The sequence below is a fragment of the Adiantum capillus-veneris genome, chromosome 29 (genome assembly GCF_014529385.1).
Source record: "Adiantum capillus-veneris isolate H3 chromosome 29, ASM1452938v2, whole genome shotgun sequence".
Taxonomy (NCBI): domain Eukaryota; kingdom Viridiplantae; phylum Streptophyta; class Polypodiopsida; order Polypodiales; family Pteridaceae; genus Adiantum; species Adiantum capillus-veneris.
In genome coordinates this window covers 14,198,970-14,271,058 of record NC_140959.1, presented here as the reverse complement: position 1 = coordinate 14,271,058, position 72,089 = coordinate 14,198,970, and the positions used below count along the sequence as shown (strand labels likewise).

Here is a 72,089-nt window from a genome sequence, read left to right as displayed (position 1 = left end):
ATGAGCTTGCTCTAGGATTATCACATACTCAGACTCTGATGCGCAAATCCTAAGCTGGTTGTCTTTACCTCTCTTATAGAGTTGATCTCCTATTAAAGCGTAATCTCTAGCTTCTGTCTCTACAGATTTCTGACGAGCTTTTGACGTTCCTTCTGGGAAAGTTCTATTTGTGAGATATTCAACAATATACTGACTCCATTCCGGAGCGATCATTATCTGATATAATGTCGAATACTCTGCTGGCGGTTTTGATGAACATACAATACATACAGTGACATATTCATGTACGCTTTCTTTCATTCCTGGCCAATAGACTCCCAATTGTAACAAATTCCTATATGTGTTCCTTCTTGAACAATGAAATGCACATTCCTGAACATGTGCTTCGCGCAGATATATATTATATTCCTCAGGATTGATGCATAGTCGTAAAACATGATCATTTCCCAATTGATACAACCTTCCTGCAACCAATTGAAGATTCTTGGATTGCTGAATAGCAATATGTTTCTGGTTGTATTCTCTTCTATCGAACTCTCCTCCATAGGTTAATAGGTTAACGACATTTTGAGACCACTTCGGTATCATTTCTATGTTGAACAAGTACGCGTCTGGCATGTCGTCATCTACTCCTATAGGGTCTTCTCCATTCGTCAATCGCGAAAGATGATCAGCTCTAAGATGTTTTTTTCCTTTCTTTACTACTACCGTGAAGTCGAATTCCAGTAAGATAATGAACCATCTCACTATTCTCCCGGTATTGCATGGTTTATTCACTAGGTAGAGCAAGGCTTGGTGATCCGTAAAAAACACAAACTTGTTGGCTAGAAGATAATGCCGAAATTTCTTCACAGCATATATCATTCCTAATCCCTCTCGCTCTGTTGTGGTGTAATTCTTCTCTGCATTGTTGAGCTGTCGACTGGCGTAACAGATAGGAAAATCCATGTTTCCTTCTTCTGGCTGAGCCAGAATGCATCCTATTGCATATGCCGAAGCATCTATGTGCACATGGAATATCTTCTCCCAATCTGGTGATTTCAAGACTGGAGCAGTAATGAGTGCCTCTTTCAATTTCTTGAACGATTCCTCACACTCCTCTGTCCATTCAAAGTTCACTATTAGCCTGTAAAGTGGTTGGCCTATTATAGCGTACATGTAAATGAATCGTCTATAATATCCGCAATGTCCCATAAAGCTCTGTACTTGTTTCGCATTGGTTGGTCTAGGCATATCCACTATAACTTTTATCTTCTCTAAATCCGTGGATATTCCGTTTTGTGAGACAATATGTCCCAGAATTCTGCCCTGTCGGACCATAAACACACATTTCTCAGGATTGAGACAAATGCGATATGTCCTACATTTCTCAAATACTTTTCTTAGGTGTTCTAGATGCGCATCTCTCAGAAGAGAATGTACACATAAGTCATCCATGTATATTTCTAGAAACAACCTTAAGTATTCTTTGAAAGCATGCGTCATCAGCCTCTGGAAGGTTGTGGGATCATTGGTTAGACCAAAAGGCATAACCCGATAAGCATAAATTTCCCACTCCGTTGCAAAAGCTATTTTATGTTGATCTTCCAGTGCTATGGTTAGCTGGTTATATCCTGAAAAACCATCAAGAAAAGAGTATGTTGTTTTCCCTGATACACGCTCTAGAACATGATCAGTTATCGGCAGGGGATAATTGTCCCGGATTGTTGTAGCATTCACTTTCTTTAAGTTGACACACACTCGGAGTTTTCCGTTCTTCTTGGGTACCACCACAATCGGAGATACCCAATCGGTGTGTTCAATCTCGTATATGAATTCAGCTTCCATTAGCTTATCTATCTCTTCTTTGATTCGCTTAGCAAACGTATCATTATATGTGTATGGTCTCTGTCTGCTAGGCTTTGCGTCTTGTTTCAGTGGGATTGTGTGTTGGCATATCGATGGGTCAACTCCCTTTAAGTCCTTATAAGACCATGCAAACACATCCCTATACTCTCTGAGAAGACTCAAAAGTCTCTCTTCCTCGCCTGGAGACAAATCTGTGGCTATGTACACCGGTCTAGGTGGCTCACCTGGAGCTGCTAAATCAACTTTTTTTGCATCCTCCGGTCCGTCATAAGATTCGTTCTCCCTTCTCTCTCGAATAGGTTGGGTTAATACCACCTTCCTATCCTCTATTGTGAATTTCCTATAGTGAGAGGGAACATCCATGTTTTCCTTGATTTTGGCGTTTTCGTCCTCTCCACTCTCAAATTCTGTCGTCCAAACTTCTTTCAGAGTTTTCTTGAGCTCTCTGTACTTGTTTCTACGTTCTAACTTGGACTCCGTGTGTTCTCTGTTGCGCTTGTTCTTTTCTGATTTTTCTGTTTCTGTTTTCGTTCCATTCCTTTGAACTTGATTTCTTGAGCCTCTTTTGTCTTTTCGTAAGCTCTTTTGATCATTGCCTCTCATTCTTCCAGAAATCTTGTCCTTAACACAATCTTCCGCCTTTACTAGCATTAGGAATTGATTTTTTCCTCTTATTCTAGGCATCGGATTGGTTCTAACCCCCTTTGTTTTTTTCTTTGCTCTATAGCGTTTCTGGCGTTGTTTAGTTTGGTTCGGAAAATCATAAAATCGGACATCCGTTATAGTTTCTTCGTTTCCGCTTGAATTGTCCGTTGACTCGTTGTCTGCTTCATTTCCCCACTCTGGATGATCGGGAATGTCGTGAAACACCTCTTCTTCATCTTCCTTTTCCAGTGTATCGTTCTTTTCAGTTTCTTTTTCGAGTACAGTTCTCAACATGAAGTACGGAACCACGTCGTACCCGTCCTTGTCGCAAAATTTCGTTGTGGGACCATCCGGAATTGCACAAACATCTAGGGTTGCTAGAATGTGTGTCCATTCTAATGGTTCAAGCGTGTCCTCTGGAAAGGGTTCTCCTATATAAGTTTCGTCTTCGATAGCCCTTTCTAAAACACATTCTTCTCGTTTCAACTTCCACATTTCGAAGCTCCACACATCCATAACTCCTTGGGTTTACCTAACCAAGCTGGAAATTCGGATCCCGCCAAAGTAGCTGAATCAAACTCCTCCACCGGTGTTCGGTTCACATCTTTGTAGCTATGGTCTTTCAGGTTCACACGTGTAGTGGTTTCCATATTTCTCAGGTATATGTGATCGTAGCCCCAATCCTGGACCATTTTCAACTGTCTCATGAATGGTCTTCCCAGTATGATATCATAGTTATTCTCCTTGCCAAAATCGACAATAGCAAAAGTATGTTCGTATTCAATGCCGCAAGAAGTCACTACAACTTTCTCTAATAACCCCATAGGTTTCTCCATGTGTCCATCTGCTAATTGGAGTTTCAACCTAGTCTTCCTTATTGCTGGTTTCCCCCATTTTTTCCAGATTTCTTTTGTAGCAATGGCTACCCCAGCTCCGCTGTCTAGTATTGCCATCGTGTTCACTCCTTGGAATTCAACTGGTAAGGTTGTATTCCCCTCTTCACCTTCGCAATACTCTCCGACCTTGTTTAAGGGTACAGGCTTAGCGTTCTTTTGTGGTTTACTCAGCTCTTGTATACCCTCTTTCAGTCTCGATGTTGGGTCTTTTATCCCGAATTTCTCCAAGCATTTTCCTACAGTGGTCCACATATGTGGTCTTAGCCTCAAAAGCTCAGCTAGAGTGATAGTGCATGTCACTGGTGTTGACAAGATCTCTATCAATCCTTGCGAGTCCATGACTTTTTCTGATGAAATTCTTCGTGAGGGAAGTGCTCTAATCTCGGATTTTGCTTCATACTCTCCTAAGTATGAAGGTAAGGTATTCAGTGAGTGAGGTTTGCTCTCCATTGTTCTAACAGAGCCCCCATCTCCCCAGTAAGATTGCAGATCCAAGTCCACTTGAGATCCTGCCTCAAATTCCACTATGGGAGGATTCCTGATGTCCTTTTCCCAATTTGTCTGATTAGCTTGGCAACTTAGCTCGTTTGCAAAGTTTGCCTCTCTCACTTGTTTCCAAAATTCATTGTAATCCTCATCTCTTCCGTAAGACCTCTGTATGACTGGATGAAAACTCTCTATCTCCTGATCGGTTGTGTTCAACACTATGCGGTCATCCTTGTGTGTATTTTCAGGCTTTTGTGCACTGGGAGTCTTTTCAGCTACCCGTGAAATGATAGTCTCCTGCTGAATTGGGTTTTCCGTTCCACAATTCATTGTTTCTCTTGGTGGTTCTAATAAGGCTTGTGCAGTTCGATCATTCTCTGGCACATTTCAAGTCTCTGCTTTTCCAATTCCGCGTTTGGGTATGTCATCCACCTCTGTTCTTGTGTTTGGTTGTTCTTTAACCTAGCTTCGTAAGCTTTCATCAGTGCGTCCAATGGTTCGTGTACTTTGTCGACTAGCACTGATCCCCCTGAGCTTAAGCTCGTTGTTTCTTTGATACTCTTTTGTTTCGTTCTTTCCGGGCTCATCTCTCGTTTCCCGTTTTGACTCTCAAGTTTTTCTAATCTATCTTTAGTTCGCTTTAGTTCCTCAGCTAAATAGCGTCTTCACGTTCTTTTCTCAACTTCATGCGTGCTTTTCTAGCTTTCCATGTGTTTTTCTGACTCCGCGGTCCTTGACTAACCATTTCAGTCGCTAACTTTCCATTCTCAGGTTCCTAGTGGTTTTCTTAGCTTGAGCTCTAGTAACAACTTGCGTTGGTATCAGAGTTTCATTTTCAGACCCACTGCTGGTAGGAATAGTTTCTAGCATATTCAATGTCGTCTTTTGCACTTTGTTTGGATTTTTGAACAATCCTCAATGAAGTGAGTAACCCCACACTTAGTGCAATAAGCGTTAATTCTAATGATTTCCGTATGTGGACAAACATTCATCAGATGGTCACCTCCACACTTGTAACAGGGTCCTAGTGCTGGTCTTGGTCCCATTTGATTCGTCCTTTGTGGATAGGATGGTCTTTGTCCTGTTAACCCTCCATGAGCTATGAACATCAATGTTCTTGCGTCCAAATTGTATCTCTCTTCATCAGAAGCACTTGTAACTGTTGGTGTTCCAACATTCCCAATCATGCCCCATGGTTCTGGTTGTTTGGGTTCTTCTGGTGGGTAATACACAATTGGAGACATGTGTGCACCAGATTCTTTATAATAGGCTTGAACAGGCACTAAGGCTTGTTCTTCCTGATTCTCTAAGGTTAGTGCATATCTAATGTCCACTGGTCTTGCTCCTGGTAAAGGTGGTTGTTGTCCCAATACCGGTTGCGGTCTTTAGGTCCTAGTACATTTCTCGTTGGGTATCGAGGTACTGGATGTACCTGAGGTGGTGCTAATTGAGCAGGAGGTACATACTGACGCTCCCTTACATACCCTTTGTTGTAATAGCACTCCTCTGTTGGATGATTTGTCCATTTTTGCTCAATAGCACACCATTTCAGCGGTTTTGGCAATGGTTTTTGGTATGGTGCCATCCTTTTTAGAGCCTCTTCTATCATTTGCTCTACATTTGGCATGGTTGTTGTTTGTACATTCTTTTTAGTGGTAGTCTCGCTCGCTACGGAGGAAGAGCTACTGGATGCAAAATCTGTATCCGCTGACACCTCTCCATAAACCGTACAGTTATCCACTAAGTACAATGCTTCTCTCGTTCACTTGCTCGAAACTTGTACAAGCTTTCAAGTGCAAGTCCTTCTTGAGAGTGTCGTTTCTCAGTCCCTCAATAAAGAGAACAGATAGTCTGTCATCTTGTGGTCGTTCACGTACTGGACATCTCTCAATGTATTGTTTGAAGCGAAGTGAAGCTTCCTTCACTTTTTCGTGTTCTCTCTGTTTAAAAGCATATATTTGTGAGACCGTATTGTGCTTAATCCCTCGTTTTGAGAATTCCTCAGCAAACTCTCTTAGCAAATGGTCAATGTCATGGAATCCCCCTATGTTCAGTGGTTGAAACCATGTCAATGCCGTACCTTCTAGAGTAAGACCAAATCCCTCGTATTGTGTATGGAAATCTGTTATCTGCTCAGCTCTTAAGACTTGCTTAAAGAGTGACACATGTGCATACGGATCTCCTGAACCACCATACTTCTTTGGCATACACTTCGCTACTTGAGATGGTCTCATACGTCTATGGTCTGCTACCAATCTCATTGCTCCTGTGTCCCGGCTAAAGCTTTCTCTAGCATCATGGACTTCATGGGTTACCCTTGTCGGTTCCCCTGCCCTGAATCTACTACTAGGAGGTAAATGTGATGGTTCCGCTTCGAACCTTGGACCTGGAGTGGTATATGTGTGGATTGGAACTGCACTACCTCGATTCGTATCCATTGACTCTCTGGAATGTAATGATCCCATTGGTCCAAGCTTCGAGTACGGAGGTTGACTGAAAGAGTCAGCAACCTGAGTTCTTTGTCCTCCTGTTGTCATTGGGTTTTGCACTCCATTTGTTGGTGCTGGTCTTTGTGAGCTAGAAGTAACATAATACTGATGTAGTGGTCCCCCAAAGTATGTATATCCTTCTAATTCTTTCTTGCCCATTGTTGAGTATTGCCTCCCATACTTGTCGTAAGCGGCAATTTTCACTTCCGATCCCTCTGTGTAGGTAAAGACATAAAGTCTTTTTCGGTCTGTCAACTCTCCAGTGTAGGGTTCTTCACATCTATAATAGAGATCTTGCTCCCCATTATTATATTTTATAGCCCCACATAGATGTTATCAGTGTTGATCCTTGTAGTTTCATTCTCTCCTTAACCTCGCATCAGGGAAGTTCATTATTGGTGCCTTCTCCTCAAGTTCTTCATCTACTTTGGCTTTGGTGCCCATCAATCCCCACTTGTCCACAATGTTAGGGTTTAGGACTACCAAGTACATGGTACCCTCGTCATCTAGATATCTATCTCCGCTATAGCTCACAGGCACTAAGTCCTTGAACTCACTAGGTCTCTCCTCTATCTTTACACAATAGCGGTCCATTCCATCTTTGTAGATCTTGGCACCTTGCTCATTGTCGTACTGGTATTTTATGAACAATAGCTTCATTGTGGCGGAAGGGTTTGATGATCCTGCTGCCATATTTTCTCTGTTGTTCAGGTTCAAGTGTTCCAAGTGTTCGGTGAAAATCTCGTAAGATCTCTCCGAAGAAGTATCAGAGACACTTCCTTCAAAGATCGGCTCTAATGGTTGCACCCAACTTTGGTTTACACTTCCCTTGGTTGATATGACACTTTCTTGTTCCCCTTGTTTTGGTTGGTTATTCTGGAGATTCCTGCCCGATCTCAAATTCATCAATTCCCCTAAAGGACTTTAACTTTTCCGTCTCGGCAATTTGTTTTCCCCAAGTTTTTGTGGTCAGAATTGATCCAAACTGATTGATACTTGATCAATTGTTTAATCTTGTCAGTTGGACAACTTCTGTTTCATCAAGTGAGAATTTTGTTGCAGTTATGCTGAAAAAGACATTATACGCGTATGATGTCTTTTTTCACAGATTTGGACTGTTTTGGTTATGCTCACTCTCAGTAGCCCCCTTATGCTCTGTCCACTCACAAAATTCAATTTGAACTCTGTTTGAGCAAGTTATGGCTAATTTAGACTTTTCTTGGCAATTTTCCACTTTTGACTTGTTTTGGGTCAATTGTGATTCAAATGGGATGAAACTTGAAATATAACCTCTAGACAGCTATTACAATGGATCTGTGTTGGCAAAGTATCAAAATATGTCCAAAATTAGGTCAAAGATATCATACGCGTATGATGTCTTTTTCATCAATTTGGGTCAAAACTTGATATTTATGCTTCCTACAATGCTTGTAACAATCTTGTCAGGTCAGATATCAAAAATAAGCAGTGGATGTGCCAAAAGACATTATACGCGTATGATGTCTTTTGTCCCAGATTTTGACTATTCTTGGTTTTAAGCCTTCTCCAATGTTTACAATTGAGTTTCAAGTGTTTTTGTCAGGTTTGAATGTAAAAACAAGATCTGAATCCAAACTTTCCTATTCTTTGCGTTTCTTGGGCTCCGACTTGTCTTTTTGGGTTTCTTTGAGTGTTAATGCTCTTGTTTTAAGTTGAAATTAGGGTATAACCCCCCTTTTGAACACTCTGGTAAAGTCAAAATTTCTGTTTTGGTCTCTGTTTGGTCATTTAGACATCATACGCGTATGATGTCTAAAGTTGCAGATTTCCAGTTTTTTGGCACAGAATCCTTCCTAAAGCTTTCTCAAGTGCTCAGCAACTCCCAATACACAGAAAATTTCTCTGACTTTTGTTTATTGCAAGTTTCACTACTAACTCGACGGTTTAGTGATCTAACATGCAATCAACCATATCAAGCAAATACTCCAATGATTACTAGCTCTAGATCAGGATCAAATGAAGTCCTACCTAAGCTATTCCTAGTCATAAAATGGGTTTGGTAGTTGTGATTTTAAAGAGATCCACTGCCACTCACGGACTAGCAAATTCTTCTTCTATCAACAACTACTCAACACCAACAAAACAACAAACAAATCTAAGCTAAACTAAAATTACTGTCAACACGGAAGACCCAGGAATACCCCACTTCCTAGTATCTCTCGAGATCTTCGGAGTCCACCACTCCTAGATCTTTTCTAACTAAAGTATACAAAGTAGTTTATACGACTCACCTCGTAGGATTAGTCTAAGGTCACCTACTTAGAGGCTCTCGTCCCCGGCAGCGGCGCCAAATGTTAAGGCGGTTACGCCGCTAGCGGAAGCTAAATAGCGAGAACTCAACCAACAACAGAATTTGTCAGACGAGGACGGAGCTTGACCCGCAGGCGCATGGAAACAACTAGGTGGGTGTCAAATCACCTATTCGACCTTCTAATGACAATCACTACTAAGGAAATCAAATCTAAGTTCTAAAATACGCAAGTGACTGAAATCCGTACTACGAACGAATGCTATACGAAACAGGATCTAGAATCATTGAATCGATCTCAAACTCAAGGGAAAGTCTATACACTAGGTAAGAACAACACCCTAAAGACTTGAACTGCAAAATCAACCTATAACCACTCCGTGCGATAAACGCGTATGAAGACAGGCCGAAAAATATAGGTGACCGAAACTTGACCCCGATGGTACTAATGTGTAGCTCTACTCGTTGTGGTTCTATAGATATGTTGCACGCTCTATTCCGACACACGAGTTGGAAGAAAACTCACACCGAAGCTCGTAGGAACTTACCACACATAGAAGCCGATAGCACGCACTCTTGGTATCAGTGCGTAGCTCTCGCCGTTGCTAACACAATGGCGGTGTTGCTTCTCCAATGGCGGCTCCGTAGCTCGCGTAGCAAGTAGATAAGACTCTCTCTCTCTCTCAGACACAGTCACGGCGCTCAAAAAACGTCTTTGATTAATAAAACTGAATCTCCTTTAGGTTACAAAACTTTGGCTTATATACCTCAGCCTTGGAGGTGAGAACATCTCTAACTAATTACATCGGCAAGTGAAATTACTTCGGATTTACAAGCTGGAAACTCAATTGAGTCCCGTTACTTAACGAATGGCTCAATTCAAAATCAATGTCGGAAAGACATTTATTACAATCAATGGTTACAAAAATGATGAGTGTGAGCAAAAAATGTGGGTGTGATCCTCTGCTGGCTCAACAGTGCGCCTCTCATCGGCGATCACTCTTACCCTTTTCCTACTGGTCCGACAAGCCCGGTACCTGACTCTACCAAATACATAATACACGTCCGTCGTAGGTGATGGGGTGTCCGTGAGCCGTGAGGGTTAACATGTCCCCCCTTCCTGATGTAGATTCCGTCCTTGGAAGCTATTGAGTTGAAGCTCGTTCGTCGAGGTGGAAGAGCATTTGAGATGAATGTCCTTAGCCTTCTTCAGTCACTGCAAAATCAAACAACATTGGCACAGTAATTGCATTCTCATAAGTGATTAAAAAGCATATGCAATTTTAGGTAGACAAATTGATTGGTAAAAGAATTTCAAACAATTTTTCAGCAATGAACATTAAATTGCAATGTAATCAAATGCATAAACAGATATAAAGGTAAAAAATTAAACAAGTCTGGGATCGCTAATTTGACGGTCGAAAGGCACTAGAGATCGAATATTAATACCATGGGTAAGCTTCTTAATTTTCTGTGGTCAATTAAGTTGTTTAATCGCGAGAGCCAAGTATTCATGTTCGAGGGCTGACTAGAGGCTATATCTAGAAGACCTTGTAGTTAAGCTACCATAAAAGGAATTTCTCATGAAATCATCGCCTGACTGATTACTTTTTCTTTGACCCCCCAAATTCTTTTCACAGTGATTCAATTTTGATGTGTGTGCTTATTTTGTATGCCTTGGGTTTTTTGCTTTTCAAGAAAAAGCGTCCATACTGGGAACCTCTAGGGCTCTAGTACCATAGGCGATACATGTGAGTGAAGTACCCAATCAAGATGAGATTTCTCTTCCAGCTTAATATTTTACAATGTGGCACTTTGATTTTTTGTTTGTTCATTTTCATCATTTTAATTTTGTAACTTTGGGGGGTCATATAACACTGATACACCTCCCCAGGCTCATCTCACTAGTAAAGTCCCTTTATAATACTTAAGCTAAAGGTCAATAGGGTCAAGCCCACTAGAAAGCCCTAGTACATTTCACACAATGCTGCCTAAATCGGATTAAGAACCTAAGTAACCATTAATTATTAGGAAAGCATTCCCCATGGTATTAAGAGAAGATCTCTAACACCTAACTTGGTCAAACTAGATTAGTAGGACTGCTTGATTTTTAAACCTAGACAAGTGATTATGACAAAAAATTACATTGAATTAAATGTTTGATACTAAGCAAATGCGGTGAATATTAGGCTACCAATCACAATAAAAGCAGACAATCATAGATGCAAAAAAGATAAGGGGCAATGCTAATGGACAAGAAACACCTGTTTGTGTCGATGGTCGCGCTTGATTTGAAGAGTGAGTCGAGATAAAGATTCCATGAAGGTCCAAATCCTATCAATAGCAACACGCTCCTGTACACACTAGGAAACAAAAGGAATACCTCCAGGAGGCACATTAGTGGGAAAAGGTACCAACACTTATTGAACACAACAAAAAACATAAGGAACCCTAACCTAATTATTTGCACTCCCCCTAGAGAGTCAAGGGAATAGGATATTGTAGAGGTTGGGGGGAAACCCTAAGTCTAAACCCCTATCCTCGTCTTCGAGATAAACAAAGTCATCATCCATGAGACCATATGTGCCATCTGTGTAGTCCTATAAATTTTCTTCTTCATCATAGGTGCCCATGTTTACTAAGAAGGTCACTAGATGCCTATAGTCATCTTGGTCAAAAGGGTAGGCTTGTGCAATGGGAGAAACGCTCTCTACTAAGTATGGATCAGACGTGGTCAAGAGACGTACCAGCCATTCTAACTCCTCAAAATTCCTCTCACATGCTAGTGTACCTATCAAATCCCATTCACATACAAGCACTGGAAAGACCATGTGAAATATTTGTGAAAGTAACGAGGGTACCTCTCACCCAAGGTAGGAGTGGATGACTCTAGCGTACTAGCCATATCTGTACACGCAAATAGATGATGGTTAGAGTGCAAATATTACAAGGGTCGTGTTCTTGTGCATAATTTGTTTTTATGATTTTGTGTTATGGCTCTTGCTCTTTTACTTTTTTATCTTGTTTTTGTGAGTATAAGTCTTTATATATACATTCCCTAAGATTGGAGATTAAGGGGTCAGGGGGAAAGGTTGAGAGGAAAGTGAGTGAGTGATGATTGTCAGCAAACACTCCCCCCTTCCTTGGGTAGATCATATCGTTTGAAATGAGCTCGTCACCCTTTGAAACCAATTGTTCCAGTTGGTAATAGGTGAGGATTTTTGCCAGTAGTTTTCTATTACCCTAGGTGCCTCGTCAAGTTGCAAGGGTGGTAAGGTACTCTCCCAGGATCTAAATTGAAGTGGTTCATCAGGTGATTCTTGAACAGTGGGAGGTGTGGATTCTTTTGTAGCTTCATGGAGGTCCACTACTATAGATGGAGGTTGTGTAGAAGCTTTTACCTCTATGGATGAATTACATGAGGAGCTAGAAGGCTTCATGGAACTCCCCCCTTCCTGAGCTAAGTGGAATAAATTGGTTTTGCCTTGGAGCCCAAACTAGCTCTGGACTAGGTGTGTAGCATTCTATGATCTTTCCCTTCCCACGGTCTGCCATTGGCTTTAGCGTTACACTGTTTGACTCATATGGGTTTGTTGTCGATAGGGAAGGACACATTTTACGTTTAGGTACCCAAATTTGCTCATTTCCATCATAGTAGCCTTGGGCTTCTAATAGTCGTTTTGGAATCCATCGTGATTTGGTCTTGAATCTCCTAGAGCGCGCTCTTGGTTCTCCAGGGAAATTTTTTCTTGAAATGGATGGGAGGGTTGAGGTAGTTGGAAGTAAGGCCTTGGGGACCCATTGATATGTACTCTTAGGTCGTACAGGTTGAGTACTTGCAATATTACTGCTTGCTGCAACTACAAGTGTTGAAGTGCTAGGTTCATGGGTAGCCGGCAAAGACGAGTTAACCACCTTGGCTTGTGAATGTTGGCTATCCTTCAACTTTGCTAGAGTTTGCAACGTAGGTGACTTTGCTTGAATGATAGGGGTAAGAGTCGGTGGTCGCATCGTGACACTACCAATATCCCAATCAATAGTGCATTTGGTTGCCAACATCCACGTGCATCCCAGGTTTACGTTGCCTTCCATAGCTTCCGCGGGCATGACTAGAAACCTCTGCACTATGCTTCCATTGTCATAGACAACAGGGGTCTCAAGGACTCCAAGAATAGCAGTTTTCTTTTTATTAATGCCCTTGACTTGCATCGTACTCCTGGATAGGGTCGGTTTCCCTAATTGACACCAAACTCCATAGGACAACAAATTGTGTTTAGCTCCCGTATCTAAAAAGGCATTGTATAGTACTTTCCCATAGGGGCTATTTAGCTCAATTGGGTATCGTAGGGGTGGCTCAGATTCTAATGAGTCGTCATCTGTGTCCTCAAAAAATGCTTGCGTGATTCCCAGATTAGCCTCTCGTTGGCGTCTAAGACGTTGTTGTCGTTCTCGAGCCTCAACTCTTGCTTGGATTTTTCTAAGCTTTGCTTGTTCCTTGGCAGCCTTCTTTTGATGGATAGCTTGCAACTCTTCCTGGCTTAGAGGATCATAATATCTTTTGAATTTACTCCCATTAAGGAATCCAATGGTTTCAACTCCATCTAGAGTCTCCATACAAATGGTACCTTGCGGGGTAATTTCACACACTCGATATAGTCCCTTACCAGCGTATTTCAATTTCTTCTTTTCATTACGTACCGTGTACATAAGAACTTTATCACCAACCTTGATGTCTTTATCCTTTAAATGACTATCACACCACTTCTTTCTCCTATCCTTCTCCACTAGAGCATTTCGCACAGCTAATTGCCTCTCTTCATCTAGCCTTTCCAGGATATATAATCGCTCAACTAAGGGGTTACCATCCCAACCTTCTTGAGAAGCTACTCGAAGACTAGGAATGACAAACTCCCATGGCATAACTGCTTCTTGGCCATACACCATCTTAAACGGTGTGCAATTAATAGAACTTTATACGCAGTACGATAAGCCCATAAAGCTGATGTAAGCTTTAGGTCCCAATCAGTTCGATGAGCCTCGACTGTCTTTGTCAAAATGGAGATGAGAGTTTTGTTGGTACTCTCAGCTTGGCCATTTGCTTGGGGATAATAGGGTGTAGACTTGTGGTGAGATATCATGAAGTTTGATGTGAGTTCTTTTATTACTTCATTTATAAAATGAGTTCCATTGTCACTCACAAGTTCAAAGGGGCATCCAAAACGTGTGATAATGTTCTCAAAGAGGAACTTAGCTGTTGTTTTTGCATCCGCCTTTCGTGTTGCTTTTGCTTCAGCCCATTTGGTTACATAGTCGGTAGCCACAATGATATATCGTGATTACGTGTTACGTGCAACCGGACTAATCGGTCCTACAAAGTCTAAGCCCCACTTTTCAAATGGTTGGGTTACCTTGATGGGATGTAGAGGCATCCTATCCCTTCTTTGTGGCTTGTTGAAGCGTTGGAATTCATCACATCCCTTTGCAAAAAGTGATGCATCCTTAAACAGAGTGGGCCACCAATAGCCTGACTGTAAGATCTTTTGGGCAGTCAACTTTCCTGAAAAGTGACCACCAGCTACGCCCATGTGTGCCTCTTGTAGAATATATAAATACTCATCCTCGCGGGCACAGCGTCTAAGAACATCATCTTTTCCTCTCTTATAGAGAGTTCCAGCCAGTAAGCAATAGGGTTCGCATTCCTTGATTAATTTTCGATCTATATCTTTTCGCAGCTCTTTGGGTGGAAAACCATTAACTAAGAAGTTAACAATCTTTTCACTCCATTCAGGCATTGTCTCAACAATGAACAAAGGAGTATCAGGCAATTCATCATCAACCCCCGTAGGAGCTTCGCCATTAGGGATAGGAGATAAATGATCTGCCATGACATGTTTCCTCCCAGGCCTCACAACAACGGTGAAGTCAAACTCAAGAAGAATTAACAAACATCGTGTAATTCGACCTATGGAACACGGCTTGTTTACCAAATATAGCAATGTTTGATAATCAACATAAAACAAAAACTTGGTAGCAAGAAGGTAATAGCGAAATTTCTTTACTGCGTAAATCACAGCTAGACCTTCGCGCTCTGTAGTAGTGTAGTTCATCTCGGCATCATTTAATTGGCGACTTGCAAAGCTAATAGGGTAGTCCAATTTATGTTCTCCTGGTTGAGTTAGAACACACCCAATAGCAAAATTTGATGCATCAATATGCACATGAAAAGGTACATTCCAATCAGGTGTTCGCAGGATTGGAGCACTTGTTAGGGCCTTCTTTAATAACTCATAAGATTGATGACATTCTTCCGTCCAGTGAAACTCGATAAGAAGCTTGTACAATGGACGCGCTATCTCGGCAAAGTTTAAAATAAACCTTCGATAATAACCAACATGGCCCATAAATCTTTGAACTCCTTTATAGTTCGTAGGTGGTGGCAAATCGTCAATGGCTTTAATCTTACTCTCATCTGTGGATATCCTGTTCTTGGACACTATATGCCCTAGAATGACTCCATGCTTAACCCAAAATTGGCATTTGAAAGGGTTCAATGAGATGCGATAAAATCTGTACCTTTCAAATATTTTTCGTAGATATAACAAATGCTTCTCCCAAGAAGAATAAACACAAAGGTCGTCTAGGAAATCTTCACAAAACTCCCTTAGAAATTCTTTAAACGCAGTGTTTATTAATCGTTGGAATGTAGCAGGGGCATTTGTTAAGCCAAAATCCATAACACAAAATGCAAACACTCCAAACTCTGTGATAAAAGTAGTTTTAGCTTGGTCCTCTAATGCAATTGTGATTTGATTGTAACCAGAGTACCCATCTAAAAAGCTATAAGCTTCCTTGCCCGCAACTCTTTCAAGCAAATGTTCTAAATATGGCAAGGGATAATGATCTCTCTTAGTGGCTGCATTAACTTTCTTGAGGTCCACGCACACTCTTAGTTTCCCATTATTTTTTGGCACAATGACTATTGGAGAAACCCATTCTGAGTGCTCAATAGGGTATATAAATCCACATTGGATAAGTTTTTCAATCTCCTCTTGTACAATTTTGGCGTACTTAGGATTCATTGGATAGGGTCGTTGCTGGACGGGTTTAGCAGTGTTGATCATGGGAATTGTATGCTGCACCACAGAAGGTGGAACGCCCTTCATGTCATGATATGTCCAAGCAAAGATATCCTTGTATTCCTTGAGGAGCTCCTTAAGTACAGCCTCTTCAGTTTCGGTAAGGTCTTGAGCAATAAAGACTGGTTTAGACTCCTCACCTGGTTCTCCTAATTCTATCTCTTTAACTACCGCTGGACCATCATAGACTCCACTGCTTCCATTGGTAGGTATTCATTGGGCTTTGGCATGCACAACCTTTCACTCCCCCGTGGTATAAGATTTAAAATGTTCAGGAGCCGTATGTAAGTCAACAGGCTCTTGTCCTGACAGAGACCTTTCTTTTAGTTCTGCCTCCTTTTGTTGTTGAGCTAACTCTCGGTTTTGACGTCTTCTTATAGTTCGACTCAATTTTGGCTCTGTAACCTCCAATTGAGCGAGGTCAATGGGTCGCGGGCTGCACCACATGACACTAAAGAGATGTTCACCCCAATTGTATACTAGCTTTCGATGAGCATCACATGCCCCTAGATAGCTAATCCATTCTGTAGTAGATCTTTCCTTGTTTATCCTAGCTCTCACATTTGCTCGATATCGTTGTCTCTTATATGACCTTTGTTTCTTGTTAAGGTTTTGATTTTGGTAAATGTTTGAACTCGACTCGCCCGATAGGTCTTCGCTTGTATCTTCTTCACTCTCATATAAATTACCATAGATGGTCATACTAGGCCTTGAGTGTTCAGTTTCTATACTTGGCTCACTCGATGTTTCCTCAAGTTCCAAATCCATTTCTTCCTGAGATTCCGTTTCCGATGTGTATTGGCCTGAAGCCTTTGAGTAATCATCAGTTTCACTCTCAGGTAGGCGTGCCTCTTTCTTATCATCGGATGTTACAAGCGCTACACCTAACATGTTTACTGGTGCAATATGTGGTATCTCTTCCCCATCTGGTGTTACCCAAGTTGTTCCTCTAGCTCCCCATGTATCTATAGTTGCCGCTAGGTGTACCCAATCGACATTGTCTGACTCAGCCATTCCGGGTAGGATATCCATATAAGGAGAGTTCTCCCCAATATCCGTGTCTTCGTTACACGTGTAAAAATATTGTAATGGAGCTGAGTGAATTGTTGTGTTTGATCAATTATCAATGATGAATTTATTTCCTAGAGGATGCGTTCGACCACTTAAAAGATCAACTCGAATGACAGAGTCTTGGAACTGTAAGTAGACGTGGTTTTTGGACCAGTCATGCACCATTTTTGCTTCCCTCATGAATGGACGCCCTAAGATCATCTCAAATGACATAGGATGCTTGGAAAAATCCATAACAATGAAAGTCTGCCTTACCTTGTGTCCCAAGACCTTGATCCTAAGATCCTTTAGCATTCCAATAGGCGTAACAATAGATCCATTAGCCATTTTTACCACTACGCTTGTGGCTTCAAGGTGAGGTCTCCCCATAGACTCCCAACAACTCTTTGTCACCATGCTGACTCCCGCACCACCGTCAAGGACCCCCTTTACAGTTAATCCTTTAGTAGTGATTGGTAGAGTAGCATTAGATTCATCACCTTCAAAGTATTGCCCCAACTTGTTAACGGGTACTTCAATTACAGATTCATGTCCCACTAGGTCAGATGGTGGTGCTAAATGTTCCTCATCATTCATTACCGAGTCAGGTTTGTTCATATGTGCAAACTGTGGTAATCCGGCCTGTAATTCTCCATTGAGGAAGGCTCGAAGAGCTGAGACTAGCTCGGGGTCTTTATATAGTTTGGACATGATGGTGGTTCTAACTTATGAAGACATGAAATCCATCAATTTGGCAACATTTAATGGCATCTTGTGGGACGTAGGACCCTGACAAGAGAATGGTGAAGATGGAATCTCCACTTCCTCAAGGGGGTCGGGCATTCCCTCACCAAACATTCTCTCTAGTAGGAAAGGTGTGTGTCCACTTTCAGATGTCCTACCCTCACTCTCTTCCCGAATGATAATGGGTATAGCTAACGGCTTGTAGTTCTTGTGAGGTTGAACTTGTGTGGGAAACACTGTGTCCGACATCTGGATATGTTTGGGTTCAAGTTCTAATGTTCGTTGAGTTTCTTCCACCAAGCCCCTCAGTTGTTGGACTTGTTCAATTTCCACTGTTGGGTTTGGATAGGTTCCAATCTTTCTCTTGCAATCCTCGTTTTTTGTCTCTCGTGGCTTATCTTGGGGGTTCGCAACTGGGTGGTTTAACTTTGAATACTCTTTTGGTGTTCGTCGTAAATCCCTCTCGTGATCCTCCTCACTGGCTTTTCCTTTGTAGTAACAGTTTTGGTCTCCGTGGTCTCTATCGAATCTGAGTCATCCTCAGGGTCATTCATATACACGGGATCCTCTCCTGTCCCTATGTTAGTCTTTGAACTAGGTTTTGAGCTAGAAGCATTAAGGCATTTCTTTCTTCGTGTTTTCTTCTTTCTCACTCGGTCAATGGATGCAGCATCTCTCTCTTCGAGGATGTAATTTTGCTTTTGGAGCATCGACCGTGTGAGTGCATTCACTGGTGCTATGTTTATAGTTGGTGGTGTCCCATCAACAATATCTATTATATTCAATGGTGTGATTTTCGGTGCGTTTGGATTTTTAGGACACTGTGCAATCAAATGATCTATGCCACAACAATCACAAGTGAGTATTGGCATTGCCAATGCACTCCCTTGACTTGTTTGCATTAGTGCAGCATTCTTTTGCATTCTAATGGGGCACTCAGCTACTTGATGTGGTCCACCACATTCGTAGCACTGAAGAGGTGGTCTCCTGGCAAAACTATTAATGTTTTGGCCTCTTGTTGCTAGCGCAGTAGCTTGATATACCGGTTTGATTTTTCCCCAATGGTCTTCCATATAGTACATGGGACACTCCTCAAGCATGTCGACTCCATAGGTGATACTAGAGTCTATGTCCTCTTCGCAATCTACATAAGTACTAGATGACTCGCAACCTATTTGGTTCATAGGTGTAACTCTTGGATGAGGGGATTGCGGTCCTAGCACTGGAGGTGGCAACGGTGTGGTTTGGACCACATTTTGGGTTCTAGGGACCATGTGCTGTAATGGCAACGGTTGCTCTATGGGTGGGGTAGGCATCAATGCAGGAACTCGAGGTGAGTCTGCCCAAGCTATAGGCGGTCTATTTTCCATGATGCGTTTAAGCATTAGGCAATCCTTCGCTTGATGGCCATACCTACCACACGCGTTACAAGTCCCGTTAAACTTTACTCTGAAAGTAGGGCATTCACTCGTAGTATGTGGGCCCAAGAAAATTGAGCACCATTGTTTCTCCCTTCTTGGATACATATGAGTGTTTTGTGGAGCACGATTACCCCTAAGGCTTTCTTGGATGGCCTTGGGGAGATCTGCCAAAGTCATCTCAGATATCGTTTGCTCTTTCACGATTGGCTTTATCTTCATTGGCTCATGCCCTGACGCTTGCGAGCTACTAGACTTCGGCTCGGCGGACACTCTTTCTCCTGCAATCATTAAATTATCCTCCAATTGGATTGCATTCATGGTGACTGCTTCCCAAGTAGTGATACCTCTAATGACTAGGCCATTATAGATACTTTCATGTCGTAGTACCCTAATGAATCTATCGAGCAATTGGTTGTTGTTGAATCTCTCGTTTGGATTGCATCGAGAATTCAAATTCTTTAGGCGACTAACGAAGCCTCTCACGGATTCACCTTCTTCTCGTTGGGCTTTCTGGAGCTGAGAGGCTACACCCCAAAGTACTCCCTCTCGTATGTATTCTTTTAAGAACAGTCTCCTAAGAGTAGAGTAGATCGTTTTCTCTTCTACTCTTAAGGTTCTATACCAATCTCCAGCCTTTCCGCTTAGGGTCAAACTCAAAGCCTTACACTTATGTAGCTCATTGTGCTCTTCCAAGGAATCGCACACATGTTCAAAGACTTCCATATGCTTTCTAGCATCTCTGTCTCCACTGAATTTCTATGTGAGCTTAGCTACTTGAACTGCCTTGCTCCTAGGCTCTCTATCAGGTGCACTACGCATGTTTTCCGCAATAGAGCGACCGATAGTTTGAGCAAATGCTGCCAAATCTCCTATTTGAGCAGGTATAATGGGTGTATGTGCTCCTGGAACCACATGTGAGATGGGAGGATGCCTTGGCCTTGGCATACGCGCGGCTCTTGGGTCCCATATTTCGTATGGTGGTGTACCAGACGGTGGTCCAAAGTTTACAGGCATGGCCCTAGGCATAGGGGGTGCCTGATATGGCATGGCTCCACTTGTATAAGAGCTTGGATAATTCCATTGTGGATTGTAAGCTCTTGGAATAATCGGAGGTGTAGGAGCTACATGAGGCTGAGATACGACAGGTGCACACGATTGATACATACATGTAGGTATAGTTGGGGGCACTGTGCTACTAGGCATCGGCGCAGTGTTAACAAATGAACTCCATGGTGTACTTCTTGTCATGCTCACCACTGGGATATGCATGGTAGCCGTAGTGTCATTAAGAGAAAGATGAGCTAGATCTGGGAAGGTAAAGCTGCCACTTGTGGGCTCAGATTGTACTGAGGCTTCTGGCGAAACAACATATGGAGGATCAATGGGGCTCACTGAGAGAGTCTCCATTTGTGATAGGGTTGGTTGGTTGGCCTTTCCCGTATCCAAGAATCTCATTAGGCCTGTTAAAGGCATGTTGATCCCTGTGTTCTGTCTTTCTAACTCGACAATCCTATGGAGGACATCACAGACTTTCTGTTGTTGCTCATCTATGCTAGTAGCACCCGATGTGGATTGTAGAACATCTAACCAACCCACATGATAGGTGTGTCCTGTGTACCAATCAGTTTAAGCTTCTGCTTGTAGGTCATACTCCCAATTTTCGTTTAGGAATATCCCATCTAGGCCTGGCGTGCTGGAGGTTTCCCTCGAAGTGGAAGCATTATTGCTCCCCATCGCTTGCCCCTCCGTGACTGCTACCTTGGGAGCACTCAATTGCTCGTCTAGCATGATTGTTGTCATAGGAGCCTTTGCTTTCAGGGCTCAACTTTGTTCTAGCCTTTGTAGGTTCTCAATCTCCCTCTCCCTTGTTGCTTGCATATAGCATTCGATCTCTTGTACTTCGGCAAGACTCCTACCATCGGGTAGTAAAACCTCAGAGGGACATAGTCCTAAAGGATCAGGAGGTGCAGTGGATGGAACATTCACATGCACACTCTCAAGAAGCATAGGGTGGTCTATTTTAGGCATGAATGAAGAATTTACTTCCCCACTCCCTTCATTTATTTCATTAACCGCATGTTCGGAGCGAGTAGCTCTACTAAGGGTCTCTTTTAAGCGACTAAACACGCTGGACCCGGGCCATGGGGCCATGGCATGCATGTCTTGACTTGAACTATCAGGGTTTGGTGTAGGATACCCCTCCATGACTTCGTAGTCAGAGGAAGAATCACTAGACGCGATATGAGGATCTTGGGTCGCGCTACCTTGAGTCCCAGCCGAAGGTCCAGAACCTAGGGTGAAGGAATAATGGGTGCCCGCATAAATGGAGGCACTACCAATATGCTCGTGCTCTAACACTCATCCAGAGCGTAGGTTCATATGACTTGGATCCCCTAGAAGTGTCAGTGAGTGCCCGTGAAGGCTGCTCACCTAGTAATTTTGGGTGTTTTGCAATCCAAGTCTTTTCTTATTTATTTATTTTCTGATTTTTTGGTCCTTTTTTTCTGACCCAGCTATAAAATATAACGTATGATAGCTCAAAACGAGTGTTTCGGTCAAAGGGACGTGCCGTGCTTTACAGCCCTCCGTTTGGTCACTTTATGCCATCGGAATCCCTAAAACCGTCAATTTCTAGTAGGGAACTAGACCCAAATTAGAAAGTCTAAGGGTGTAAGTGGGAAGAGAAGGGAGGAGAGTGGAGGACTTTCCCCCCATGCTCTCATTCCCTCTTGAGGGGGTAGGGTATATATATGAGAGTGAGTCTAGTATATATCATAGGACTGAGGACTGAGACATGGGCTTGGGCTTGGGCTTGGGGAAATGATCCCGATCCTGATCAAAATTTTAGTGTAGCTGTAACTAAGTCAGACTTTGTAAATAATTAATTTATTTACGAGAAAAGAATTATCTAATTAGTTGTGTGCACACCAGAATATACCTAGCAGTTCTAAGGCCTCAGGTGAGCCTAAATGCGGGCTAGAACACCTCAGAGGGACCTTAGCAGAAATTACCCTGAAGCCCTAGTGCTTGGGAAATCGGGTCTTCAGAAAGGGGTAAGCAGTAGCCTCAGATTTTAGGCTCAAAAAAATATGCGCGTCAATACAAGCACATGAATGAGATGGGGTCCTTAGAACAGTGACCCTAAGGCTAATAAAGCTAATAAAGCCTTAGGGTAAGTTTCGTGAAATTAAATTTAACGGTCCGTGCCCGGGCGGGCGGTCGGACAAGTGTGAACAGGTAAAGGCGGTGCAGTGCCCATGCGGCATTGCGCCGGCAGACCTTTGGTGTTCTCATAAAAGAATCATTGGTAGCAGTTGTTAGTTAGTTGCACATTTTTAATTAATGAGCTAGAAGTTTTTAAAGTCAAAAGTTGAATGGTTTTTAAGTTTTTAAAGTAAGTGTGCCAAGTGGCACACTTACCAATGCAAACTGACTCTCTCTCACTCTCACTCTCACCCTCTCTCTCTTCCTAGCGCCCCCTCTCCCTGATGGCTATTTAGGAGCCCCCCTCCCCCATTTTCAGGGCTGGCAGTGCACCTACCCCCCCTAATGTGAGCGTGCTCTACGCGGTGGAGCCCTCCATTGAAGCTTGAGAGCAGCCCGTTGCGACATATGTGGTAGCCTTGTGCTCCCATTGTCAAGAACAAGGGATCTCACAGTCATAGACACCTTCTGGTGAAGTTTCATCGCGATAAGTTGCCGTAGACGCTCTCTTAGCAGAGTGCGGCTGCTGAAATTCTCTGTTTTCAGCCCCTAATCACCTCGATTAGGGCTGTTTTCAGCAGATCAGCCATAGAAATTCTCTTCTCTCTCCTTATCCTAAGTCTACAAAAAGTTTGGCGCGATTCCATCGCGAAGAAGACCTCTGTTTCGACGTAGGGGTGTGCACAGGTAAGAATTTCAGGTTATGTGCAAAAAATTACAGCAAGCATGTGCATGTGCATTTTGCTTATTTCTCTTTTGTGTTCGATGCATGAAGGAATGAGCATGAAGGCAACACATAACGGAAGATGGACTCTCCTCTGTGAGAGCTTTCGATGAGCTGTTTCGGAAGATAGACTCTCTTTTCGAGAGCTTCCAACCAGTCTCGCAGAAGAGGGGAAATCCCCTAAGCAGTAAGAAAGTGGAAACACTTTCTCAGTCAGTAGTCAGAACAGAACAGAAGAAAGAATAGAGGACGGGCGTATGTCCCATTCCTGTGCTTGTAAAGATTCTCCCTTAGTAATAAAGATATTCTCTTTATGGGGGGGGACCAGCCCATCTTCTGGTCCCCAATGAAGTGTCAAGTTTTCTCGCTCTCTCTAATTCTCTTGAGTATTTGAAGTGCAATTAAACGTCAGTTTACGCTTCCGTAATTTTGTGACAGTGGTATCAGAGCAAGGTCCTCTATCTCTTCCTGAAGGGATTGACGACTCTTGGCAGACTGCAGAAATGGGAGGACGCGAGATAGAGTTATCTCTCCTTCAACAGCAGGTGGAAGAGTTGCAGAAAGCTCTCTCCCATCCAGAAGTCCAAAAGATTCTCCATACTCTTGAAAAAGGGAAGGAGAAAATGCCGATGGGGTCGGGAGAAATCCCGCAGAACCCAAAGGCGCCACAACAAAGAAAAGATCCTTTGATTGGAACTTCCCGCATGCACGAGAGGCAGAAGAAATCTCCAGAACGTCATGTGCGGTTTAATCCAAAAGTTCAAGAGCAGGATCCCCCTGATTCCCCTCAGTTCTCTTTCATGAAGGATCTGGAAGACATAGTTTCTCCGGAAGACATGTTTCTCGACGATCCGTCGCAGCAAGAAGTACATTCAAGGGAAAGGACTCCTGTCCCCAAGGAGTCTAAGCATCGAAAGAAGGAGCACCATAAGAAGAAGCACCACAGGCAGAAAACATTCAAGTCGGGAGATAAAGATGTGAAATTCGACACCTACAATGGACGGCGTGATAATGACAAAGCTTTGGCTTTCATCCGCCAATTTGAAGTTGCATTTGCTGAAGGGAATTTTAAAGAAAGATCCAAGCTTCGCCATGTTAGTTTGTACCTGAAAGGCACCGCCAGCAATTGGTGGTTAACCCTTATCTTGGAAGATCGCAAAACCCAAGATTGGACCGCTTTCAAGAAGGAGTTCTACGCATAGTTCCTTCCTCCAGACTATGAGGAAGAGGTAAAGAAAGAATGGGATCGACTTTCACAGTCAGAGAACGAAACCGTTCCACGCTATGTGGATAGGTTTTGGGACGTTCTCTTGAAAGTCACTCCATTCAAGAAGATTGACGATTCGGAGAAGATGCGCAAGTTTGAAGCAGGTTTGTATGAAGCCTTGCAAAAGGCTATGAAGCTTTACCCTCGAGGCAACTTGCAGATACTTATGGAATCAGCCCGCATAGCTGATGGAATACATGACAAGGGTACTCCAGGGAAGATGGAGCAAAGCACTTACCATGCTATGCAGAAGGCTCTCCATGAGCAGCCTACCTCTTCTACTTCTTCTCAAAAGAAGAAAAGAACCACCTCCGAAGCAGAAGCAAAGCCAAATCAGCCCAAGAAAGGGAGATATCTCTCTCCTGCTGAGTTGCGAACATACATTAGTGAAGGAAGATGCTTCAAGTGCGGATAAGTTGGTCATATGAAGGGTGACTGTCCTACCAAACCTCCACAACCACCCTCTTCCAATGCAGTCCCAGATGTACAGGGAAATACAACCAAGGATGGAAAAGAAAGAGCTCTTCTCAAAGCATGGGGTAGTATCAACAACCAGCGGGCTCTTATTTTGTTTGACCCTGGTAGCACAGACAACTTCATCTCTACCAAGCTAGCTGACGACCTGAACTTGCAGCCCAATCGTTTGGGAGTCTCTATTCAAGCGCAATCTGCTTTCAAAGGGCAGAACTCAAACTCTACTCCAATCATAGGGAAGTTGAATCTAAAGGTCGACAACTACAAGGATCAAGAGTCTTTCTTACTAGCTTCACTTGAAGGATGCGATGTTATCTTGGGAATGCCTTGGCACTACAAGATGCATCCCATTCCTGACTATGTTCAGAAAACCTTATCTTTTGCTCATAAAGGAAAGGAGTATCTTGTACTTGCAGATGCAGGTGATTGGCGTATTCCTATCGCCAACCACATTGCCATCAAGAAAGAAATGAAAAAGTGTGTTTCAGCGTACTTGATTTTTGCAAGAGAGAGAGATGTGTCTGTTTCACAACTTTCTTCCTCTTTAGAGCAAAAAAGACTTAAGTTAATAGAAAGATATAAAGATTGTTTTGCAGATGGACTTCCAAATGAACTCCCACCTTCGCGACCTGAGGATCATACCATTGATTTGATCCCAGGAAGTTCTCCTCCAAATCAGCCCCCTTATCGAGTTAGTCTAATGCAGCAAGAGGAAATTCTCAAGCAGGTTAACGAACTTTTGGAGAAGGGCTTAATAAGGCCTAGTACTTCTCCATATTGTTCACCTGTCTTGCTAGTACAGAAAAAGGATGGCACATTCCGCATGTGCATAGACTATAGATCTCTAAACAAGTTCACAATCAAGAATCGATTTCCAATCCCTCGGATTGACGACATTCTTGATAAGTTACAAGGAGCCAGTTTCTTTAGTCGTATAGACTTGAAGAGCAGTTATCATCAAATCCGCATAGCTCCTCAGGATGTGCATAAGACTTCATTTAGAACAACCTTCGGGTTGTATGAATTCTTAGTGATGCCTTTTGGACTCACTAATGCACCAGCTACATTCAACAGAATGATGGATAGAATCTTCCACTCATATAGAAGTTTTACAGGCGTTTTCTTTGATGACGTCTTAATCTTCTCAGAGTCGGAAGATGAACACTATAAGCATCTCGCCTTAGTGTTTGAAGAATTACGCAAACACAAATTATTTGTGAATGCTAAGAAGAGTGAATTCTTTTTAAAAGAAATCCACTATTTGGGCCATATAGTGTCTCATAATCAGGTGAGAATGGACCCTGATAAGATTCAAGCAGTTGTAGAATGGCCTACGCCAACTACAGTACATGATGTACGAAGTTTCCTCGGCCTCTGTTCTTATTATCGGCGTTTCATTCGAGCTTTTGCCGCGATAGCAGGTCCCCTCCATGACTTGACAAAGAAGCGGATTCCATTCCATTGGGGGTCTGGACAAAAACAAGCTTTCGAAAAGCTTAAGTATCTACTCAACCACGGACCTGTTCTCACCGTCCCTGATCTTCGCAAACCTTTCGAGGTATACTGCGATGCATCTGGAGATTGTGTAGGAGCAGTTTTGAACCAAGAGGGTCACGCGATAGCCTATGAAATTCGGCGCCTTAAAGATGCAGAGTTGCATGTCTCCATATACGAGAAAGAGCTAATGGCAGTAATTCATGCTCTTTCCATTTGGAAACACTATCTATTAGGAGCTGATTTTATTATCAAGACAGATCATCAAAGTCTTCGCTACTTTCTCACACAGAGAAAGTTATCAGAAAAGCAGATGACATGGGCCAACTTTCTTTCAATGTTTCATTTTCAGATTTTACACACTTCTGGAACAAAGAATGCAGTTGCAGATGCTCTCTCCAGGCGTCCAAAGATCAATGCACTAACAACAATTTATCATGAGGAACTAGAATCTCTCAGCGAGATGTATCCTCAAGATCCAGACTTTGCCACAATTTGGGCAGATCTTCAAGCTGGTCATTCAAAGCCACCTTATTGTATCAGGGATAATACACTCTATCGTCAACAAGCAATATGCATAGCTCAGCCCTTACGACAAAAGGTGATGGATGAAGCACATAATTCTCCTTATGCCGGGCATCGGGGAATTGCTTCCACCACTAGTGCCCTCGAAAGGTATTTATTTTGGCCAACACTCCGTGCGGACATTGAAAAACATGTACGTGAGTGTTTAGTATGCCAAAAAGTGAAATATGACAGACATAAAGTTTATGGCAAGCTTCAGCCGCTCCCTGTGCCTAACACGCCATGGGAAAGTATTGCCATGGATTTAATTACGGATCTTCCTAGATCCAAGAATGGAAATGATGCAATCTGGACTATAGTAGACAGGTTCAGTAAGCAAGCACATTTTCTTCCAGTAAAAAAGACGATCAAAGCTGATCACATGGCTAGAATATTTCTAGCTCAGATTTTTAAACACCATGGATTGCCAAAGACTATTGTCAGCGATAGAGATCCCCGCATGACTAGTCTATTTTGGCAGGCATTGTTTGAAAACTTGGGAACTAAGCTTGATTTTTCATCAGCTTATCATCCTCAAACAGATGGTCAAAGCGAAATCGCTAATGCCACTGTTTTAGATCTCCTCAAGTGCTATGTTTCGGAACGACAATCCGAATGGGAACAGTACTTACCAATAGTTGAGTTTGCGTATAATAATACCATACATTCCTCAACTGGTAAAGCCCCTTTCGAAATTATTTATGGGAAGCCACTCTTACTTCCTATTATGGTGACCAAAGAAAACATCTTTGCCGCAGATGAATTTGTGCGCAATATTAATATTGCCCATCAACAAGTAAAGCAAGCGATTCTTCGTACTCAAGAGCAACAGAAGAGAAAAGCAGACAAGCACACAAGGAATCTCAATCTTGAAAAAGGACAATATGTCCTGCTTCGGTTTGAGAAAGCTAGATTGAAAAAGCGGGTCGGCAAAGGGAAAGTTGTCAAACTTTCCCATAGATTTTACGGCCCTTTCAAAATTACACATAAAGTCAATGATGTGACTTTCAGATTGGATTTGCCTTCTAACTGGCGCATCCACAATGCTTTTCATGTCAGTCTCCTCCGACCATATGTTGGACCTCCTCCAGTAGCGCCCGTACAAGAAGATCCTCCAGAAGTCGAAGAGACTGAGGAAATCCTTCAACCTGAACAGATAATACACCACTCGGAGAGACAACTCAAGTCGGGGAGTCTACATCGAAAGTATTTAGTCAAGTTCAAGAATTACACTCCTTTAGATGCAAAGTGGATGACTGAGTCCGATCTCAAGGACTACCCTGACATCTTGCACAGTTATGTTGACGCTCTACAGTTGAGGTCAACTGTTTAGAACCAAGAGGGATGTAACTAAGTCAGACTTTGTAAATAATTAATTTATTTACGAGAAAAGAATTATCTAATTAATTGTGTGCACACCAGAATAGACATAGCAGTTCTAAGGCCTCAGGTGAGCCTAAATGCAGGCTAGAACACCTCAGAGGGACCTTAGCAGAAATTACCCTGAAGCCCTAGTGATTGGGAAATCGGGTCTTCAGAAAGGGGTAAGCAGTAGCCTCAGATTTTAGGCTCAAAAAAATATGCGCGTCAATACAAGCACATGAATGAGATGGGGTCCTTAGAACAGTGACCCTAAGGCTAATAAAGCTAATAAAGCCTTAGGGTAAGTTTCGTGAAATTAAATTTAACGGTCCGTGCCCGGGCGGACGGCCGGACAAGTGTGAACAGGTAAAGGCGGTGCAGTGCCCGTGCGGCATTGCGCCGGCAGACCTTTGGTGTTCTCATAAAAGAATCATTGGTAGCAGTTGTTAGTTAGTTGCACATTTTTAATTAATGAGCTAGAAGTTTTTAAAGTCAAAAGTTGAATGGTTTTTAAGTTTTTAAAGTAAGTGTGCCAAGTGACACACTTACCAATGCAAACTAACTCTCTCTCACTCTCACTCTCACCCTCTCTCTCTTCCTAGCGCCCCCTCTCCCTGATGGCTATTTAGGAGCCCCCCTCCCCCATTTTCAGGGCTGGCAGTGCACCTACCCCCCCTAATGTGAGCGTGCTCTACGCGGTGGAGCCCTCCATTGAAGCTTGAGAGCAGCCCCTTGCGACATATGTGGTAGCCTTGTGCTCCCATTGTCAAGAACAAGGGATCTCACAGTCATAGACACCTTCTGGTGAAGTTTCATCGCGATAAGCTGCCGTAGACGCTCTCTTAGCAAAGTGCGGCTGCTGAAATTCTCTGTTTTCAGCCCTTAATCACCTCGATTAGGGCTGTTTTCAGCAGATCAGCCATAGAAATTCTCTTCTCTCTCCTTATCCTAAGTCTACATCAAGTTTGGCGCGATTCCATCGCGAAGAAGACCTCTGTTTCGGCGTAGGGGTGCACACAGGTAAGAATTTCAGGTTATGTGCAGAAAATTACAGCAAGCATGTGTGTTTGCATTTTGCTTGTTTCTCTTTTGTGTTCGATGCATGAAGGAATGAGCATGAAGGCAACACATAACGGAAGATGGACTCTCCTCTGTGAGAGCTTCCGATGAGCTGTTTCGGAAGATAGACTCTCTTTTCGAGAGCTTCCAACCAGTCTCGCAGAAGAGGGGAAATCCCCTAAGCAGTAAGAAAGTGGAAACACTTTCTCAGTCAGTAGTCAGAACAGAACAGAAGAAAGAATAGAGGATGGGCGTATGTCCCGTTCCTGTGCTTGTAAAGATTCTCCCTTAGTAATAAAGATATTCTCTTTATGGGGGGGGACCAGCCCATCTTCTGGTCCCCAATGAAGTGTCAAGTTTTCTCGCTCCCTCTAATTCTCTTGAGTATTTGAAGTGCAATTAAACGTCAGTTTACGCTTCCGTATTTTTGTGACAGTAGCCCCCCAGTCACTCACGCTTAAATATTTTCGGTTTCACGCTTAAATATTTTCGGTTTTTTATTTTTATTTTTATCTAAAAAAATTTTGAGGCGACAACCGCGCGCGGTTTAGGTGACCTTTTCTTGGCCACACACACTGTCAACACCTACCTAACCTCTCTGTCAACAGCTCACAGCTCACAGACAGCTCACTACCTTATCTACTTACTAACAGTGCTGCTAACCACTAACTAATCTACTAACTAATCTGTTAACCACTCTGCTAACTGCTTACTGACAGTGGGCTAACTGTCCACCTACTTCCTCTCTCACTACCTTACTGTGCAAAGATTGTGTGCAGGCAAACCTTGACAGAAAACTGTGTACAGACTGTGTGCAAACAGAAATTGCTAACTTTCTACCTACTTATTCATTCACTGCGAGCAAGCTAACGACTACTAATTGTGCAAACGGAAAACACAACATTATGCAGAAATCACAGAACTTGCACACAATACAGAAATTAAAAACCTGCAGAAAAATAACTCATTCCTCTTCCTCTTCCTCTTCTTTCCTACTACAAACAACTCATAGGAGAAGCACAAAGTGCCTCTTGGGCTTAGTGCAGGGCGATTCCCCGGCAGCGGCGCCAAAAATGTGCGCTCCTTGCCGCACTGTCGAAGCAAGGGCCTTGCCTAACACTGTGTGCGAGCCACAGACGGCTCCAAGCACACAACTAGCTTAACTAGTAAGCTCAAAAGAGGGCAATGGTGTGTCACTCACCGCTCCATGCTCCTGCCGTGGAGGATTCCTCGCCGCGAAGAAGAAGGAGACACCGCTACGTCGCACTCAACCGCTTCACCGTCGTCGTGCCGCCGCAATGCTCTCTCGCACTCTCTCTCTCTCTCTCTCTCTCTCTCTCTCTCTCTCTCTCTCTCTCTCACACACACACACACACACACACACACACACACACACACACACACACACACACATACACACACACACAAGGAGGTGAAGAAGAAGAAGATGGAGATGGAGATGGAGCAAGAGCACTCTTCTATTGCACAAATGAGATAATGAGTGAATTTTAGGTTTAGTTGGCTTTTATATGAGCTCACCCCCTTCACACTTGGGCGCCCATGCTTAGCCAACTAATCCCTTGAATGTCCCAGTTAGAGTGCGCCTCTCATCGGCGATCACTCTTACCCTTTTCCTATTGGTCCGACAAGCCCGGTACCTGACTCTACCAAATACATAATACACGTCCGTCGTAGGTGATGGGGTGTCCGTGATCCATGAGGGTTAACAGATAATTTGGTCCTTATGTTGTCAAACATGTGCAAGGAAATGCAACTTACACCTTGAGTGAACTGGATGGGACAGAACTGAAAATTCCCATTGCAGGAAAAAGAATTAAATTGTTCAAAAGAAGAGGGGATTCTGTTCCATTTGATGCACAACCAAGTGAAGAGGATGATGAAGCCAACTATATGCAAACTAAGGATGAAAGTGAGAATATGGCGTTTGACCATGAGTTTTAATGCTCTACAAATGTTGTTGTGGCACATACCGGAGGATATGCAGGTTCAGAGGGGGTGGATGTCGTGCCGTGGCACGTACATAGTGTGAAATAAAAACATTCACCTCACTCTTGACACTTCTTGATGTATGCAAATAAAAGAAATCATGTACATATTGTGATATATGTTGAAGCGTCTACTGCGGTCATTATCATGTACATACCTATCCGGGGAGTCGTGACCGTGGATGTGGTGCATTTTCATGCTTTTCCACTTGATAAGATGCTTAATTTGGTTTTACAATGTATATATTCCAAGTGTTTCATGGTGGCACACTCATCTCACCTATAAAGATTGATGCGGGCAAAAATTGCCAAAAATAGCAGCTAACAGGCACCGTTGCACAATTTCATGGAAAGTGACCCAAAATGGTATATTTGATGGAAAATGATGCTTATCTATGCTTTTTATGCTTATGCGAGTGATCCCACAAATTTAGGGATTTTTCTGATTCTGTTTGGGATTTTTCGCATCAAAAATGGTATTTTTGGGTCAAAAATGAGCTGAAAATGACCTAGTTTTGGTCCAAGTGGCAAAATGGCCCAAAAATTGACACATCAGCTGAAAATGCCATGGGTAAGAGAAGAGGGCTGCTTTTTACATAAAAAACCAGCAATTTTGCTCTACTGTGTAATTGCTTCCATGGTTGCCCAATCCGCCTCTTTGCAATCTTGTATCTGAGCTTGTGAGGGAGTGAATTAGGGTTTCCCCTTATCAAAATGGTGTGTGGGCTTCAATTTATAATCTCTTAAATCTCTGCAAACTTAGCAAATGGTCGCCGTGAAGGTGGAAGCTTGTGTATTCGTTTCAACTGTTTGATGCTACGACTATGTAATTGGGGGCGAGGCTACATGCTACCACCAAAGAGGTTTGGGTTTTGATTGAGAATTGTTCTTGTATGAGCATCGAGGTTTCATGGCTGAAACATTAGTGTTTTTCAATGGTCTTTTTAAATGAAATTGAATGTGATTTGATGATCCTCTCATCATACTCTCGACTACAAAAACAAGAAATTTCCAAGCACGATAGAAAAGAGGGTTTGTGACTTTGCTATCACGAATGCTCTTAGATTCTCTGTCACTCTTAGAAAGAAGGTTGTTGATTCTCCACAAATGCTTTCTCGCAAAGGGTTTGTGACTCTCATCACAAACTCTCACAGCCAGAGGTTCTGCACCTTCCCAGCTAGACCGCACACATTCCGACAACGTTTTGGACCTGGATCACTTTTTGCCAATCAAAAGTGGACTTTTGTGTCTGTTTTGCAATTTTTGACTAGTTTCTATGTTTGGCACTTTCGACCAACTTTTTGCAATTTTCTGCTATTATGTCTTTTTGGACAGTTGTTCCAAATGGTATTAGCTACCCACTAGTCAAATCTCAGCCCAAAATCCTAAAAAAGTACATGGATTTTGATCAATGTTTGACAGCATTTTGGCATGAAACTTGGCCAGCTGGTTGTCTATACCTTGTAGAAGCCAAATCCCAACGCCTTTTGAATTTGGATCACAAAATCTCAAGATATACCCAATTTTGTGTATGAAACCCTTGTTTGATGTTTTTTTCCCTATCAACCAATTTTGATGAGATTTTTGTATTTTTCTTACAAACAAACATTATCATAGCAATGCTCTACACTAATGCAAAGTGTCACTGACCACTTTTTTGCAAAAATGGCCGTTGAGGTATATGGATCGTGATCCATGTTTCTCAACAGATTTTGCTCAAACTTTCCAAATTACTTCTAATGAGTATTCTAAAGCCCTTGATCAACAAATTTTTGGTTTTGGATCGATTTTCAAGTCTCTACCATCAAATTTTTAGAATTTTAGAGTTATAGTAGTTTTGGAAATATGATTTTCAACAGTTTTTTTCCTGATCCTTTTAGCCCAATTTGATGGTTGTAGTTTCTACCTACCCTACTCCTAAGTACTAAAAAGAAACTAGAAACAAAAACAAACAAAACGGTATAAATTAAAGTCAAAACAAAAAACGCTACAACACTCTAAAAGTACAGAGAAAATCAAAGAATGAAATTTTTTGACTATCTCACTCACAATCATCTTTACCTCTGTAGAATAGATCTACTTATAAACTCTATCAAGGACTAAACCCCGTGTCTAGTTTCTTCACTACTAAGGTGTCAATGGAATGAAAAGACAAATCTCTGGAAAAGAACACTCAAAATATTCACTAGGTCATTCACCATCTAAGGATCATTCCCCAGCAACGATATCAATGTTAGCAGGTCGCCACGATCAAAAGTTTGGAGCATAGTTGTGTGGCACTAACATAATGTCAATACTCAAGGAAGTGACTTGGATGGGGCATGGAGCTTTGAGGTTGTGAGTCCTCAAGAAGTAAACCTAACAAGCAAACGCAACAATTCAACAAGCAAACCACCACTTAATGATCAAAAAAACTTTCTATGTCCTTTCTCACCACTCTCGGTCGTCACACCATTTCAATGACGTACATCGATCACGATCCATCATGATCCAAGTCATGAAAATTGCAAAAAAATATACTAGACAGGTTTCTTTAAGGTCAAATAACACTCTCTTATGGTCAAAACATCAAAAGGAAATGATTTAAGCACTCAAATCTGAAGACTAGGCTCGTAGACGCGTAGTTGCAAACCACAATGAAATTAGCAATGCTTACACTTACTTGAAAGAGCAAGGAAAGAGGAACACAATGCAAATTAGAATTGAAATTGGATTACTTAATCATTAGAAAACTTGATTACATTTTGTAGCTTAGAAATCCCTTGAGCCTACGTACAACAGAGCTCTTTCTTCCCATAAAGTCCCTTTTCACATTAAAGATATTGACTTTTATACTTAGGGAGTTCTAAATGGATAGTCATATCATGATAGAATTACAACTCAAGAAATTAACTTTCTTTTTTGGAATCAAGATTTACACACAATGTAGCTACACTAGCTCAAAAAAGTAATAGAGTACAAATGTGGTGTCCGGATAGGTGGGCGTCCGTATACTAAATCCGCCAGCAGAGTTCAAACAAGAAAATTTTCAAAAGGAAAATATAATTTACAATCTACTAGGACTAACTAGGGGTTATGAGAGAAAGTGAGTTGTGAAGCCTAGGTATGTATGTACTAGGTAGGCCAAATATTGTCTCATTCTCACTTGTGGTTTTTAGAGAGGGCTCCCGGAAACCTACTTTCTACGTGTGGTTTTGACCTTCTGGCATGCCCCACACTACACAACTTTGCACGATACATGAGGGGTGGGTTTCTAGCTTGCTAATGAGCATGTTTTTTCATGGGTTTGACGGTATTCTGAAATTCATGTTTTTTCATGGGTTTCATGTTTTTTTCGACATTCATGGCCTAATTACATCATGGTCAAACATTGTGTCAAACCAAAGTAATTTTTTTTCCCAAAAAAATCTCTTAGATAATAATTGCGCTTATTATCTATTGTGTCAGGTTGAACCCATTTTCACAATTTTTTGTCGCCCATAGCTCAAGCATGTTATCAAAATCTCACACATCAAGTTTACAAGAATTTGCACACCCAAAGCACTCTCACTCATATTAAGTCATTTTTCACAAGCCGCCCTTCATCTCAAAAGATGACCCTAACTTGGCGTTTGTCCAACCAAACTCTTCAAAACACCAAACCATGCCTATTTACAATGTCTACATCCAATGTGTACAGCCAAAACCCATTTTCCATGCCAAAATCTAGCCCAAGATAATAATCTCGCTTATTATCATGCTTGTGAATTTTTGTTTAAAGTTGATTTTGGAATGTTTCATTCTACTTTGATGGGTTTCATAACTAATCTTTGAGCATGAAAATTGGCTTTGGCATATCCAAGCTTAAATGGGGCTTGAAAAGAATTCGGCTCTAAAATACACATGACTTGTCAAATCATATCTGTTACCTACAAGTTCAATGTAATCCTCACTAGCAGCAACTCAGAAGAAGAAGACTATGAAGCAAAATCTATACAAGTTTCCACCATACCAGCTGAGAGAAGAGTCGATTAGAGTCACCAAAAGACATATACAGAAGAGACTCAACTAGAAAATCCCCATGTCACAATCTCCCACGAAAGATTTAGAAACATTGACAATGAAGCGGTCGACAAGCAAAAACTCCTCCCAAAGGAGATCTATGATGTAGCCAAAACACCAAAATATAAGGAAGCTTATCTCAACGACTAGAGCTACTCCCCTTCTCTGAAATGGAACCATGTGGACTTGTTCTCCAAAGGGCCTACGAGATTCTCAGGTCTATCCAAGAAGATGGCATGACCCTCATCACTAATTCAACTAGGCAAGCCACCAAAGTGAACATACAAAGGACATAGTAGTAGAGGCACTGAAGCTGCCTATCAAGGGAGAATCAATGAGATCAAAATAGAAGAAGATAACATGAGTGTTCACAAATAACAACACAATGGCTACATTCATTGACATGATCCACAAGTTGCCTAAAGATTCTACGGTTGTACCACTAACACTTTCACATCTCAGTCAAGAGATAAGTTGCATGTATACGTCTGTATAATCATTTTTATACGTATAAAAGGAAAATAAACTTGTATTTCCATATTATACACATTTATCCATATAAAGTATTTTTTGTATACGTAATTTCTATTAATCCTATCTAAATCAATTCCAAGTGTGATTCAAACTCTACACAAGGCAATCAATTATTATTCTACCTACCTAAATCACATGCTCTACACGTGACAGGTAATTTCTCTATTTACCAAGTGAAATCACTTCCAAATGTGAGTCAAACTCTACACAAGGAAAGCAATTACTATTCTACCTACCTAAATTGCCTCTAGCGTGAGCATTGCTCTACACTTGGCAGACAACCACGATCTAAGTCTACCTAAGTTACTTTTAAGTGTGAGCATGGCTCTACACAAACAACTAACTACTAATTTAAGTTTAAAATTGCAAATTAGTAAAAGACTCAAGTGAGTTTGTTTCACATGTGCGAAGATGCAATTTACTCACTTTGAAGGTGATTACATTTCCTTGTAATACTGATTGGTGGCTTGTGTTCTTGTGGAGTTTGAAAGCTAAAATATATTTCACACACCATGATGCATTGAATTGGCAAGATAGTGCAATTTCTACATATATCATAAGGATTGCCCAACGGATGACTATGCTCGGTAACTGGGGTCAGATGGTGCCATTTCTAAAGAGAGCATAAGGATTGTCCATCGATGGATGATTATTGGGGATGACAAGGTGGTTCATGTTGGAATCAGGGTTGCAAGAAAACACACAGCTTGGAGAAGACGAAGGAAGCTCAAGACAGACAATAGAGAGTGTATTACTTAGTGTGCAATAGAAAGATGAGATAGCCCTAGGGTGATGGGCGTATAAACAATGCAAAGGGGGGAAAAACTCCTTGTGAGGGAAAAAATGCAAAGGGGGGAAAACCTCCCTGTGAGGGAAAAAATGCCCCAGTGGTCCTAAGTGTGTTCACACACATCACTACCACATGTATATGGTAACAAATCCCCCTTGGGAGTGATGCAGTAAATGAGAGCTAGCACATAGAGTATAGGGAAGTGCCATGCCCTGAGGATGTGATCAGCCCAGCCCAAACTTTGCAGAAAGCTTCAAAATTCTTATGAGACAATGCCTTTGTGAAAATATTTGCAAGGTTGTCCTATGTTGGCATATAAGCCAAGATGGTCTCTCCCGCTGAGAGCCTCTCCCTGACATAGTGTTAATGCACCTCAATGTGCTTTTTGTGAGCATGAAAAATTGGGTTCTTTGAAATTGCCAATGTGCCCTGACTGTCAATGCAGATAGTGTTGTAAATGTCATGTCCAACACCCAAATCAGCCATAATGCGTTTGAGCCATACACACTCAATCGTAGCTGTGAAGACTACCCTATACTCAGTCTCACAACTAGAAGTGGCCACTGTAGGTTTCTTCTTGCTCAACCTTGAGATACATGAATTGCCAAGCATGAAACAAAAGCCACTTGTGGACACTCGCGTGTCAAAACAACGAGCCCAATTTGAGTTCAAAAAATCATGTAAGTCTGGCGGCAATGATCCCCCCTTGGGATAAAACAAGCCAATATATAAAGTGCCACTCAAGTAGACAGCGTGCCAATGCTTAGACCTTGGGCTTCTACCCTATGAGACTACAAACTGAATATATGGCCTCATGTTGTATACATAAATGAGGCATCCAACAGTGGTTTGGTAAAGAGTAACATCAACAGGATCACTAGCATCATGAAGACCCAATTTAAAACCTATTTCCATGGGAGTGGAAATAGGTTTGCAAATCCTCAAGCCCAAACTTACATAGCAATGTCTCTATGTAACTCTTCTAACACAAGGCAATACCACCATCACACTGCTTAACTTGTATTCCCAAGTAATGATGCAACAAACCCAAATATTTCATCTTGAAAGTAGCATTCAAATGAGCCTTAAATTTAGTAATTTGTCTCTCATTTGGTCTAATGATGATCAAATCATCCACATAGAGAACCACAATCAGAATTACATCTTCCTCACACTTTACATACAATGTGTTTTCTGTTGGACTGTTATAAAAGCCTCGTTTGACCGAATAAGTGTCAACCTTTGCATACCAAGCACGGGGATATTGCTTCAATCCATACAAATATTTCTTACATTTACACACTTTATCTTCCTGCCCTTTAATGACAAAACTGCGAGGCTATGCTACATAAACTTCCTCAAATATGTTACCATTCAAGAAAGCAGTAACAATGTCTAACTGATGTACATCCCAACCAAAATGAGCTGCCAATGCACATAAAAATGTGCAGTAGTAATACAACAAGTGGGAGCAAAAGTCTCTTCATAATCTATGCCTTTCTGTTGTGCATAACCCTTTGGAACAATTTGAGCTTTATAGCCATCAATCTCACTATTTGCCTTGCATTTCAACTTGTAAACCCACTTTGTACCAATAGCCTTTTTGCCAGGAGGCAAATCACATAAAGTACATGTGTCATTTTCTATAAGTGCGTCATATTTTGAATGCATGGAAGCCGTCCAATTTTTTGAATTATGTGCTTCATCAAAAGACAGAGGTTCCTCAACATCACCTAAATTAGACACAACCAAAGCATAGCAATCTTATGTATAAGATGCATGGCAAGATTTTGAAGTATGACTAGACAAAAGTGCATCCAATTCACTGTGACAAAAAGTATGCACCAACCATTTAGGCATACCTCTAGCCTGCTCATTCTCGTCCCTTTCCTCATCAAGTACATCATGTACATTTGCATCAGAAAGAGGTTGATCTGTAAAATTTTCAGAAACCCCCATAGGTTGTACATTTTCCTTATTGGAATTTACGTTCAAACTTACACCACTGAAAAGTGGCAATAAAGTGTCATAAATGTCCTAAGAGCTTACATTACTGTCTCTAGTACATGACAGCAAGGGCTGAATAGAATCTTCCACAAACACAATATCCCGTGAGATGAAGATATGCTTTTTTTGCAGATGATACAACCTGTAACCTTTTATTTCATCACTACAATCAACAAAAATACATTTGGCAACCTTATCATCTAATTTTATGTGTTGCATTTGTGGCACCAAAGCATATGCCAAACAGCCAAAAATACATTTGACAGCCTTATCTCTAATTTTATGTGTTGCATTTGTGGCACCAAAGCATATGCCAAATAGCCAAAAACACGCATGTGCTCAATAGAAGTCTTTCTATCATTCCATATGTTTCATAAGGAGTCATAGAGTGCAAAGCTTTTGTAGGACACTTGTTAAGTACATAAGTGTCACACGAGAACGTGGCAAAGCTTGACTTTTGACCATACATCGTGCCATTTTCATAAGTGACCTATTTTTCCTCTCAGCAAAACCATTTTGTTGAGGCGTATAAGGCATTGTACATTGTTGTTTTATCCCACGACTAGCTAGAAATGCATTAAATTCATGAGACATATACTCCCCCGCTCAATCTGAATGGAGGATGCTCATAGTACATTTTGAGACATTTTCAGCCATAGCCAAAAATTGTTTGAAGCACAAAAACACTTCGGACTTCTCCTTACGCGGTTACACCCATGCCTGGAGTAATCATCAATGGAATTCACGAAGTAAAGGTAATTGCCCAAGGATGGAGTTTGCATGGGCTCACAAACATCACTATGCACAAGTTGTAGCCTACATGTGGCCCTAACTGAACCATCTTTTGGAAACTTCAAACACTACAATTTACCCAAAATAAAGCCTTCACAAATATGTTTGACAGGTGCTAGAAGCAACCATATCATATTTTCAATCCTCATAGTGGTGGCAGCCGAGAGGTTAGCCAGATATACGCAAGTTTCGCTAAGAATAGGTGCAAGTTTCGCAAGTTTCCCAGAAAATATAGGCAATTGGGCTATGTTCTGGGAAATCATATTCACTCCATCTTTGGAGTCCTTGTCCAAGGTAGCTAGAATCTTGACCCAATCATTTAAGGACAGCATGTGTAAGATAGACAACTAGAGCCAACTCATATATTAATTGAGAAGCATCCAAACTGCCAATACATCTGAGGACAAGAGAGGTAGCCACAGAGAGGGCATTAGAAGATAGTTCCAAGCCTTGCAAGAGAGCAAGGGTCTGCAATAGACAAAATTAGTTAGTAAGTCATGGATTATTTGTGGTAATAAGTAACATAAAGTTTGTCCCGTCTAGCCATAAAAAGGTCTAGTTCTAACAGCTACGGCATTTTTAGGGGATTGGTCCTTTACGTAAAATCTAATTTGTTCTAAAATTCTTGTATGTTTCTTCAGGTCTTGGTTTACCCTCATGCGAGTTGTCAACTTAAAATGTTTGTGATCCTAAAAGAAAGTATATATAAGATTAGTCTAGTAGTTTGGGTCTGCAATCCTTAAACCGGCAAGGTCAGAGACCATGAAAGACGTGAGCAGGAAACCAAAATCTTAGCCTATGTAGGATCACCTAACACCTGCCAACCAATCAAGGATTTAAAGGCAGTGGGTCCAAACATAAAATCAAGATTCAAGAAAGTTTCTGAAGCAAGTGTCCTGGTTTTTTCAAACCTTGTGTATAGGACGTGTGTGTAGCTGTTTTAACTTATAAAATAAGACATAAATGAACTTTTACATTCAAAAGACAGTTGGCTTTAGAGAAAAGGTAAACATTAGTACAAAAACAACTCAGTCTTAAAATTATCTTTGTACTACATGGCGTATGACAATGAAGCCACGTTCCAGTATCCAATGATATTGATCCAATAAAGAATTATATCCCAAGTGGTAGGAGCAAGTGTACTATCTGACAGACAATAGCTTTAAGCCAAAAAAACATTCCAAGAAAGGATAGAGTCATCACCTCCATTCAAACAAAACAACAGATTCGTTAGCCGAAAAAAGGTTTATTGTCTCATTTATTGGCAATAATTGTATGTATGGTTTCTATATAGCCCAATGTTTTATAAGACCTTAAATAGATATTTAACTTATACATCATTTTGATCAAAAGGCCAGTACCCCTTTTGATCCAAGTGTCCTATTTCAACCAAGAGGTTTTTTTTTTGCCATATTTTTAGGTCCAAATTCCTAAGTACCATAAAGAATAAAGTAATCTAATTAACAGCTTGAGATATGTACCAATAAAATCCCTTTTTTATTAAAGCGTCAATTTTGGCTTAAGTAAAAACCAAAACTTGCAGTCCCATATGGGTATATCTAATCCAACTTACCTTCCTTATGTATGTGTTGTGATAGAGAGAGAAATCTGCTAAATCTATCCTAGCTTAAACTAATTTTCACATTAGTAAATGATCTTTTAAAAAAATTACATTTTTTAAGTGACAGAATAGCCGGGTATGGAGCTATTATCAATGTTTATCAAACCATATGCCTCACAGCTTATTTCACAAAATATTCGTCTTTTGGGGTCAACTTTACCATTAGTGTCAAAGGAAAAAACCAAAATTATAAGCTGTGTATTATCAAGACAGACCAGTCTCACGATAATATCCAGTACCAAAAGATCTCCCCTTTTTTTTGTTCAACCACGGCATTACCTAGAACTATGATTATGCAGAGATATATAGAAGCCTAACCATAAGGAAATACACAAGTTTATCAATTGTTTTTGGGTCATAGCCCACATTAACAAAAAAACCAACTTCCTACCATTAAAAAAGCCAGAAAAACATAAGTACTCAGCGTGTTCAATTTAAGGCCATTGATCCCATCAATGAACATCGCCATTTTCACCAGAAAAAACAAATAATGCAAGCTATATTTTTTACCAACCATCCTACAAATACTTAGTTCATGCACCATATACAGTCGCAATATAATATCCAAAAAACCAGTTAAAGTCAGTTAGTACCTGCTTGGATAGCAAAACATAACCCATTCTAGTTTATGCACAGTATGCATTCGCGACATACAATCCAAAAAAAACCTTCCTACACTCAATCAGTTCATCCACAGTATGTACTCCCAGCATAATATCCCCCAAAAGAAAACCAGTTAAAAGCCAGTCCATAATTGCGCGAATAGCAGAAAATAACCCAAACTCATCATAGTAGTAGGACCGACCTGAGATGGTAGTTCAAAAACCTCCATAGCAGCACAGTATCAAAAAGCCCTCACACCTCACTTTGAAATACACACGCAAAGAAACAATACCCAAAGACTAAGTGAGGGGCTCAAAAGCACCCTCACCTTTTATAGGCCATTTGATTTTCTCAACATGAGAAGATGCCCCATGATCTGAGTCTTTAGTGGCTATAGGTTCCCAAGCCGCCTCATGGCCTGCCCTGCTCACGTACTGGGGGTTGAGAGGGAGAGAGATTGCATGTAGGTGTACGCAATAGGCTGCGGTGTATAGTAATACACCCAAGTGGGACAGAGAGAGCGAGGGCGTGAAATGTTAGGGCAATAATGAAGGCAACATTTTATGCATAATAGGCATAGGGTGGGTATCCATATGAGGATGTAAGGGAGAGGTATGTCCCCCCCGAATAAACCATATGAGGATATAAGGGATAGGTATGTCCCCCCCCCCCCCTCCCCCCCGAATAAACCATATGGGTATCCATATGAGGATACCCATATGAGGATATAAGGGAGAGGTATGTCCCCCCCCGAATAAACCATACTATATTTTTAGGAAATTAGACTAAGGTAAATAGTAACCTTTGCGAGGAAGTTTAAAAATATTTATTTATTTTTACTACTATATGAGTATACATGTGTGTGTGTGTGTGTGTGTGTGTGTGTGTGTGTGTGTGTGTGTGTGTGTGTGTGTGTGTGTGTGTGTGTGTGTGTGTGTGTGTGTGTGTGTGTTTTCTCACCCAAACCCAGGCACACTCACTCCATGAGGCAGTAGACCCATACTACCTCATCAAAATAATGATGGTATTTGTGTTGGCTCTAGTACCAGGCCATTCCTTTTTACTAAGGGATTGAATAGTGGTATTCGTTAATTTTGGTTTTAGAAACCCATTGTGTATAAATTTGCTTCTCAATTTAGATATTTCTTCAAATGCAATGAAGGAATCACTCGATGAGTACATAATAAGATAGAGAATTCATAAACATGTATTAATCGCATTTTTGTACAAGTGATTACTTTTTTTATATATAAATCTAATACTACTAAATTAAAACTTATCTCTTTCCAGCTATATCTTGTTGCAAGTGTAATGGAAATGGCCTATGAACTTTGAGAATAGAGGAATTGGGAGAATTAAAGAGACGATTTTTGTGAGACTACTTTGAGAACATAGAGGGTGAACTTAATTGGTGGTAGCAACATAATCATAGTACTTACTATTAACTTGGCATGAACAATACTTTTGCAAGAGAGAGAGTTTAGAGAACTTGACAACATTTGAGGATCGGATTTATGTGGAGCCGGTCCCCCCTCGAATAGGCTTTTGTATTATAGGTTCTCCCATCAAGAGAGACTTGGTTCGATACAATTTTTGTGTTCCTTGTGACCTTGGTGATGCAATGAAGATGGAAATCTTAATGCATCACAAGTATAACATAGACTTTGTAAAAAGCATTAACTATCCCCTGTCTCAGCCCCAAGGCCTCAAATACCTTCAAAGGTGGAGAGAGCTAGTGGGGAATGAGGGTAGGAAAGAGGAAAAAGAAACATTCATAGGAGAAAGAAATAGTTTCCTCACTTATCATCACTCTTCTTGCTAGCATACATAATAGCATAGTAATGAAGATGGAAAAGATGGCAAGCTTTAAGCATTGCAGCATGGCTCTTGGTTGGATTTGCATTCCATAGCCAAGAGTGTTGGTGTAGGCTCTCAACTTCTCTACTAGCTTGGAGAAGGAGATGGAGCTCTTGCACTTTGTACTGCACACAATGAGAGAGAGAGAGAGAGAGAGAGAGAGAGAGAGACAGAGAGACAGAGAGAGAGAGAGAGTGTGTGTGTACCCCCAAGCAACCCCCCTCCTTGTTGTGGTTGACCCCCTTTTCTAGCACTATCTTGGATATGATTGGACCTCCTCAAGCTTTTGGCCATGCTTTATCTCTTCTACCTCATAGTCGAGGACGTGGAAACAAGGGTTAGAATATAGACATGTGCTTACGTGTCTATCTCAACACGGGGCCAATGGTAAAGGGGTCCAAATGATAGATGATCTGTCAAAGAGGAAGGCTAGCTAATGGAGCTTAAAGAACTTAGGGTTAGCTTTATTAAAGACCTCCAATGGTTAGTGTTAAAAGTACTTTGACCTTAGGTAAGCTAGGGTTGTGCTTGAGGTGCTTGTTCTGTTTGATGACTTAGGTGCTTAAGGGGGTAAGGTGTTCAAAGTCAATGCATGTCCCTACACAAGGGGAAGAGGGGGGGCGGGGGGGGGGAGCCCTCATTCTAGAGGATAGAGAGAGAACACATACACCCTCACATAAGGCATCCTTGGTACAAAGAAAGCAGCAGGGACACTTGTCAAGCTCCTCCTCATGTTGCCCTCATAGTGTGCCTAAAGCCTATTGGTTAGCCTCCCAAGGGGTCCAATGATAATTTACTTGATTTAATTAATTATTTTTGCATTTATCAAGTCCTCTCTCTCAAAGGGGAAAGGGGGACACTTGTCCCAAGACTACCCTTGTTGCTTGATATGCACTAAGCCTGCTTAGTCATTAATCAATGTTTCTTAGTGGGTAGAGGATCCCTTTTTACCCTACAACATCATTCCAAAATGGATGACTAATCCATTTGGTGCTTGGGAGACGTAGCTGCCGCAAGCATGTCTACTCTTTAGTCCATTTCATTCTCCCAAGTAGAGTGAAAAATTCTACTTGGTGTTTGAGAGACGTCGCATCACAAACATGATTGAAAGCATCCATACTATTTAAATTTGTGCACATAAGACAAAAACATTGATCATTTAAAAGAAACATGTACATTTGCTTACTTTAATGTAGCATTGTAAGGATTGACAAGGTTCATACTATCCTTAAGCTGTATTACTTGCATCCATCTAGCATCTTCAAAAGGATAATTTTTGAACTTAATAAGATATCGTCGGATAATCTTACCATGTCGTAGTACCTTGTCTTCATGCCGAAGGATAGCTTCGGGTGTAGCACCTCTTCTTGGTCTTTGATTTCAGCACTATCTGTAGGTGGGTGTTCATTCATTTGGAGACTCCCTTCTTCAGACACGACCTTGCTATGGGCTCTAAACACATTGACAATGAGGATCTATAGAGTAGCATTTGTATAGTAAGAGCTACAATATTGAGGACAATATGGTAGTCCAAAAATTCGTTACTCTTTCAAAATAAGTGTGAGTCTCTGGAAACAAATTATGTTCTGGAGTTGTGCTGGTGGAATATCCTTTGTAAAAAAAATAAAAAATGCAAGCTTAACAAGTAAGAGAAGTTGTGTAGTTGTGTCCCCTGCTGTGGTTTTTTCTAAGGAGTTCCATGTGCAAAGGATATGTCGGGACTGTTGTAAGTTTCTGTGATTAATGCAATTCAAGCTCAATTAAGCACTTTTTTAAAAACAAAAAAAGAAGCTAGAGGAAAGGTAGGTTTAAATGTGACCTTCTATGAATGATAAGGTCCACCCTTTAAAAATGAGACTTACACTATTCTAATGAACCCTTGAGGTTTGCCATTAATGAGCTCCATGTACTCATAACCTCATCTCAATGTGCTATTTGCTAGCTTGTTGTTATGAGTTCTCTATGTTGTTCTCAGTATATATGGTGCATCAATTAGGTGGCCATGGTGATGCCTACGCGTGGCTCTTGCCTGACCATGTTTCATGGCTAATATTTGGAAGGGATAAGCACCTCCCCTTATGGGCTCTCTGGTGTGTTGCAAACGAAAACAAGTGATGAAATCACGAGGCCTACCGCAAGAAGTTGCAACAATGGTAAAAAAAACATAGTATTTTGGGGACATAATGGAGAGATGCTTTGATGTTGGCAAGACATGCATTCTCTTTTTTCACTTGCTCGAAAAGAGCCAATTTGCCAAAGTAGGCCATGGACCACTACAATGGAATTGCTCAAACTTCAAGTATGAGAAACATCAATGGTAATTCCATAAGGTGATGTACTAACTTGGCAATTGGACTGGGTGAAGACCTCCTCAACAACTTGCTACTAGTTTCCAAAGTCCTCATCCTCGAACTCGTAGCACAAGGAGATCAGTCGGCATGTTTGCCCAAGCTACCTTAATTATGGTGTGGACCAGTGCACATGGGTAGACAAGTTCACTTCTTCATGTTCAACCAGCTTGATACGATCGTTCCAACACAAGAAGATTTAAAAATTTTCTCATGTAGGAAAACAGATTCTTTCTCAGTGTTTTCCATTCAATGCATAACATCATGAGCTTCTGCTCGAGAGGCGCTGCATACCTAGCTAGGTATGCTGGGCCTCCCTCACAGAAGCTCATGATGTTGAGGTAAGTCACAATGTGGGAAATATTGTGAGAATTTGTCCAAAACTTCTTGTGTGCAAGAAAGGCCGACAAAAAACTCTTCCTCTTTTTTCACCTTCCACGACAACAATGTCTCAACAAGAACCTGTCTTACTCCCTCATAACTTTCTTCGGACGCCGTGAGCTACCAGCAGTGAAACCCCCATGGAGCAGATCTCTTGTGCATCAGCAGTATATTCCTTGAAGGTCACATGCGCAAGGTCTTGGTGAGCCAGACCTGAGGTTCTCTTGCGTTGCCCTCTCTACTCGGAAACGTCATCCTGCATAATCGTCATGCCTCCAAGGGAACAGCTATCCATACAAGGCATGGCACATTCTGCATCGACCGTATTAAGCTGTGCATGAGACCATATCTTGCAGGCTCACCACAGACCTCCACACACACATAGCATCTCCTTCGATTATCTTTTGTTCCACAAACTGACTCATGAGTCCCCCGTCAGTTCTTTCCATGATCCACTTCTTTGCAATGAGTATTTGCTATCTCTTCTAACCAATCAAAAAATTGTGCGTTTGTAATTAAGTGATAAAATCAAGAGGCCTGCCAAATAGCATTGATCATATGATAAAATTTATAATGCCTCAAATTAGACTCGCATCACACTGGCAGATGGCCACAGGTCCTTGGAATTTCAATCATACAAGGTAATATGCTCATTGTTAAACATTGGCACGTTGATGAAAATTTGGGGCATGTAGGCTGTGAGCACCAAGAAGCTTGACTTTTGATAGCATCCACATCCATCATATCTCGAACCTTGTGGGGAGTGACCAAACTAGAGAGCTAGGGTCTAGACCTTCCCTCTGCTTATGGCAACACTATTGTCGGTAGACTTGTGTGTTGTTGCCTCTCAAACAACTTTATCCTCTTCTCTCTCAACTTTATCTGCTCCCCACCTTATCTTTTGTTCTGCAAATCTTCCTAGCCATCATGATGGTCCACTCTACCAATGAACAAGAAACCTAAAGAGATTCAGATTCTCCACATCTAGCAACCTTGTGCATGCTCGTGTACGCACACTCTCGTGTGTGTATGTAGTGTATGCATATGGGTGTGTGCACTGTGTAGAGACCCAACACCTTGAGAATCCGGTTGTTGTGCAGCAATAGCTCTTCTCCTATTCCCTTTCTCTCTCTTTCGTTGCTCGATAGAACGATAGAACGATGCTCTCTCACACATACACACTCTTTGAAACACACGTTCTTCTTCTTGTGTCCATTTGGGCATCTAGACCCTCATTCCTCTGGCAGATGATCTCGGACAACTGTGTCGTGCACTACAGTCCCAATAATTAGTGAGTCTGCACATTGAAGATGCATGAGAGGATGACGGTGAGGTGGGTGGTGGTGAACTAGGGCTTAGAGAGGAACTCAATGCCCAATTTAGGCAAGCTTTGACAGAGTAGTGACAGGCTCAGTAGAGAGAGCGAGAGTGTTGAGGATATCGGATGATGGCAGGCAACTTGGGGGCTTGGTTAACCGCTACTTCTACCTGCGGGGATGAGGTAACAATAAGGATCCCGATTGATGCTTTTGTCCCCACCTCATTAGCACCAGTGTCTCATGTCATCTCAAGTTTAGCGTGCATTGTAGCTGGAGAAGGAAGGAGATCTATTCTATGAGGATAACAAAGCTCACGGGGGAGGTAGTAGCAGATCAATATTTATGACGATTAACATCCAATGTTGAAGACTCGAGGATGAGCACCACTTTGATGGTGTAGCGATCGCAGGTCATGGTTACGAGAGGAGAGCAAAAGAGAGACAGTAACCACAAGGGTTCGAGGAGCACCTTATCAGAGGCCAATGTTACCCAAAGAGGCATGTAAAAAGCATGGGTTAGGTTTTTGAAAATTAAAGGCCCATGACATGACAAGGAAGGCACTAAAATTGCATTGCTTTAGGTCCAAAAAAATAAACCAAAAATCTCATCATGCAATTTTTAAAGAGGAGATCCCAGAGCATCACCCAACACTCACCATCATCATTGCCTTACCTTGAAAGCCAAAATACAACCAAATGCTTGAATACATTTGTTCCATATTTTTAGTCCACTCATACACATTGGATCCTTCACATTTTTCAACAACCCACCACTAGCACTCATGACTCTTTTTTGAATGTTGCAGTGCACTCACCAATCAAACATTTTCATTCTTCATTTTATTTTATAAAAACACACATGAGATTTTCCACTAACAAAAAAGGAACACATCACTATGGCCTTAGCCCTTTGGACATGCCAAAAAAATAACCTTTCCCTTTTTCATTAGCAAAAAAGGAAGGCATTACTAAGCCTTACCCTTTTGGGGCAGGCCAAAAAAAATTGCGATGAATTACCCAAAAATATGGAAAATTTGAAGGGCAAGGTTTGCCCCTCAAAAATCAACCTTGAAGTCTTTAGTCTACCACTATTAAGCATATTGACAACCATATAAAAAGTGAAACGTCTGAAAGCTACTAGAGTATGATTACAGAAACCTCTCTCACTTGATTGCACAAGTTCTCATGTCTACATAACTCAAGACAGACCTACAAATGCCTTCGTTGCACCGCGGGCAACATGTCTACGATCGATTAATTACAACATATCCAAAGTAATACTTAGGCAATTATTTGATGTGCGATCAGCATGGACATTATATGTTCCAACTTGACACAATACATAAAGAGCTTCAACATGGGGAATGCACTATGCACATATTCTCGAGAGAGAATGACATAAGGGATTCATATTGCAACGGGTGCGGTAGAATCATTCGAAGTATTCGCTTCACCAGTGTCAGGATAGTCCCCTTCCGCAATCAAATGTCGTCCAAATTTTCCAGCACTTGTAAGGAAATCCTATTGTAATACAAAGGCCAACAAAAAGGTTACCACTCCCCCATGCTACTCCAAAAAGAAAGTTTTGAGCTTTGGTTGAAAGATGTAAGAGAGAAAGCTACTGAGAGAAGGGATTTCCAAAAGGTACTCAATGGCACATCATAATGGGCCTTTGCTTTTCCATTAGAAGACAAGCAAGAACAAGCTAACAAAGATACATAATAATATTCTTTAAATTAAACAAATACGATAAATTTAAGTTAATTATACAATATATCCTTTGAGAAAATAAGATACATTTAAAAGAATCAGAAATAACTTTTCTTCAAATTAAGCATAGACGTTTTGAACAAAAACAAAAACGCATTAATTGTCACCCAATTGAGCTTTTAAGTGGCCTTATCAACTCCATGTCACAAACTCGTCTATTGAACCTAAAAAATAACATTGGCTAAGTGGTTAGGATGTGTGCAGACCTTCTTGTATTATCTAAATACATGGGAAGTAAACCAGCCTCTATCCTAATGCGACGTGTTCGGCTTGAGCTCCGACTTGGTTGTTGGTACGTTCCGAAAGCACTCCTCTTCATTTGAATAGGCTCTAAAGGTTCCAAAACATGCTCTTCCTATGTAAAGTAACCATTTGCTCCCCGCTCTAAGAGGTCCCAAAAAAAGCTCTTCCTCCTTTTTGAGTGGGCGTCTTTTTTTTTTTGGGCGAAACTCACACTTCGGGCCCCTTGACAAAGGGTAGCCATAACCCATACTCCCTTATATACCATTAGCAGACATGACGGCGAGAATTACACGATTCCAGTCATCCTAGTTCTTTCTTTTCCCAATAGCCAAAATCGCTTCCTTGCTATCTTGGATGATCTCCAAGAAGCTAGCTACTAATAGGTCCTTTTCAAAAACTCGACGGCTCCTAACATTCCAAACTTGTTGGAAGTAAAGAATCTAATAGCTTGTGTACATATTAGCAGCACGTGGCTTTTCATCACCATCCCTCCTAAGAACAGATCGTTCTTGGAGAGCCCTACCTTCAAGGTCCTTTGAACCCATTTGCATATCTTGCCTGCCATCCCACTAATCGTCAAACAAGTGAGAGAGGTCCTCACTAGATATTTTGCACCCCGCGCATCTATCTAAGCCAATGCCTCAAGCAAGAATCTTGATGCCTATCGGCAAAGCCCCCCATAACACCTTCCACAAAAAGATCTTCATCAACAGTGGCAACAAAGGCAGCTGCCACTGAGGATTCTTTTTTGAGAGGGAATCCTAACATAAAGGACCCTCCAAGAAGATTGAAATCCCTTAGCTTTCATCCAAAAAGGGAGCCTTCCCCCTTGAGAAAGCGTCCGCGCCCTTGCATATAGAAACATACACACAGCTTGAGGTCCACAAGATAGGTGGTCAACCTCAACATGTATCTGTGTGTGTGTGTGTGTGTGTGTGTGTGTGGAATTCTATCCCACGAAAGGTACTTTGCTTTTTTCACTCAACATTGCTTCTCGCTTCATTACTTCATCGCCACTTCAACAACACAATGTGCTTCCTCAACTCTATTTGCCATTGGGTTATGTGTATGCAATCAATGATCCCTATGCAAAAGGAGCCATGTCACTCTTTGATCTCTCGAGATAAAAACTAATCACAAGATCCCAAGATTAGTATTAATTTCAAGATTAGGTTTTTTCAACTCATATCCCCACAAAATCATATCTATGTCAAGCAAGCGCCTATTGAAATTTTAGGCCCACAATTTATTTTGCACTAGTATGGCCAGCGGCCTCTCTCTCTCTCTCTCTCTCTCTCTCTCTCTCTCTCTCTCTCTCTCTCTCTCTCTCTCTAGTTACGCAACCACTGTCCTTTGCGTTGCCGGAGCTGTAGGGCACACTGCCGAATGAAGCAAGTTGTGACACGTGTCCAGGGGAAGGGGTCGAAATCCCTCCCCCTTTTATTAGATTCCTTATGGGATGAAACTTTTTGTGTCAAATTTAAGGTTAAAATATTTCATTGTGACAGTGATGCATGCATACGTCCATACTTCATACTTGATGTCTATACATGTATCTCTCTATATACTAAACAACGGTGAGCTTCCAAACAACGGTTGAGATCTCTCTCTCTCTCTCTCTCTCTCTCTCTCTCTCTCTCTCTCTCTCTCTCTCGGATGGGTCACGCACTCGTATATATAGATGCATGCACGCACATGCATATACACAAGAACCTAAATGTACGCTACGATGCTTGGTCAAGTGATGCGCGTGTACCAGCACGTAAGAGCCACGCATAGTATTATGCTTGGGTTGTCTCCTAGGAGCAATGTTCAAACATTTTGTGGAGCACAGTATCATGCCCTGAGTTTGCCCTATGTTCAAACTAAGTGGACAACATAACCACAACGCTTCATGTTCAGTGTGCATGTCTCTATACATGTCAAATCTAACACGAGTGATGGTTGACTCCCCACATTAAAACCTGACTAATAGAGACACATGACTCTTTGGGAACCATTGTTCTTTTCTTTTTTCCGTAGCAGAACCCACCCATTCCCGTGAGTGGTAATACAACGAGACACTAGAGGGCTCACACAGCATCGCCTGGTTACACTCAAATCCATCACCCAATATTTCATATGCAAGGTATAGCAAAGACGATATCCATAGCAAAGCTCCGCGCCCCGGGGTCCACTATCAATCTCATGAAAACATTTAGAAGACCCATCCTAACTCACACAATAACAATTTGAATAAGTCCATGTGAGAATAAATATCAGCAGCAAATGTGGTGGTGATAAAGAAAGGATCCACGGGACCCGAGAAAAGCAAGAGCCGTGGTAAAGCTTATCACAAACTGCAACATTTATTGCTGAGCGGTATAAAAAAAAACCTTAGCAGATTGAGAATCGGGGGTCGAACGCATGACTGCACGGTCTCTGCTAATCTCTCTCTCTCTCTCTCTCTCTCTCTCTCTCTCTCTCAGAGATACACAATAACAAAACAAAACAGTAAGACAATTGATCGTAGAGAGCACACCTCATTAAAAATTAGCGTTTTACGAGCTCCACGGAGACCCTGCAGCAGCACGATTAAGAATAAAATTAGGCACCTAATTCGTTCGCATTACTGCAGCACGCAGTAGCCCATGGAATACCAGATTAATTAAACAGCATCCGGGGTACCTTGGATGGCTGGTATTGGTCATGGTTCAAGGCCCGGTAAAACGAATCCAGCCGGATATCAAACACTGCAAAGCGAGATCACAAGAAGTTTTGGACAAATTCTCACAATATTGCTCACATTGTGACTTACCTCAACATCATGAGCTTATGTGAGGGAGGCGCAGCATACCTAGCTAGGTACGATTGGGGGGCAGGGGACCACCGGCCCCCACCGCATCCCGGTGGGGGGGACCACCAGTCCCCCCAATCGTACCTAGCTAGGTATGAGGCGCCTCTCGAGCAGAAGCTCATGATGTTATGCATTGTATGAAAAATATTGACAAAGACAGAATGGAATCGATTAAGATCAAGTGCGTCCCATTAATAGAGAGGTTAAGTAATTAAGGATCAAGGGTGAGGATTATTAAAGATGAGAGAGCGAAGCTTACCGTTGACGGCGGCTCCGGCCTGTGCTGAAGCGAGCAGGAGCAGGGCCACAGCGAGGCACAGTAGCTGAGGATGGCGACTAGCAGAGGACTGCGACATGCCAGGAAAAACAGGAGGATCAGCAAAGGTCAAGGGAAGGAGGGAGGAGGGGAGTGCGCGGTGGTATTCACACAGGAGCCTGTGAGAGACTATACCGTCTTCTCTCTCTCCCCCTTCATTTTTAAGGACAGCTGGTTGAGAGCCCAACCCTTACACGTGCCTCTCCCCCATTGGTCGTCCTCCTGCTCCTAGGACCGTAGGACGGTGTCGCACCTTTGACTTATCAACGGTTTTACTTTTGCAATGTGCAAGTTTTGGATTTTGCATTTGCAACTTGCAATGTCAACTCCTTCTCCAGCTTTGAGGCTTGAGCGGCTTGCCGCTTGACTCTTGAGCCTAACTTACATGAGCGTTTAATCTGTATAATTGTGTCCTGTTGACTTAGGCTTGCCTTGTTTCATGGTTTCAACTTTCCATCTCCAAAGCCTACGCTGGCTGGCACCCCCACCCCCCTTTGACCTTTTCATTGCTAGAAAATTACAAATAGAATTTAATGGATCAATTGAATTTTATGGATCAAACCATCATCACATTTGTCGAGACACTAATCAAACCATCATCACGCTTGTCGAGACACTAAGTTGTTGACAAATTTAGATCTCAACCTCGCGCCAAAGTGATCAACATATGCAGTTTCTGGGTACATGGTTTTTTCTTTGATTGCCAAGTATATGTTTATGCGTAGTACAATGTCAAGAGATGCAATTGGAAAGTTGTCACATGTAGCTTCAAATAACAATATGTAAGCTATTCTTAGTACCATAACAACTCTATTCGATGTAAGATCTCTTTGTTGGAGCACAGTTGATGAGCAATTCCAAGCTTTAAGGTTAACAACCCTCTAATATTCAACCACAAGGGGCGAGCCTCATCATATCAAAGCTAGAAATTCTCATGAAGAGGTGCATTGTATTCAAGGAGGCATTTGAGACATACACATAGAGACGAAGAAACTGAAAGAGAATGCGTCAGAAAATTAAAAGGAGAGAAGAACATGAAGCAACCACAAAGGATGAGTTTGCTTAATGAGCATTGAACCAATTAAAAGAAGAGTTTATAGAAGTTGATCTGAAGCTAAACTTGCCAACTTTTGGAAGCAGAAAGAAACTTGACTGCAAGGTCATGTTCGAGCTTTGAAAAATGGGTCACTTTGAAGAAAATAAAAGTAGTTAACTATGAGGAATATTTTTCATACACACACAAGGACACAGCTAGGAAGTGGTCCTACCACTGTCCACATCTTTGAAGAATGTTGTTAGGTTGGAGGGGAGGATCACCGCTAGACTAGATAATGGAAACTCTACACACACAATCAAGCTTCCCTTTCATGATTTCCAAATCACATGTAGACATACTAAACACAAACTTATACACACCCAATCAATCAATCATCATAGAATACTAGATTAAGAATATTTGATTGATGTAGACAAGATCAATAGCATAAACACATTGAGTAGAGAGGAGAAGAGAGTCTACACAACAATGTCTAAATCCTAGCCCCCAAAGTGCACGACGCAAGACTCTTTTACTTGGAGATTTGAAAGTATTTTATTAGGCTCTTCTTTACAAGCATGTCATTATCATTCACCATTAGGAAGGGAGATGGGGAGAACGGTCGCTTCCAACTTTCAATCTTGCGTGCACGCCTCCTTGTCAACCTTTCACCATCTCTTCCAATTTTTCAAGTACACACACACGTAGACTATGATAGCACACACACACACACACACATAAGCTTGTTAAGGGGAGAGTGCAAGCGTGTAAGAGAGTGAAAGAGAAGATGCAGACATAATTAGGGAGTACACACCATAACACAGCATAATTAGGGAGTACACAGCATAACACAGAGGAATCCCAAACTTGAGCAAACTTTTTTGAGCGATAATAAAATCGAGCGAGTTAATGAGAGGAACTTTATCAAAACACGCATAACCAAGAGTTCCTGTACGTCACTCATTTCATCACTCGAGATACTTAATAAATTGGCTCTATATCTCTTAAAGATGGAGGTTAAATTTAAGAATGGTTATGCTAAGCAAGAGGTGCCTGCTAGCAATCTTGACATTGGATAACTATTGAGCTTGTTCTTTCTTGTGTTTTTTTCTAGCAAGCAAAAGAAACCTCGTAGCTTCTCCATTGCCCAAAGGAATTTTGTAAGTTTGTGAAAATCATTTTTCCCAAACACTGGTCTAACATTGCTAACATGTTGTCTGCAGGCCTTTCTATGTATCAACGCTCAACCTTGCAGGAAACCCCTGACCCCCCCCCCCCCCCCCCCCCCGCGGTTACTTTTGCACTATATTTGAGTACTTTTCAACTCTTTGCTCATGAGGCAACCTTATGTTAGAAGCTGGACACACCCTATGGAAAATGATTGCTCGACGGATTATTATTTTTTGTAATTATTCATTTATTGAGAAAACCTGACATTTCACCTTTGTAAATATTGGGGCTTACAGAAGTTTCCGGATTGTATCCCAGTTTTGACATTTAGATTGTTACCATATACACGTGGTAGTGATGTGTGTGAACACAATAGGACCGCCGGGGCATTTTTCCCCTCTTTAGGAGGTTTTTTCCCCCGAGCATTATATATACGCCCATCACTCTAGGGCTATCTATCTTTTCCATTGCACACTAAGTAATACACTCTCTATTGTGTTCCTTGAGCTTCCTTCGTCTTCTCCAAGTTGTGTGCGTTTCTCTGCAACCCTAATTCCAACAATTGGTATCAGAGCAGGTTGCGTCCTCCCGGGCATAGTCGCCAGCTGCTCCAGTACACGCCTGCTCACTTTCTCCGATTTCAGTGAGCTTTGGCGAGTGTTCGCAGGTCGACAAATACTTCGGGATGCCTCGAAGAGCTTGGTCTGCTCAGATTTTCGATTTGGACTCATTTCGGCCTCCGTTTCCACTACCGGCAGTACTGCACAGGCTCTTTCGTCATTTTGTGCAGAATTTCTGTCAGTGCCGTTTTCTGCATAACAGGTGCCTTATAGTCTTCTACGGTTTGTGCTATATAGCACGTGTTGTTCCCACTCCGTTTCTTCTATTTTCGGGCAGTTTTCACATCAGGTGCAGCATTTACCATGGCTGACAACAACAACACAAATGTGTTCAAGATGTTTGCTGCTGAGGACAGGTTGGATGGGGACAACTACCCTATGTGGGTTTATATGATGCAACATGTCCTTGTGTCAAAGGGCGTTTAGAACATTGTGCAGGGCATTGATGTACGTCCTGGTTCTGAGGATGTAGGCGATGTTGAGGATGTTGCAGGTCTTGCTGCAAGGATTGCTGCTGTTAGAGTTGTTTTGCCTACGTAGAACAAGCTCGTTGGGATGTTAAGGATGCGCATGCTCATGCATTGATTGCATTTCTCTGAAGCGCACCATTGTTCCTCACATCCGTTCAGCAAAATCTGCAAAACAGGCTTGGGATATTTTGGCTGGTCTTTATGCAAGTCGCAATGAGGCTAAAATTGCTTTACTGCTTAAAGAGCTGGAGTCGAAGATTATGCACGAGGAAGAGGATATGGACACTTTCCTTGCTAGTGTCAAGGATATCAATGAGCAACTTATTTCTGCAGGTGAAGTCATTTCAGATAGTTCCCTTGTGCAGACTGTTCTTGATGCCTTACCAGATTCTTACCAAACTTTTGCTAGTACTTGGAGACTTATGACCCAAGAAAATCCAGAAGTTTTCAAGTTTGATGCATTATGCACATTACTGTTGCAAGAGTCGCTTTCCAGAAAAACAGGACTAGACAGCGTGCATTTGAACAGGCTTTTATTGCTTCTCAAAGAAAGGGTGGTAACAGCAATGCAGCCACCTCTTATGGTTCTGCTGTGAGTGGCAAAACTTATGTTCCTAATGCTTCTGCTGGCAGCACTTCCTCTGGCAATTCTGGTGATAAGGGCAAAAAGAAGATGCGTTGCCATTATTACAAGGCTAATGATCACTTGATCAGGTCGTGTCCTAAGTTGAAGGCCAAAGAGGCTAAGAAGAAAGAGGGTGGTTCCACTGTAAATGCTAGTTCCACTACAAATGCAGCCATTTTTGAGTCTTCTGTAAAAGGAGATTGTGATGCTGATGTTGATGCAGAATGGGCTTTTAGTGCAGAGTGCACTTACAATCCTGTTGTCCATGATGCATGCTTGTCAGTTGTTGCAGATTCACATGTGTGGTGTTTCGACAGTGGTGCTACAAAGCACATTACCTCACATCGTGAATTGTTTACCTCTCTCGAGTCTGTCCCTCATGGGAATTCAGTCACTTGTACCAACAATGCCTCGTATCCAGTTCAGGGAGTTGGAAAGATTGTGCTCACTGCTGCTAATGGCAGTTCTTTCACACTTGTTGATGCACTTTATGTACCTGGGATCAAGAAGAATCTCTTGTCTGTATCCGCACTTGCTAGACTTGGACTTGTAGTCAAATTTGTGGATGACAGATGTACAGTTCATGATCTCAGTTTTGGTGATGAAATTGTTACATCTGGCATTTTGTGTCGTGGGCTGTATAAGCTCACTTTGTATGACAAGTGTGGACAAAATTTTGTGAATGCTGTTGCAGATTCAAGGGCTATTTCAGATGCAAAACTTTGGCATGCACGTTTTGGTCATCTGAATTTTGCCAGTTTACTGCGTTTGCAGAAATCTGATATGGTTGCTTCTTTGCCACCTCTTGAAGCACCTGTCAAACATGTTTGTGAAGGCTGTATTTTGGGTAAGATGCAGCGTTCTAAGTTTCCAAAGGATGGTTCAGTTCGGGCCACATGCAGGTTGCAGCTTGTGCATAGTGATGTTTGTGGGCCCATGCAAACTCCGTCCTTGGGCAATTACCTTTACTTCGTGACTTTCATTGATGATTACTCCAGGCATGCATGGGTATTTCCGCTTAAAGTGAATTTCGAAGTTTTTATTTGCTTCAAACAATTTCTAGCTATGGCTGAAAATGTCTCGAAGTGTACTATGGGCACCCTCCGTTCCGATCGAGGGGGGGAGTATATGTCTCATGAATTTAATGCATTTTTGGCTAGTCGTGGGATAAAACACCAATGTACAGTGCCTTATACACCTCAGCAAAATGGTGTTGCTGAGACGAAAAACAGGTCACTGACGGAAATGGCACGATGTATGGTCAAAATTCAAGCTTTGCCGCATTCTTTTTGGCTTGAGGCCATCATGTGTGCCACTTATGTACTTAACAGGTGTCCTACGAAAGCTTTGCAGTCTATTACTCCATATGAAGCATGGAATGATAGAAAGCCTTCTATTGAGCACATGCGTGTTTTTGGCTGTTTGGCATATGCTTTGGTGCCACAAATGCAACGCAGAAAATTGGATGATAAGGCTGTCAAATGTATTTTTGTTGGTTATAGTGATGAAAGCAAAGGTTACAGGTTGTATCATTCGCAAACAAAACGTATTCTGGTTTCTCGGGATGTAGTGTTTGTGGAAGATTCTGCTCAGCCCTTGCTGTCATGTACTAGAGACAGTAATGTAAGCTCAAAGGACATTTATGGCACTTTGTTGCCTCTTTTCAGTGGTGGAAATACGAATGTAAGTTCCAATGAGGCAAATGTACAGCCTATGGGGGTTTCTGAAAATTCTTTAGATCAGCCTATTACTGATGCAGATGTACATGATGTACTTGACGAGGAAAGGACTGAAAATGAGAAGGCTAGAGGTATGCCAAAATGGCTGGTGCACACTTTGTGTGACAGTAAATTGGATGCACCTTTGTCTAGTCGTACTCGTTCAGGCTCTCGCCATGCATCTTATGCATTAGATTGTTATTCTTTGGCTGTGTCTAGCTTACATGATGTTGAGGAGCCTCTGTCTTTTGATGAAGCACAGAATTCAAAAAATTGGATGGCTGCCATGCAATCAAAATATGATGCACTCATAGAAAATGACACATGGACTTTATGTGGTTTGCCTCCTGGCAAAAAGCCCATTGGTACGAAGTGGGTTTACAAGTTGAAATGCAAGCCGGATGGTGAGATCGATCGCCATAAGGCTCAACTTGTTGCAAAGGGTTATGCACAACAAAAAGGCATAGATTATGAAGAGACTTTTGCTCCCACTTGTCGTATGACTACTATGCGTTTTCTATATGCATCGGTAGCTCATTTTGGTTGGGATGTACATCAATCAGACATTGTTACTTCTTTCTTGAATGGTGACATATTTGAGGAAGTTTATGTAACGCAGCCTCGCGGTTTTGTCATAAAAGGACAAGAGGACAAAGTGTGCAAATGTAACAAGGCTTTGTATGGGTTGAAGCAATCTCCTCGTGCTTGGTATCAGAAGGTTGACACTCATTTGGTCAAACAAGGCTTTCGTAACAGTCCAACAGAAATCACATTGTATGTAAAGCGTGAGGGTGATGTACTCCTCATTGTGGTTCTATATGTCGATGATTTGTTGATCACTGGACCAAATGAGAGACATATTGCTAAATTTAAGGCTGATTTGAATGCTACTTTCAAGATGAAAGATTTGGGGTTGTTGCATCATTACTTAGGTATACATTTTAAGCAGTGTGATGGTGGTATTGCCTTGTGTCAGAAAAGTTACATAGAGACATTGCTATGTAAGTTTGGCCTTGAGGATTGCAAACCTATTGCCACTCCCATGGAAACAGGTTTGAAGTTGAGTCTACATGATGCTGGCAATCCTCCTGATGTCACTCTTTACCAAACTGTTGTTGGCTGCCTCATTTATGTATGCAACATGAGGCCAGATATTCAGTTTGCAGTCTCACAGGTCAGTAGATTTATGCATAGCCTAGGGTCTAAGCATTGGTAGGCTGTCAAGAGGATTTTCCGCTACCTTAGTGGCACTTTACATCTTGGCTTGTTTTATCCCAAGGGGAGATCATTGCCGCCAGACTTACATGCTTTTTCGGACTCAGATTGGGCTGGTTGTTTTGATACGCAAGTGTCCACAAGTGGTTTCTGTTTCATGCTTGGCAGTTCATGTATATCATGGTTGAGCAAGAAGCAACCTACTGTGGCCACTTCGAGTTGTGAGGCTGAGTACAGGGCAGTCTTCACAGCTACAGTTGAGTGTGTATGGCTCAAACGCCTTATGGCTGATTTGGGTGTTGGTTGGACAGGACACTGCCAACACTATCTACACTTACATTCAGAGCGCATTGGCAGTTGCGAGGAACCCAGTTTTTCATGCTCGCACAAAGCACATTGAGGTGCATTACCACTATGTGAGGGAGAGGCTCTCAGCAGGAGAGATCAGCTTAGCTTATGTGCCAACACAGGACAACCTTGCAGATCTTTTCACAAAGGAATTGTCTCGTGAGAAGCTTGAAGCTTTTCGCAAAGCTTTGGGCTTACTACCCTTTGTGGACTGATCCTGTCCTCAGGGCATGGCACTTCCCTTTACTCATGTGCCAGCTCTCGTTCACCGCATCACTCCAGAGGGGATTTGTTACCATATACATGTGGTAGTGATGTGTGTGAACACACTAGGACCGCCGAGGCATTTTTTCCCTCTTTAGGAGGTTTTTTCCCCCGAGCATTGTATATACGCCCATCACTCTAGAGCTATCTATCTTTTCCATTGCACACTAAGTAATACACTCTCTATTGTGTGCCTTGAGCTTCCTTCGTCTTCTCCAAGCTGTGTGCGTTTCTCTGCAACCCTAATTCCAACATACATTGAGTAGATGGTTCAATTGGAACATTAGGGTTTGAGATTGTAAGGTATTTATACCACTTTTTGACCTTAATAAAAGACCTTTTGTCATTTTAAAAAAGTTGAAGTGTGTGAGTGAGCGTACCGTGTACGAGAGAGAGTGAGAGCTTCATCTTGATGCTACGCACGCACCGATGTTCGGAATCGAGTGCTAAGAAGTGCAGCGTGTTGCCCCCGACGAGAGCTACGCGCCAATACCTACATTGCGCGCATACGGTCCGGTTTTGTGAGCTCGATCTACGAGTTCATCTGGTGATTCGGTGAGCATACGTTATCCGTTTTTTCATTTCAGCATATCCACGCGTTCGCATTGAGTAGAGCTACACATTGGGCACTTTAGTTTTTGGAAACCATGACCTACAAATTTCGGCCAGACATCCTACGTGATTTTGCACTGGGTGTTTTGGATTGGGATTTTGGTTCATAGACCTTAGGGAGAGTGACCTATTGGTGTTAGTAGGGTCTCCTTCAAGTTCTGTGATGTTTCGAGACCGTTTGATGGGTATTTGGCTCTTGTAAGCGTTGTAGGAAATCTCCTCTTATGCACTCCTGAAGGCTGTAACTTAGGCATTGGGTAGAGACCTCTGTAAGAATTAGTTAAGAGTCGGTCAAGTGTAGATTGACACCCTATACTTGCTTCCACGCCTCTGCGGGTCGAGCTTCATCCTTAGCTGACAAATCTTGTTAGGTGAGTTCTCGTTGTGCTGACATCCGTCACGGCGTATCCGTCCAACATTGGCGTCGTTGCCGGGGACGAAAACCCTAGGTAGGTGACCGAGACTAGTCCTTGAGGATAGGGCTTGCCAGAGTCTCGTTTTATATTTAGATAGGATCAGAGGGTGAAGGACTCTCTAGGTCTTAGAGGGAGTCTAGGGAGCGTGTGTCTGGCCTAGATCCTTTGACTTAGGTAGACTTAGGTAGACTTAGATAGTTTTAGTTCTTAGTTGAGTGGATGAGTTGGAGTTGAGTGGTAGAAGTGGTGAAAGGAGAGCTTGAGAGTCCGGAGAGGCTAGGAAGCAACCGAAACACCATTATCACCATTTCACATGATGAGTAGGAGTAGGGTAAGTAGGACATCATGATTTAGGGTCTAGAGCACTTCATGCATGTATACTTGCTTGTTAGGTTCATCACAAGGTTGTAAAAGACGCAAAAGTGTGTTTGAAAGCTGAAGTGAAGTCCAAAAGTTGCTGTGAGTGTTTCTGATAGAGCTGCAGAGCATCAGGAGCATTTCTGTCAGGAAAAAAATAAAATTTTAAGCCAGGAGACATCCTACGCGTAGGATGTCTACAGGGTGATCTGGTAGGAATTTTGAAGTTTTGAGTTGACCAGTGTGTTCAGAAGATAGGGTTTACCCTATTTTCACATGGAAAGTGGAAATTTGACCATATCTTGACAGGATAAGGCCAGATAGACAGAAATTGCCAGACATCCTACCCAAATTGTGTCAAGGCATTATTTGAAGACCAAAACCATAGGATAGCTGCATGAGCATGATCTGCATGATATATTGAGTGACTGAGAGAGGTTTCATCTCATTTGGGTGAGAAAATTGGGTTCTAAGGAGACTTTAGCACTTTTGACTGAAAAGGGCTAGAACAGCTAAAATTGGGGTCTTTTGAAATCCAAACCAAAATCTAATCATAGCATTGGGTTGCTGACATCAAGGGGAAGTTGTGGATCAAGTTTGGGGTCAAACAGGCCAAAAAGACATCCTACGCGTAGGATGTGTTTTGGGTGATCTGGCACTCCAAACCTTGATTTGAGCATACCAAAGTGATCAGCACCTCAAGAGGAGTGTGTGCTTTGCATTTGAAGCCATTTTGAGCAAAAAGACATCCTACGCGTTGTTGGGGTATAGGCGCCTGTGCCTTGCCCGGCCGCCCAGAGTCTGGGCGTCCACTGACTTGTATACCTTATACATAGCATAAGTGTATAGGGGGCTGCTCACTCTTTGAGTCTCCCCACCCACATCGTGTGTGTGTCTCCTTCTCTCTCTCACTCTCCGTCTGTGGTGCTCCCCGATCCCCTTCAATTGGTATCAGAGCGTAGGTGCGGAGGGAGCACGTGTGTGCACAGTCACGACGACAGCAGAGAGCCAGTTTCATTCCCAAAATCGCGTCCACGCGCGCGCACTTTCAAGAATGCAAACAGGGTTTCGACTTCGGCATCGGCAAATTCAGCTTTCTGAGAGCCTTTCCATCAGACGTCCAGGTGTTTTACCCCCCTTTCGAAGCCATTCGAGCCATCAAAAACTTCATTCGAGCTACGGTTGAGGAGCTGCATTTTTCAGCCCTCTTTTTTTCAGTTTATGTTGCGTTTTTGGGTCGAAACGGAGGTTTTTTGGCATAGCTTTCACACCCGGACTCGGATACATGTGATCCAGGAGTCTACCTTGGGGTTTTGGCACGCTCCGGACGCGCTCGTCACATCAGAATTTTAAAATTCTGAACGCTGAATTTTTTGCTGCAGCAATTGTTTATTGTGTGTCGAGGATTCCACACATGGTTTGCTCTCAGCTGTGAGAGTGATATTTGCTGCAAGTTTCCTCACAGGTGGGAGGATACAATGTATGCTTTATGTGGTTTGATGCTCAGGGAGACTAATGTGATTGCATTTTGAGCTCGGCAATGTATGCCTCGAGCATGTTTTTTGGCAGTCACAAGTAGAGAAGATATTTGTGTACTAGATTTGCAGGTGTTTGCAATGATGTATGCAAAGTGTGGAGATTGGTGCATGCATTTGGAGTGCGGTTTGATGGGCTTTGGTTGCTCATGGTTTTGAGCGTGCAGTCAGTTTGGTTACTGGTTTTGTGGCCGTTTTACTGACGAAACTCTGGCGAAATTTTCCCAAGATTTTTATGCGTATCATTTATGCGATCTAGGTAGAGATTGTGGGTTGCACTCAGCATTTGCGTGCGGTGTTCTCTACAGGTGGGAGATTTGTGCGTGTGTATGCATCGATACCGCACAGTGTGGGCTTGGTGATTAGCTCACGGTTTGACAGGCGTACAGTTATCTTGGCACACTCACAGGAGTGAGTATTGTGATGTATGCTTGTGTGGCTACGAGCTAGGTAGCCGGATTCGAGTCATATTGGCTTGTCATTTTGTGCAAGGTTTTGCACGGTTATTGGTGCAACTTTGCATCAGATTTTACAGCCATATTTTGCAGACTTGTGTTGATGCGATTCGAGCCAGTTTAGGGCTGATTTGGTTGACATTTGCTACTCATTGTTGGTTGCTCTTTTGCGAGCATTATGGCTGATTTTTCATTTGACTTCTAGCGTTATGGTCTGACACAGTTTGATGGTGCAGATTTTGTTGCTTGGAAGGAGCATATGTTTGTTGCATTGGCGGATTTGGGGCAGGATAAACCCTTGTGTGGTTTATCGGCGAAGCCCAAGTCTATGCGTGATGATGATTGGCAGGATCTTGATGAGTTAGCAATGTCTACGATTCGTTTGCATCAGGTTGAGTCTGTTGACTGGCAGGTCTCGAGGGAGACTACAACTCATGCTTTATGGCAGAGTTTACATGCTATGTACGCGACATCCATGTCTGCAAGGGAGTCTAGTCCCACTTCTATGTCCATGGGAGAGATTGGTCCCACACGTAAGTCTCGACGGCATAGAGACTTGACATGTTGGCATTGTGGACATAGAGGGCACATTAGGCGTCGATGTTTCAGGCGTTTGAGACAACGGAGGCGACAGATGCGTGATGCAAATTTGGGCATGACAGATGCTAGTGAGATCAGTACGGTGGTTACTGAGTATGCTTGTGACGGCGATGTCACATTTACATCTAACTTGTCTTCAGACAATCTTATGTCTACGGATTGCATATCTGATTGCACATTGTCTTCACATTGGTTACTAGATTCATATGCTACTTTCCATGTCACATCGCATCGTGAGTGGTTTAGCACGTTTTCTAGTGGGAGACTTGGTTGTGTGCACATGGCTGATGTTTTTTTGTATGACATTGAGGGTGCAGGAGACGTATGTTTATCCTTGCCCAGTGGTATGAGATTTACCCTGCGTCATGTGCATTATGTGCCAAATCTGAGACGGGATTTGATCTCAGTGAGATAGTTACGGGATAGTGGATGTCAGATTTCGCTACGAGAGCAAGATTTTGTGATGCATTTGGGCTCGCTAGTGATTGCGAGAGGTGCCAGGAGTGGTACAGGTTACCCATTGCATGTGGATCACGCGAGAGACGGTGTTGTCTCTGTGATCATGCAGCCAGGTAGACAGCGAGAGAGCAGGCGAGTCTCTTTTGCTTGTGGGTTGCAGGATGCTTTGCATGGAGTGCAGAGTAGTGAGCTCGTTGTGCACACAGTTGGGGCACGACTTGAGCAGTCACACAGAGAGGTGACAGAGTCAGACATGCATGCTTTGCTAGTGACTGAGCAAAGCAGAGAGTCAGTTGGGCAAGATACTTCTATGCAGGATAGACAGGTAGAGCGGTCTTGCTCTAGTGAGTCACGACAGGAGGACGTTGTGCAAGAGTCTATGCATACGGAGTTAGAGCATGAGAGCTCTAGTGAGTCACAGCAAATTGAGTGGTCATGTTTGCAGTGGATGATTGCAGAGGAGGCTGAGATGTCAGCGATTATGCAGCCATTCCTTTCTATGCTCGACAGTGAGCATGGGGATATAGTTGTGCAGGATATGTCTTCCAGCAGACATCTAGAGCAGTTGGTTTGCTCTGAGGTTGCACGACAGGTTGATGCGTCTTTTGCGGACAGTCGGGAGATGCATGTGGCTGACACGCCTTGTCAGTCAGAGATGCCTATTGCCAAGGATATATATGTTGATGCATGCTCCGTAGAGCTAGCAGGGCCCGCTAGCATTGCATCGACATTCGGTGGTCTCATGTATGAGATGTTGATCTTGAGACCGGATATCGCAGCTGCAGTGGGAGCATTTGCAGTTGGGGTTGTCAGTCGTTTGTTGACTGATGATGGCATAGTGCACGAGGGAGATATGCAGGTATTGCGTACATACTTGCAGTACGTATGCGGTACGTCTGGTGGTGTATGGACTTACACGGGAGCAGGACAGCCGGATGCACACGATCACAGCCAGCCAGTGGGCATCGGTTAAGAGCGGTTTTCTCTCACCTTTTGTAGTCTTTAGACTAGGTTCTCTTGCTTAAAGGCACAATCGCCTTTAAGTGGGAGGTTGTTGGGGTATAGGCGCCTGTGCCTTGCCCGACCGCCCAGAGTCTGGGCGTCCACTGACTTGTATACCTTATACATAGCATAAGTGTATAGGGGGCTGCTCACTCTTTGAGTCTCCCTACCCACATCGTGTGTGTGTCTCCTTCTCTCTCTCACTCTCCGTCTGTGGTGCTCCCCGATCCCCTTCACGCGTAGAATGTCTAATGCATGAAATTGAAGCCAGAAGCTGACTGTAGGCATAGCAGGGTGTTGTATAGCTTGAGGCAAGCCTCCTAGTCAATTTTGGTCCAAATTGGAGTTGATTTGACTGGTCATACCAATAGCAGGCTGTCGAAACAGATTTCTGATCCATTGACCAGCTTATAGGTGTCCAAATCAAAAAGTATAAACAGTTGTAGACTTAGCACATCAAGGGGAATCCATAGTGCCAAAAATCCAGGCAAAACAGAGCAGGAGACATCCTACGCGTAGGATGTCTACTGAGGCTTAGTGAAGAGAAAATTTGACTGAGCTTATACAGTGAGGTTCCATTTGACTTGAGTATTCCAAAACTTCTTTCAGAAGTGAATTTGGACCTTGTTTTACCTTTTGACGGAGCAAAGACAGAATTAAGACTTTTTCAGGTAAATTGACCAACACCCGAGGGAAGTATAGTTACAAATTAGCAAACCTAATCCAGAACATCAGAAGTGTATAAATACAGTAGTGGTTGGGTCTAACCCTTCAGTTATACCCATCATTACTAAGACCACCTCTAGCGGTTAAATGCTTTGATTCGATTGCCGAAATTAAATGCTTGTGTATAGATATATTCAGCGGCAAAGCAAGAAGTTGTGCAGAAACTGATCCTTTGCGAGGTGAGTGGTTGGATTTGTGTTAAGTTGCATTGCTAAGTTTGATGAATTTAAGATCAGGAAGATACATTTTTAGAGACCAAAAGGTGGCAGGTGACCATGGTAGTTTAGTGTCCACCGAGGAGAGTGTAACTCAGGCAAGGCTAGATCCATTAGCACCGATTATTGAAGAGGGTAGTGATACTGACACTTCATCAGACAAATCCTTCTTCATGATGGATAGTCAACAGCGAGAAGGTTTCACCTATGACGGACCAATGCCAGGAGGAAGCACCTCCCTAAATCCTTTGAACGATTCCAAGTTCACTGTAATCTTCTTAGAAGGAACAAACTCGAGGGGAGCCCTAGTTTATTCTGACTATCGAGGACGCAAGTGTATTTGTATTGAAGAAAGGCCGGCTCAGAGACTGGAGATAATTCGAGTCTATGATGATGGAGATAGATTCCAAGACGAAAAGGGGAACCACTATCTGATAGTTAGTAACCTTGAGGATTACAATAGATATGGAGATAACGTGGCAAAAGGAAAAATGGTTTCAGAAACTCAAGAACCACCTCCAAACATTGATCGACCTGGAGCGCTTTTTATGTACGATAAGAAAACAACCAGGGTCTCAACCTATAACGAGAATGTGGGGATTTACAAGCATGAGAGCGAGGGAATAGTCTCTTACTTCCGTTGCAAAGAACCCTACCCAAACGAATTAAGCAAAGACAAGGTTCTTTACTTATTCTCTTATGAAATTGTTATGGGGAAGGATATTGTTTTTGTTGATAGGTATGGGCGAGAATACAAATGTATTCTCCCAGAGGAGGTAGAAAAGGTTACAGTTCCAGAAGCATCAATATATGCACCCGATGAAGTGCCAAGAGCCACTACCCCTAGCAAGTCGACAAATCCCTTTTCAGAAGAGTATGACGCGACCTCACATTCCACCCGACCGCAGACATTCAACAACCAAAACCAATCAGCAACTCAGCCATCATTGCAGGCATGGCTTCGACAGAGTGCAACATTAGAATAGGACCAAAATCGAGATGGTTATCAAGACACACGAGGGCTAAGGGATTTACAAGAACCACCACTCCATTCACGATATCAAGGTGAGAGTACACCAAAAACTCAAGGGTCAACAGATCCTGGAAGACCACCCATAGAATGAGTTTGAAGAGATGAAGCATCTCTTGCAAGAACCGTTAGAAATTATGGCTTAGGAGCACCACTAGGAGAGGAACTTGCCTACTACAGAAGGCCAGAGGAGGTATATAGATTGGGCAAGGAGATCTAATGATGAGATTTGTAGACCATCGTAGAATTAGAGCTTCTCAAGTGCAAAAATAGGTAAACAAGAAATACACGGGAAACAAAGATCCTAGAGATCATGTAGCAGCCTTTGTGCGTGTAATTAGAGCTAAAGAGGTGTTAGACTTCCCTACCCAATTTGTAAGGTTTGGACTAACCCTAGAAGATGATGCTACTACTTGGTTTGACTCTGTGGAGCGCAGAGACTTTGAGTCTATGGAAGAGGTGTTCGACGAGTTTATCGAGGAATTCTCGCAAAGGGGGATAGCTCATAATACAGTCTCACAAATCCATAAAGTCAAACAGAAAGACGAAGAATCTGTGCGAAAGGTAGCCCTAAGACTAAAAAGATATGTTAAGTTCTACCCTGTGGAAGAACTGCCAGCTTAGTCCAGACTTATGATATATTTATTCAAGGACTAAGGAATGCAGATCTCTAGAAGGACTTACATATGAAGAGGAGCACGACGTTAAATGAGTTAACTAAGGAGGCTCTTTACCTTGTAGACAAATGTGCGGTCTACAAAGAGGGTGAATTCAAAGGATCTTGACGACGATTCATCCTCACAACAAAGTGGAAGCAAGTCTTCTAAGACAGCACCAAAAGAAGAAGTAGTTGTAAACCAAGAGAATCTTGTAGAGGAAGTGCTAAAAAAAGATTAACTTGTACGCCAAACCTCAAGCTGAACAGCCAAAATGGTGTGCTATTGAACAAAAATGGACAAACCATGGGACGGAGGAATGTTATTATAACAAGGGATATGTGAGAGAGAGACCTTATGCTCCCCAAGCTCAGGTAGCATCTCCTCAAAGATCCCAATGGATATGCTGCAAATCCTGCCTATTATCCATCGAAAGAACCCTCAACTCCAAAACCATGGAGCACGATAGGAAGTACAGGACCACCAACAACTGCACAGGCAACGGGAGAAGGAAGATATAGCTTGGATGAACGAACATTGTTGTTCATAGCCAACGGAGGCATGGGCGAGCAAAGACATGCATACCAACAAAGAGGAGCTCAAGGAGCACCTCAACAGCCTAAAGGACCCTGCTACAAGTGTGGTGGAGACCATTGGCTAAGAGATTGTCCTCATGAAGAAATCATTAGAGTCAATGCATATTGCACCAAGTGTGGATTTACTCATTTGATTCTGTATTGCCCTAAGAACCCGAGCAAAGGAACAAAAACTACCTTGAACATGCTGGAAGCAGTGCCTTCTAGTGGAGGATCAAAAAACGAGACAATAATACCTATTCAGGCAGTGATACGAGCCCAAGCTCAAAGAATGACGAACGAACCTATAATTGAAGAGCCAAAAATCGATGCCCCAAGTTCAAAAGTGAAGAATCATAGAAGCAATTGGAAAGCTAAAAAGGCGCGTATGAAAGCCAAGAGAGAACCAGAGCAAACGGCTCTATCCGAGGAGTTAAAACACACGAAGGATAGATTAGAGCGGTTAGAGGATCTAGCTAGCCTAACACTAGGTTGGTAATGGGACACTTTTATGCCCTGTTAAGTGACCATTTTCCTTGAATTATGTCAAGAGTTTCAAAATGGATTTTGAGGTGCTATCTATCTAGAAAGTTGTCTCATGAGCTGAAAAAAACTCAACATTTTTTTGGAATATCAATTCCATCTTTAACCTTGTCCTTGCACAACATTTCACAACCTAAACTGTGTGAAAAAACGGGTCCTAGTGTTTTTGGCTTTTTTCAACTTTTTGCAACTATACCACTCTAGAATTCATGTTTGTGAGGTCTATAATGCTAGAGAACTATCTTTAGTAGTCCTCAACATGTCCTGATGCTTCTAGGGAGAAATAAATGTTAAAGTTGTAAGTTATGACCAAATTACAAAAATTGTCAAATCCTGTTTTTTAGCCAATTTTAGCTCTTCTATGATTTTTTTGGTGGCTTTCATGATATCCAAATACAGTTTTGATTTTCTATGTCACATATTGTAACATAAAGCTAATATTCCTTGAGTTTTGGGGCACCTAATACCCTATTTTGCATAGTAGACAACGATGGTTGATTTTTTCAATTATAGAAGAAAACGAAACATTCTAGTATATCAAGTATAGTTTTTTCAATATTGTTAATTTCTTGTGACAACTACATGCATTTTGTAGGTAGTAACCATATCTAGTCATAAGGATCAAATTTGGCTAGATATTGAATAGTTTCTATGGGATTCTACAACTCATAATGTTGAACCTAGTTTTTTCATGTTTGTTGTATTTAGCACTTCATCTTTGTCCCCAAGATTCCCCTTGGTAAGAGATGTATTATTCTTTTGACATGCTCCATGGCTCCTTATGAACCCAAAGGACAATAGGGAACTAAGAAAACATGCATATATTATTTGTATTGAGCATGGCTATAGAAACTTTGATGATAGGTTTGCAGAATGGTGAAAATTCAACTTTTTTGTACCTATTTCTTTTGGCAAAACAAAAAATAGTGAGTGAGAAGCAATCATATGTTGTGATCACCAACCCATTGAAGTTAACTAGGGAATTAATCTCAAGTCCTACAAAAAATCCCTAATCTTATTTTTATGCAACAAAACGTAAGAAATGACTGTTTTGATGAAAATGTACTGGTCCATCAACTTTGGAGGCTTGGTGTGACCAAAAGATGAGAAATTTTACAAGTTTCTTATTTTTCCATGTGTAGTAGGCCTTGAACTATAACCTCATGAAAGGATTTTACAAAATGAGTGGATCTACTATGGTTTTGGAGGTTTTTTTCAAAACCCTGAAAGGACACTTTTATGTCCTGTTAGGTTACCAACCTAGTGCTAAGCTCACACACTGCGGCAACCATAGCACCCAAGGAAATAGCAAAACCCAAAAGTGCAGGATCAGGAGGATCTGTGTTGGCAGAAAAGGTAAATGAGTAGTTAGACGTACTTTTAAAAGCTTATGAAGCCAGACTCAAAAACAACCAAACCCAAGAGCAAAGATGGATGACTTATCCATATGCGGAAATTGAAAAACACAGGTTGAAAATGTGTAGAAAGATGATTGAAACAGCTCAATCCTTGATAGAAAACCCGCTTGGTAAACCTGCAAGTTGGCATGAAGTACCAGCTCCAACCCCTATCAAACCAACTTTAGAGAAACAAGTAGAAACGAAGGAAAGACTCACAAATGCCTCTGAGTCTAGGAGAGAGCCTATCATAGTCCCAAATACAACAGATGAGGCAAGTGACGAGTTCCAGCCTAAAACATTGGCAAAAATGGGTAAGGATTGTAACGATCTAGATGACTTGTGGAAGCAAATCTGTGATGCCAACGAAGCTAACAGGGTGAGTTACCACATGAACAGCACGAGAAAAGAGAAAAATGAAATCTTACCTCCTATTGAAGAATTTGAGCGAGGATCACAAATTAACTTTGATATACATTCACAAGGGGGAGACCAGGGATCAATTAGTTCAGGGCACAGCCAACCAGACTCGCTGAAAACTCTACCCTCTTACCTAGGAGAGTATGAAGCCAAGTCTGAGCTGAGAGCAATCCCATCTCAAAGACTTTCTTCTAACAAAGTGATGGATTCACAAGGGTTGATTGAGTTATTGTCCACCCTTGTGGCATGTACAATCACATTAGAAGAACTCCTGAGGATACGACCAAACATGTGGACCATAGTAGGCAAATGCTTAGAAAAATCTGGAGTGAAAGACCCCACCTTGAAGCTTCAACAAGGGATCAGAGAATTGGACACGCCTCAACTAAACACTAGGCCAGTACCTTTAAACAAGGTTGGAGAGTATTGCGAGGGAGAAGATGGAAACACCACGCTACCAGTAGAATTCTAAGGAGTAGTTTCCAAAGCTATTCTAAACAGTGGAGCAGGAGTCGCTATTGCCACCAAGGAAATCTGGAAAAAATGGGGAAAGCCGGCTTTGAGAGCTACCAGAATGAAATTGCAATTGGCAGACGGGTTAATGGAGAAGCCTCTAGGACTCTTAGAAAAAGTAATTGTCACTTCATGCGGAATTGAGTATGAGCATACATTTGCAATAGTCGATTTCGATAAAAAGAACAATTACGAGATCATCTTGGGAAGACCATTCATGCGACAATTAAAGATGGTCCAGGATTGAGGTTACGACCACATATACCTCAGACATGGCAAGACTACAACCAAAATACACATGAAAGACCATAGTTACAAGGATGTGAACCAGACACCTGTGGAAGAGTTTGATTCAGCTACATTAGCAGGGTCGGAACTCCCAGCATGGTTAGGGCAACAAAAAGAGCTATGGATGTGCGGAGCTTCACATTGTGGGAGCTTAAAAAGAGAGGAATGCATCTTAAAAAGAGCGATTGAGGATAAGGATTATATTCCAGAA

General features: G+C 42.1%; 1 protein-coding gene across 1 annotated transcript; it reads right to left on the bottom strand.

The window, feature by feature from the left end:
- Nucleotides 1-48,596: 48,596 nt before the first annotated feature.
- LOC147418793 (uncharacterized) lies at nucleotides 48,597-52,743 on the bottom strand. The gene is made up of 4 exons (XM_086506158.1): nucleotides 52,557-52,743; nucleotides 52,129-52,193; nucleotides 51,983-52,021; nucleotides 48,597-48,969 (listed from the first exon to the last, which is right to left on the bottom strand). Exons 1-4 carry the CDS (start codon nucleotides 52,651-52,653, stop codon nucleotides 48,856-48,858), a joined length of 315 nt encoding a protein of 104 aa, XP_086362284.1. The 5' UTR covers nucleotides 52,654-52,743; the 3' UTR covers nucleotides 48,597-48,855.
- Nucleotides 52,744-72,089: the final 19,346 nt, after the last annotated feature.

Bases quoted from the DNA above. Each gene is read 5' to 3' on its own strand.
- LOC147418793 (XM_086506158.1), bottom strand. From the start codon at position 52,653: ATGTCGCAGTCCTCTGCTAGTCGCCATCCTCAGCTACTGTGCCTCGCT. The intron at 52,194-52,556 runs GTAAGCTTCGCT...CTCGCTTTGCAG, and splicing joins GGCCGGAGCCGCCGTCAACG to TGTTTGATATCCGGCTGGAT. The intron at 52,022-52,128 runs GTACCCCGGATG...GTGCTGCTGCAG, and splicing joins ACCAATACCAGCCATCCAAG to GGTCTCCGTGGAGCTCGTAA.